Here is a 71,870-nt window from a genome sequence, read left to right as displayed (position 1 = left end):
TGTGGGAGATCTCCCAGGCTCTCGGTTCGGCGTCGCGGGAGGCAGCCCCCCTTCCTGCCGCCGCCGCAGGCACTGAGGGGAGTTTCCTTCTCCGTTGCAGGCAAATCCTGGAAGGCGCTGAGCCTCGCGCAGAAGCGGCCTTACGTGGAGGAGGCCGAGCGGCTGCGGGTGAAGCACATGCAAGATTACCCCAACTACAAATACCGGCCCCGGCGGAAGAAACAGGTCAAGCGGATCTGCAAGCGGGTGGACCCGGGTTTTTTGCTGGGCAACCTGGCGCGGGACCAGAACGCCGTGCCGGAGAAGCGGCCCTGCGGCAGGGCGGCRGGCGAGAAAGAGGGGTCGGGTGAGTACTCGCCTCGCCCGGGGCTGCCGCCCGCCCGGGGGTACCGGGAGGCCCCGGCCGGTGGCGGCGGTGGCAGCAATACCAGTGTGGACACCTACCCCTACGGGCTGCCCACCCCACCGGAGATGTCTCCTTTGGACGCCATAGACCCCGAGCAGAGCTTCTTCTCCTCGCCCTGCCCCGAGGAGCATCACCGTTCCCACCTGAGCGGAGCCACCTTCTCCCCGGAGTACGCGGCCACCTCGCTCCAGTGCAACCACCACGCTCTCGGCGCTTGCATGATCCCCCCGGCCTCCAGCTGCCCTCCCCTCCCTCCTCCTCCTCCTCCTCCCAGCTACTACACGCCYGCTTTCCACCCCGTCCACCCCCAAAACCTCCATGCCCACCTGGGCCAGCTCTCGCCGCCGCCCGAGCACCACGGCTTCGACAGCCTGGACCAGCTGAGCCAAGCCGAGCTCCTGGGGGAGATGGACCGCAACGAGTTCGACCAGTATCTCAACACCCCCGGGCACGCCGACCACGGCGGCGCGCTGCTCAACGGACACGCGCCGGCGGCGCCGGCGGCCGGCGGCTCCCACGCCTCCGAGACCAGCCTCATCTCCGTCCTGGCGGATGCCACGGCCACCTATTACAATAACTACAGCGTCTCCTAGGCCGGCGGGAAGACCCGGCAGTGTTACGAGGGACATCCCCGGGAGGACGTCGCCCGCCCGCGTCCGCGTCCGTGTCCGTGCCGGAAGGAGCCGTGGAGTCTCCTCGGCGGCCCGGGCGCGAGGGGTTTCGGCTGTCGGCAGGTGTCAAGCGTTGGGTCCCTCCGTTCCCAAGCGGGGATGCGATTCCCTGCTGCCCCAAGCCCTCCGGCCGCCTCCCTTTTCCCGACCCGCCACGCTCCCACCGCGGGCGGGAAGGTCGCCGGGAAGGTGGCGGCATCCGGCGGGTACCTGCCCCAAAATCCCCACGCGGGCAAAACCCCGCGGAAGCGGAAAGGGCAGTGATGGGAGAGGGCGGGGGGAGGAAAAAAAGCGATGGTTTGGTGGCACGTCCCGCTGGGAAGCTGTGTCTGCGGGGAGGGATGGGGGCGAGCAGGAGGGATCCGGCGGATTCCCGTCGACSTCCCTGCGAGAAACCGAGCGGGAAGCGCGTGGCGCTCCTTGCYGCCCGCCGGTGCGGATTGGGGCCGYTGSGGCGAGACTCGCTCGTCCACCTGAAAAAGGCACCGCCGCCAACTCCAATCTGTGTCTCGGCCTCCCCCCGCCTCCCTCCCAGGCTGGGAAAATTTATTCGGATGAGCACTTTGGAAAAGAGGTGATAATGTAGCAGACACGTTTCTTCTCAGACATCGTTTGAAGGCAAACACTTGCTGTTTGGAGACACGGGGCCCGACGCCTCCTCTAACTTCRGCGCATTCTTGCTTGTAATAAAGCTGTACATTGATTTATACGTTCCATTATTTTTCCCCTCGGATTTTGTATTGCTAGAGTTCTCTTTCTTTTCATAAAGATGAAGCTTTATTTTAAATCAGTTATACGACATGATTAATCTTAGTGTTTACTGTATGGCACTTGGTAATGATTAGTTAGTAGCGTGGCTATGATTTTTTTTTTTTTTCTGGTTTCAGTCCTGAACGTGTATTAATAATAATTGCAAATAATCTTTAAAAAAAAAAAAAAAGAAAACCCACAACTTCACAGGTTTTAAGCTAATGCATTCTATCTTTTTTTTGTGTGTGTGACTCTATGCATTTTGAATRAGTGCGGATACAAGTTTGCATAAAATATTTAATTTAAATAAATATGTTTTTATACAGTGATTGCTTTATGATTTAAATTGCTGTAGCTATTGACAAAGTTTTCAAAGGAGAAACATTTCTTGCGTGAGTGCTATTTTTTTATTTTTTTTGTTGGTATTTTCAGCCAAACTTTTCTACTTCCTTTTTTTTTTTTTTTTAATAAAAAAAAGATCTGTGGTTATCTTTACAAATTGTGGACTCCTTTCTAATGAGCTGCCTTGAGGCGTGAGCTGAGCATACCTTTACTTTTCCCGGTGTGTCTGAGGGGTAGCAAATCATTTTAATGGGCTGGATCCTGCTTTCGTCATCTCGTTAYGGGGCCTCTTAGCGCTGGATACTGCGTGGATGTACGCCGTGAGGTTAATACGGAGTTTGCCTTTAGTGTGGCCGTGGACACAAACGATGTTGCTTATTTTGCGGAGAGAGCRCCCGTCTCCAGAGCGTGATTTTTTRCTCAWGGTTAGGGCTGTCTTCCACGGTACCTGCTGGTGCACCTTTTAAGACCGCTTCGCRGTGCGAGGACCGCGTGAAGGGTCCTTGCTGCAAATGCAGGTCAAGGCTGTGAGTCTTGTGAAAGAGGAAATTTGGGGAGCTGGGAGGCTGGTGGTCCACAGAACGGATGGATGCTAGGCGGTGCCTTCAGGTGTAGCTGGCGAAGAGCTGCACGGACAGAGCTGGCCCCCTAAATATTTGGAGAAAAACTTCTTGTGGTCYTTCCTGTGGACCAACTTCATGGCCTGATGTTATCAGACAGTAGATTAAGCTTTGTCCCTGAAGTCCTTGASACTGAGCTGTTGACCCGTACGCAACTGCAAAGGCCGTATCCTCCCAGTCAACCTGCTTGGCCCAGAAAAAGCCAAGGAGTGAGTTTCCTAAGGCATCCCGTGATGAATGTCCATGTGCGTTGGCTGGAAGGGGTCTCTGGAGGTTGCCTAACCCAATCCTACCACCCACCCAAAGGTCTGGGTTACCTCCACAGAGAAGAAATCACTTATTTCTGACTCCGGGAGCCTGTGGTCACCAARCGTGGGAAGCTGGGTGACTATTCGGGGAGGCATGGATATAGGCACCGGTCCTGTGCTCTTCCCTCTTCCCCTGGAGCTAGTCCTCCCAACATTCCCACCACCTCCCTTGCTGACTGCCCATCGGTTGGACACCCAAGTCCGCACTTAGCCATGTGCAGCTGGAATCTCTCTGTAGGTCCTGCTGTCAAACAGGTGCTTTCGTGTTTCCCAGACTGTGATGGCCCTTGCACCTGCGTAGCGTCAGACCAGCGCCACCGCCCGGGGCTGGAGCCAGGGACGCGATGCTTGGCTCCACTGTGGAGGTGGACTCATTTTACGTCTCGGTGTAGGGCTGCCCAGCATCATTAAGCAACTCATGCAGGAACATGCAGGTGTGGGACTGGAGAAGTCCTGTTGTTCCCAATCCTTGCTCCGTCCACAAGCCCTGGTGGTGTCCCAGAGCGGTGGGATGCTCACGGCACCCGAGCCGCTRCATGAGGGTGCCTCCTCCGCCACCGGGGATGTTAAAAGCTGTTTTGTAGCCAGGGTGGTGGGAAAGGAGGGGATGGCTGCATGTGTCCAGACCCAAAGCAACAGGGACCCGGACAGCTGTGATGGACAGGGCTGATCCCAGCCTGTTGCTAGAGGAGCCTGCGTGGCAGAAGGTGTGAGTGCTCCTCAAGCGCTCCATCACGAAGGCCGYGTGGGCTGCAGGGCCGCGGCAGGGAGTCTCCTGGCAGCTGAGAGCAGAGCAAAGAGCCTTTAAATTGCCCTAGCGAGGAGGGAGAGAGCTCATCTGCCAGTGCCCCCCCACGAGGGCAGCTGAGTGTTGGACTCCAGCGTTCGCATTTGCACTCTCCGATGGGATCCTCCTGCCCCAGCACTGGCTGCAACTGCTCTCGGCAGGAGCCCAGCTCGGTGTGGGAGATTGCAACACCCCGAATGCGCCTGGCGTGGAGGTTCCCACGAAGCGCTGAGCCCAGCTGGGGGACGGATATGCCAAAGTCTCCGCATGACTTGCACCCATGGAGCACGCCGCACGTGCAGGGAAGACAGGTAGCAAGCAGCGAGTCTGATTTCCCAGGGAAAAGGGTTTTTAAGTGCATCCCACTCCCAGAGCATCCCACTGGCATCAGAAAGCCCCAGAGCCGTGTTTCATGCCAGGCGCCGGCTCARCCCCCCTCTCTGCAACCCCGGGCGACTCCTGCGAAGGGGATCTGTCCCCACTTGTCCAGACCGGAGCCACGCGAGGTGAGGTGAGGCGAGAGCGTGTCACCCTACACTCGGCACGGCAGCCACGGCTGCAGGTCCCGACCGGGAGCCGGGGCCCCGCAGGGCGTTTGGAGCCGAAGCCAAGGCGAGGTGCGGCTCCCTGGGAGCCAGGGCTCGCCAGCCGGATCCGGCAACACACCCAGCGCCGGGAGCAGCCAGCTCCCGCCTCCCGGCGGCTGGCGGGACACCGGGAACTGAGACGAGATTCGGCAGCGGAGCCGGGCGCCCCTTCTCCAGCACGCTGGCGAACGCAACAGCATGGATGTCTCCCAAGCTTGGCACAAGTCAAAATACATTTTATGTATGTGTATATATATATATATATATTTTTTTTTTAATTCAGTGCTTTAGGAATAGCACGAAAAGGGCAAACTTGAAGGGCATCCCCAAATTACTCTCCAGGTAGGGATGGTAGCGGGGTGAGCAGGACGGTGCTGGCACCGGGGTGCGGGGTGAGCTGTGCCCTGCCTAGCCCACCGGATCCCAGCTTAGCAGGGAACTGGGAAGAGAAATGCTGCTGTCAGAAAAATAGTAAGTGGCCAGCAGAGGTGGGAAGGAGCTTTTTTTTTCGCTTGGAAATCAGATGTCCTCCACCAGAGAACCGGTGACCATGATGGTTTATTGGCGCGGGGACATCTCCAGCTGCAGTGGGGCTCATCCTGCGTCTGTCCTGGAAGCGCTTTCCCCTTACTGCCCCAAAACCACRAGCCCAAGGTGGCATCTCCGCAGGCTGGAGAGTCCTGTGGTTTGTGGGCTACGCTCTCCAGGACGGGCTGGGAATCGGCAGGAAAATCACAGCAGGCCAAACGAGAGCAGCAGTATGGGTTGAAACATCCTCGAGCTGCGGTCAGGCTCCTGCTAGATTCGGCCAAGGCCAGGATCTCTCCGGGCCGAGAGGCGGCCAGGGCTCGAGCCCTCTGTCCCTCTGCATCCGGCCAGCCCCGGCCCCGGCCCYGGCCCCACGGGGCTGGCGCAGAGCCCAGGTCGCGGCGCTGGCCGTCGGGAGCCAGGATGAGGTCACCTTCCCGGATAACGCCGCGGTCCAGGCCAGCCGGGCGCTGCCGCTTGTTGTCATGCGTTGGCCCTCCCGGGACGGGTGATTTCCTTTGAATCCAAGGAGCAGGTGGTGTCTCCTCTCCGTCAGCGCTCAGCCCCGGGGGCGGCGAAGCCAAAATTTTGTTCTAACCCCTGACGGGAGTGGTTTGTCCCTGAGGGCCTCTTCACCCCAACGTCTGGCCCCATATCCCCCAGCAGTGAGATGGCAGGAGGGGGGGGGAAAAGTCCTGGAAGGAGGTGGTTTAACCCGGGATTTGCCTGTTGCAGAGAGCATCATCGGGTGTAGCGAGAGCAAGGACCGTGCGCTCGGGCTGGTGCTTGGTGCCGGCTCATTTGCCGACGACAGGATGGGCACTGCCATGGGCAGGTTCTCGGGAGGCGTGGGGCTGGCAGAGCGATGGGAAGGGAGACAGCCTCCCTGCCCCTCGCCGGGACAGAGGGACGGGGTCCAGGCTGGCAGGGGAGCAGTGGGAGAGACCACTTGGTCCAGAGGTTGGGACACGGACTTTCACCCGGCGTTTGTGCAGCCCCTAGCACGATGGCTCTTTATCCCGTGGGAGAGCTCGAGATGCTGCTGCTAATTTGGCTCAAAGTAGGATGCAAATACCCGGGAAGGGAAACGGTGGCAGGGAAGGGGGTGAAGAGACCTGACTGAGGTCGCCCAACGAATCAGTGGCAGAGCCCAGAGGAGCCCTCAAATGCCCCCAACTCCCCCCAAACCCCTTTTGCCCCCAACAACACCTTTCTGCTCATAAATGTTCACCTTCTCCTTTGGTCTCTCCTTGCCCCCTCCCGCTCCCCCAACCCACTGCACCCCATGGGGAGCCACGTCTGCTCCCGCCGGCMAGTGCTTTCCTCGGCGCTCGGAGGGCAGGATCAGGCCCTGCCTCCCATCCCTCCAGAGGAGGGAATGAGACAAGCTGCTGAGTGGTTTCCTGCCCTGCACTGCCAATGGGAGCCGCTTCTGGTGTCGGGAGCAGGGGAGGATGTATCCGGAGCTGAGTGTTTCCTGGCAGATAAGGCCAGCCCCTCCTGCCGGATGTTATGAGTCCAGGTCCTACCTCCACGTTTCAAGCAAAGGGGCCGAGGAAAAGCCTGGCTGTTTATGTCAAGGAAAAATAACTTCTCCCTCCTACGATCTCGTACAATCCTACGGCTCCCTCAGGGCTACGTGCAGGAGAATAAACACGGGGAATGGGAAAACAGGGGCAAAGGCACAGGGTGCTGCAGGAGGTGGTCTCGGCCCCTGGGCGGACTGGGCAGACTGGGACGTGTCTCCCTCCCCTCCGGGGCTGGGGTGGGAAGGTGCCAGGGTAAAGGCAGAGGGAGGTGGTGAGACGAGTCCAGGGCTGGATATTGCAGGCTCGGTTCTGCGCTCTCATGTTCAACATCAATCCGGAGTCACTCCGTTGTCAGCCCGCTTAGCCAAATCCAGAATTGCCTGCCCCTGCCCCTCTGGCACCCATCTGGATGAAAGTCGGCCTCCAGTAAGGAGCTGCTCAGCTCTCCCAGCATGTTGGTTTGGGACAGAGACTCCCTTTGAGGCGGGAGCTGAGGACACCAGCACCAACTGCCCTGTCTCCAGGCCCGGGCTTGGCTCCATGTCCATCTCTGCTCTCCAGGGAGTTGGAGACTTTGAAGGAGGGAGGGAGGTGGAAGATCTGGCAGCCTAGTGGGGCCCAGCCAGCCAGTGAGGATGGAGAGGCTGTGCAGTGGGTACAGAGGGAATAGCACAAATGGGGATCTTCTCCCAGGGACAAATTTATTTCCATCATTTTGCAAGAAGTTAGTAAAATGCAGTGCTGGCTGGACTCTCCTCTTTTAGATGGAGTTTGGGAGCACCTGCAGCCCTCCTGGCTCTGCGCACAGAACCCAAGCCAAAAATCTCCCCACTGCCTGGAGGGTGGCACATGTTCAGGGACATCTCTGGAGAAGGACAACCCCAGAGACTTGTGAGGTCCCCACACTCCCCTTCACGTACCCATCACGGGCCAGAGGTCCTGGAGAACTCATCACCCTCAGACTAGCCCTTGAGAGTGGAGCCCATGGGTCTAGGCTAACACCCTGCAGCGTGGATGGACATTATGTTGTTAGATGCATGCTTGGGTCCATACCTCTCCTCCCAGGTGAAAACTAGCCTTGGTCAATGGTAGGATAAGAGGCTGCTGGAAAAAAAAAGGAGCAAAGGTTCAGCTGTTTGTACGATGCAGGCAACAGCTTTCCTCCTCTTCATGAGAGGACCTAGAGAGACCTGCAGCTATGTTCACACTAGTCAAGGAACCAGGACAGGAAAAATTCCWATCTCTGAACTGCAACTGTCCACACTGTGCAATTATCACAGACCYGGCACGGAGGTGCCCAGACCAATGWGTCCTGTCCCAACTCTGTGGCAGGGTTCGCAGGGACACCCCAGGGAAGATTTGGATGTGACCACCTCATTTGGGAGGGGAGTTTAGTTGAGTTGACTGACCCAAGCGGCCTCAGGGCCAGACAGTGAGTCTGGGCTCTAGCAGAGAGAGACACTCCAAATCTATAAACACTCTTTTTGTTAATATTGAGCATTTTCAGTACCAGTGGGTGGCTGCTTATCACACAGTGCTCTTCCTYGGTGAAAAGCTTGCAGGTTCTTCCACTTTCAACATATTCCAGCACTGTGGTGAACTCCAGGGTTTTAGCAATCCTTTTCTGCACTCATCATGAGGACCACCATGGGCTTCCCTGAGGACTACAGACCAGGAACCACTCTTCRTCTTCGCAAGCCATGGAACCCGAGCTGAGATGAATCTTCAAGGTCTCGTATGCAAGGTGTTGTCAGAGCCAGGATGAGACCCCCACCACAGAGGCAGTGCTCAAGGCAACGCTTCTCCAGGGAAGGGGGAGAAACCCTGGCCTGTCAGGGTCACTGAGAGTTTTGGTTTTGGCGTCAGAGGAGAAAAACATGACAATAGAGAAGATCTGAGAATCTCCTGTCCAGGGTAGGTTGCGAGAGCGGAGCCCCTCAGGAGCCTCCCCATCCATTTTTGCTTCCATTTCAATGCAAGAGGGACAGCTGGGGGGGGGTCATGTTTCCCACCCTGTATGACAGAGAGAGGAACCAAAGAGACCCTGAAAAGAAAGAAGGGGAGAGCCCTTCCCTACCTCCTCCTCAGGAGCTTGGGAATCCAGTGTGCCCCAGCACACTGGGAAGAGGGACCTGACTGGTGTGAAGGGCACCAGAGGAGGCATGCTGCTGCAGCATGCAGGAAGAGTTTAGGGTTAAAAAGGACCACGCTAGAAACCTGACCTGTGCCTCCCACCAGCTCTCCCACCGCCTGCATGCTCTCTTCCACCAGCACCCCAAAGTCTCCCCCATCTCCCCAGCCAGCCAGGACACTCCCAGGCTCCCCAGGCCCGAGACGTTGTTCTTTGCCTTTGATTTCCAGGAGCTCCCGTGCCTGCCACAGCGCTTGGCCCCCAGAGCTTCACAATGAACAAAACATCAGAAGCCCAGGCTGGCGGCGCAGGAAGGAAAGGCGCTCACGTGGTGGGCTGAGTCACGCTCCCGCTTGTTCCTTGCCCCAGCATCCCAGGGAGCACCGGCAACTGCTGGCCACACCAGGCACCAAGGGGACGGCAGGTCCCGGCTCCTCTCCTGCCTGGCAGGCAGGGGGGCTCAGCTTCTCCGGCCAGCCAGTTTGGGGACTGCTCCTGACTTAGTGTGGCTTAATTCTAACACCAAAGTCGCTCGCTCAACCTACCTTTTTGTGTCAATAAACAAAATGCTGCTACCGTTTTTCTGTGGCTTGAGGAAAAAAGGCTGGATTGGCTTCCCTAGAAAGTGAAGGAGTCCCATGAAGAGTCTCCACGCTGCCCACGTGAGCATCAGTCAAAATCCAGGGAGGCCACTGAAGAACTTTTAGTTTAAAACAGACTCCTCAACACCCCTGCACAGGGACTAGCTATTTAATTCCTCTGTTGTCAGTGACGGACTTATTTTCTTGGGCATCACATGGTACCACAAAGGTTATCACAGCTCAAGGGCCCCCCCCCCCCCGAGTAGAAAAAAACTGAGATCTACTTTGTTTCTGAACCCAGGAGCACCAGGGGCTTTGGCCCCGAGGGGAGGGTATTCCCAGCTCTACTCTTCTCATTCACAGGAGATAACGATATATATACAAAGGTCATATCAGGCCAGACCCAAGGCCAGTGCAACCCACGACGTTGTTTCTGATAACGGTAAGGAATGCATGTCTAAAGATGAGCGTAAGAATGGGGCAAAGGAGTGATCCACCCCAGAAACTCTCCCACTTCARACAGCTTTCAGCTCAGGACTTTGTGACGCAGACGTGAGATCTCTGTACTGAACCACCTTCGGTGGGATTTTCCTCCTCACATTTGCTTGGTTGTGGGTTCAAGATTTTAGTACCCATCAGATCCCCACTCTATGGGAAGAACCACCTCCTTCCGTTGGCTTTGATTCTCCCATTTGCCAGGCTCCCTTGGTGCCTTTTTTCTCATGTTACATTATTCCCTATTTACCTTCTCCAGGCTGCTCATGACTTTGTAACCACATCCCACCCCCTTAGCCACTTCTTTTCCAGCCTGAAGAGCTCCAATCTTCCTCTCTGGGTGCTAGTTTACCTCAGAAGCACCGAGGCTTGATTCGATCATTATTCACTGCAGGAACAGTTGTCAAGCATTGGGGGAAGGTACTGCAAAGGGAGACTGATGTATTGTCAAGTTTCAACAGCTTTAAACTATCATTATGTAGGGGGAGAGTGGGTGGAGGAGACACTGAGGGACACTGGGTGGTGTCTGGGAGATGGGAGACAAGAATTTGGGGTGCCAGGGACAGGAGCAGGACTAGCTGGTGAAAGAGGCTGAGGAAAACAGCCAAGGAAGGAGAGGGCGGATGTGAGCAACCATGATCTGGCAATGAAGACTAGGGCTGGGACACTGTGTGAAGGAACAGAGCATGATCGAAAGGAGACACATTGGATGAGGAGGAGGATAGAGGAAAAAAGGACTGGACTAGTGGAAAGGACCTTCTGGAGTGGAGACTGGCCTGGGAAGGGGAAGGGAGTGTGACCAGGATCTACTGCACAATGCTGGGATGACAGACCTTGTAATATGGCCCAGGACTGTTAATAGAAAAAAGGCAGGATGGGGACAGATTGCACAGGATGGAGAAGGGATCAGGCTGCCCATGAGAGGCCTAGCCAGAAGAGTGGGGCAGACTAAATGCTGCTTACRGAAAGCAGGGTCCCCAGTCTCCCTTTCTGCCACTGTCAGCACAGACCGGTGAAGTCCTCGGCAGATCGCGTGTCCCACGTGGCCCCTTCAGAGCTGGTCCAGGAGAGGCGACAACCTTCTACTGCTGCCCAGGTGGCATGACCATCCCTGAGGCCCTGATAGCTCACAGAGATGCATCTATGCTGGTAAAAAAAACAGTCCAGGGCCTCTTCTCAAGGCCTAAGCCCAGCTGGTCCATCCTTAGTGTTAAACTCTCTCAGACTCCAGAAGAAGATGACAGCACCCAGAGTGCCAACTGGGAATGACTGTTGGCCTGAGTTAGCCTTGAACCTTACCCAGACATTGGTTTGGCCTGGACCAAAATCATGCCAGGGACCATGMTAAAAATRAACGAGAAGGGGATCRCAGAGGAGYGTGTGCAGAGGAGATCCTGGCCTAYTCATTTATGAGTATAGATGCAGACTGGGGCCACTGGATAACGCTGCAGGATGGGATTTGGGTGGATTTGTCTGTTAGGTTCTTTATAACCTTAGAAAATCTTCCCATTTCCCTTCCCCCACGCACACTATAGCTGAAGAAGTGTATTACAGTCGCAAAGTCGAGTGCTCCAGTATTAGGAAATGCCAGACTCGAGCATGTTTGTGCAACCTCCCTGCTCCTTCCAGGTGCCAGGAGAGCTGGAGTTACATGAGATCCCGTGATGTGATCATGCAGCGAAAGGCCTTCATTGCACGATCACGTTGCAGGATCATGTGTGAACTTTTTTTTTTTTCTCCTCTTTTCCCTGGGACCACTGCTCCTTTCAGCTCACAGACAGATTTGGATGCAGCCACTCTATGTTTAACATTTAACTGAGTTTTCCAGGTCCCTCTCCAGCGATTGCAGAGATTTGGGCAAGTCTGATAAGTGTTTTAAGGTGAGATTTACTTCTTGGACATGCCCAGCTTGCTCTGTTGAGACATCCCAGGGTAACCGGGCTCCCAACTTAAACACCACAGCAGAGTCGTCATTTAAATGGCTGAACCTAGACCACAGCCCCGAGGTAACGAGCAGCTGCTGGACTTTTTCTCTCTTCACCTAATGCTCAGCTTTCAGCTTTATCTTCTGCTTGCTCTTTGTGCTCTGCTGCAAAAGCAGAGGATTTGGGTAGCAATGTCTCCCTAATGTTTGTCCCACCAGTACCTTGGTGCTTCACAAACAGGTATTTCCTTGGACACCAGCGAAGCAAGGTACTGGTTTTATTCCCTGTTTCACAGAGAAGAYAGGGAGACATGGAGGAACTGCCAGTGAGTTTGGGATTCTGGTTGCCTGCTGACTCGTCCTCTGCTCAGCAATCCATGTCACAAGCTGAGCATCCAGAAATAAAAGACCTACTGCCAGTGACTCCAGCAAATTGGTCCCCTACCAACCCTCATGGAGAGTCTGAATGGCAGAGGTAAAGAGAGAACTGTTTCTTCAAGGCAACCTGTGCCCATGTGAATGCTGAGAAAGACATCCATGCTCTTCCAGCATCCCTACCTCATTCATCTCATACCTTCCTGTGTCTTCAACCAACAAGGCAGGGGTCCTAGAAACAATGTTCTCCTTCATCACACSTATCTGGTCCACCCAGTGGAGCAATCCTGATTTGGACACTGAATAGGTTGAGAAGTAGTAAAAGGCTGCATTGTAAAGCACTGGCACCAGGAAGAGAAATGAAGTTTGGGCAGGCACTTTTTGTTCTGTGTTCATCCAGCACCCTGCACACCAAGATCCGGGCTATGCTGGAGCCACACATCCTTAACAGTGGAGAAGTTGGATTGTCACTTGCTGCCGGAAAGAGGAGCAGGAATGGAGAGGTCTTTGAAAGAACAACAGAGGCCATAAAATGGTTTGTCCCTCACAGCCACACCACATCAGTGCACCGAAGTCCCAGTTTTGTAAGACCATGGGTGAATGGCATTATATAAATGCCAAGAAATACTGCTGTTGGCTCAGCGGCCTCCAGATTTCCAAGAACATAGTACATGATATCTTGGCATGTGCAGGCATAATTTTCTGTTCTGCCCCAGTCTGGCTGGCTAAATTAGACTTCAAGAGCTCATGCTGTGCTTTGAGTTAAGCAACCRTTCCTGGGACATGCTCCCAGCACTGCTCCAGCTCATTTATATGGAATAAAAAGACCAGAGGAGGGGAAAGGATCTTATCTGGGTCCTGTGGAGGGTCAACCTACAATAACATGCACTGCAGGTCCTGGTAGGTCTGCAGAGCACTAGGGCATTTCATTACAGTTTGATGACCCTAAGACATGCCAACGACTCCATGTCCCTGTGGTAGCTGAGAGTCAGGAGGAGACAGAGCTAACCTAATTCTGACTTTGCAATGGCCAGGAGTTCGGGCATGACACCAGTAGCCTGACTGGAGTATGCCCAGAGATTCCTGATAAAATGAGGAATAACAAGTCCTTTGTGAACCTTTCACATTTGGGTCTCCAAATAAACGCAGTGTCCTCCCAGGAGCAATCCTCAGTGAGAACTGCTGCTGTTCCTTGCCTTGCTGATGAATGCTAGAAGTGAGGCCCAGAGCTGGAAAGTGTCTCTCCCATCAGCAAGATGCTACTGCCCGGTTCCCCTGCTGTGTCTGTTCACTGCGACGCTGACATGAGCGAGAGCAGAGCASCACTGTATTTCCAAACTGGGATCTCTAGGGCTGCCTTGGGTTGAACACTATAAGATGTTGAAAAGGGCTTGTCCTGCTCTGTTACTAGCTTGGGACCAGTTTGGCTGTTGCCTGGGGAAGTTTTGAGGAAATTAAAAAGTAACTCCGGGAGCTGAATTCACAATAATTCTTCTATTTTCCCCCCACTCCCCCCCGCTTCAGTCTCCACCAAGGTTTATCTGCTGTATCAATTTGTTTTTAGCTCTTTCAACTTTATTTAATCTAGTGAAAACAAAGCAGCATGGTGTATACGGGGTGTCCCAAAAGTCAACTCAGAGACCCAGAAAGGATAAACCATGGCCACAGAGTTTTTCTGGATGATTTCCACCAGGTGCCATGCATGCCAAAACCTCCTCATTTCTTCTTTTTCCTTTCTCGAGGTTTAGGTACCTTTTTGGTTCGGACAGCAGAGGCAAGAGGTGGAAGATTAGGAACAGGTGTTTTCAAGGCTAGCATCTTCTTCTGGAGTCTCAGCTCCAGGATTTCAAAGGTGGCCTGGATCTCAGCCTGAAAGATCTCACGTGTGGTTTCCGCCTCAACTCTGATCACCTCTTCCACTAACGTCTCCATTCTCTAAAAGAGCAAACAGAAACACAGGAAAGTTGGGATTTCTCCTTTTGGAGTTGCTTCTTACTGGCAAACTGGAACAAGTCCAGCTTACCAGGATGGGTAATCCTCCTGAAACACATGGTGTTTAAGGAGAGACTGAGACAGCTGGGTTTGCTTAGTTTGGAGAAGACAAGGCTCAGGTACCTAGTGGGAGGCTGTAGAGAGGACAGAGGCAGTATCTTCTGAGAGATGCACAGAGAAAGGATAAAATGCAACAGACACAAGTTGCAGCAAGTGAAATTCTGGAAGTAAAGTGTGGGAACAAGGTCCCAGAGTGACCGTGGGATCTCCATCCCTGGAGATTCTTCAAAACTCAACTCAACAAGGTTCTGCTCTAGTAACCTGCTCTAGTTGGCCCCGCTTTAAGCAAGGGGTGGGGGTTGGACTTAGAGATCTCCAGAGGTCCCTTCTGACCTGAATTATCCTATGATTCTCCTTTGTAAACCCTCCAACTCTCTTCTCTCCCAGCATGTGGGACTCAGCCCCCGGAGGCCTAGAGGAGGGTATCCCTTTCAAACAGGGATCCTTTGTGTAAGGGGTCCTGTGCAGCAGAACACCATGGTGAGTGTACAATGTCCCTGTCTCTTTGGGACCCCATACACTGGGTGGGTGGGAGTCACAGGTCCAGCCTGGTGCAACAGCTTATCACAGAATCATTAAGGTAGGAAGTGATTTCTGGGCTCCCATATGGGATGGGATCGAATCCATGATGGATCTTCTTTCAAGGCAGAGGCCCAGCTTTGAGGGAAAAAGAAGTGGGAACTGGTTGCGTGAATCTCATGAGGCTGAATGGTCCTTTCCAAACCAGCATTACATTACAAACCAGCCCTTCCCTGCTGACTCCAGAGGAAGGAAGAGAAGAAAACCCTCAACCCAGACCACCACCAGCAGCATCTTGCATGCCCTGCCTTCCTCAACCTCCTGAAAGCCCCAAAAGCAACTCAGAGAGAGGTTTTTTTTTCAGTGTATGGGACTGACATGTAAGGGACTTGCTGTAATTAAAAAAACCCATTAGAGCTTCCTGGTTGTTCTTCCCTGCTGCTTTCCCGAGTTCAAAAGGTGATTTAGGATGACATGCTCTGCTCTACATGAACTTGCCAGCTATTGCCAGCAGCATGACGAGGCGCCCCTTCATTGTACATTAATTCCACTAGGCGTACGGCCCAACAATCAAAGTATCTCATTAAAGTTTAATTAAATTTCCCAAGTGATTTGCTCCCGGGCTGGGAACCTGTAAAGCAAGCTGAAGCAGGTCTCTGTGTGTGTGTGTGTGTGTGTGTGTGTGTGTGTGTGTGCGCACGCGCGTGTGAGTGTGTATGTGCATCTGTGTTTTTGGTTTTCTTTCTTTTCTGAGCATGTGATTTTTTTTTTTTTTTCAAATTGTTATCAATGCTTCATGGCTGGGGCAAGAACTAAAACCATAAGTGGCAATATAGTCCAGACTGCATGAAAAAAAAGCCAAATCCTACAGATTTTATGCACCCACAGCTCCTACTGAGATCACTGTTCTCCTGGAAGAACGGCAGGACCTTGCACCACAGTCTCTTTGTGGGACATAAGCAGGAGTTGCTGTGATGAGGAATTAGAGGAGTCACCCTCAGATAGATTAGTTTCTACAGTCAAAACTTGTCCAAAAAAAAAAAAAAAAAAAGGCAGAGGAAATCCAAACTCAACAGCACTGGATGGCAAAAGAAAGAGATTTCTATATATCAAAGACAAGTCCCACTGGGCATGTCTCATCCTCTCCCTCAGCCTCATGCATGAAATATTAGAAAATAAGGAGATAGAAAGGTCAAGTGATTTGCCCCAAGTCAGAGAGTGAATTGGTGGCAGAGGCTTGGAGCCACCTCCAACCTCTTTGGCCTGCTTTAAGTGCTGCACCCGACTGTATCTCTCTCAGTAAAAAAGGGGGTTTTACCTCTCTGTCCAGCTTCTCGCTTGGGTCTTCCAGCTTTTTGTACACTTTCTCCAGGATGGTATCCTTCTCCGCCCTCAGCATCTTTCGGAGATGCAACACATTGGTACGTTTTTGGGTCTCGGCCGCTGACAGGGCAGCAATTTGCTGCTGGTGTTTTTCAACCTCTACATCTATGCCAACCTCCAGTGGGAGGGGATGTGGGGGCATGCAGACCTCCAGGGTGGCGTAGCTCTGCTGCACCGTTCTCCTGCGGCACAGCAGGAACTGGTAGAGGTGGAAATGTTTGAAGTACGTGTTGAGAAAGTAATCACACAAAATGCCTGGCTTGAGTGGCCTCAGCTTTGGCTCGCACGCTGAGACTTTGTCCTGGAAGACTTGGAGGGCCTGGGAGATGGTTAGACCTGGAAAGAGATTAAAACGGCTCCTGAGGCCTGGATTCAGCCCAATGAAAAGAGAGAGGCTCTTCCAGGGGTGAGTCTCCTGCTTTAAGATCTTACTAACTCTCCAGAGGTGGCCAGCTCTTTCCAAGGACTGCAGAGGGAAACCAGGCGGCTACAATCCTAATTTAGAGACTTTGTATGTGCATAAAGGTGAGTGAAGGCAGGCCTAAATGAGGCTTCAAGAGCCATGCAGCTATCAACATACACTATTTTGGTACTCTCTCTTTGAAACGATGCAACTATTAACATCAACTGATGTTCATTCCATGGAAAAAAGTAGCTTAAATTCCTCCTCCCCTTTATTATTTTTATTTTCATTTCCTGCAATTTCTACCTGGGCTGGGCAGAAGGTGGGAGGGTGCTGTTTCCAAAGAACTGTTAAACCAATTCTTGTTTAAGGATTCTCCACAATAACCCAGAAACCTCTGCCTAGAGGTGTATRGCTAGTAAAGTAGTTGGAAAGTAGTTGGACGTGCATTTTGGTAGCTCAACATTCACCCAAGGACTACTCCCTTCTACTACTTTGCTCCACGGTATGAAGATGTACCTGAGTCATTACCTTCAGAGAAAGAAAACCACTCCAGGATGAACCCAGATAATTACTTACAGGCAGACTAACCAGGGCCAGGGCCCATGTTCTGCCTTTGTGGCGAACTGGCCTGGTCTGGCCAAGTCTGCAGAACTAAACCCTCTCCAGAACAAGGTGGCTTCATCTGAACAACCTATTGGGAATGGTCCCTGGCCTGTGCTAATTCCTGACCTATGCTGGGGACTCTTAGGACCTGCGTCAGTGGGCTCAGACCAAAGCCAAACCAAGGACTATGTTAACAACAACGTGAACAAATGAGCTCTGGTGGCCAGCCCGTGTCTTGACCCTGATGAATAGATGTATCCAGAAGGTCTCTGTTATTTCCTGCTAGCTGTAAATTAATCTCCAGATTAAAATTCCCTGAAGACAGAAGAAGGAGCCAAGGCTGAGGCCTCATTCAGGGGACTGCAAAGATTTACAGGCAGAGACATTTCTGATCCCTGCAGACTGACTGTGCACTGTCATGGCAAAAGTGGAAATTCTCCTGTATTTTTCCTTCGACTGGAGTGGATGGATAGCAAACAAAAGCAAATACTAAAACACTTACTCATATTGAAATAAGCATGAGCACAAAATCCAGTCACCCCCTTGAAACTTCAAGTGAGGTGGGGATTTCCATGTATTGGATGTGTTTCCAGATATAAAGATAAGAGTACAGCTGGTCAAACATTTTCCATTGATGATTTCCTTGCAGAAAACATCCTTCTAAGCAAAAAAAAAAAAAAAAAAAAAAAAAAACTTAGAGAAAATTCTATGTTTAGCTTAGTTCTCCTTAGTTCTTCTTAAACACACTTAAAAAGAAAACACATTTTATATGACTTTTTCACTTTTCTCTCCTGTTTAATGACCCACATACATAAAGGAGAAAGAAAGTGATGATTGACCCATCAGAGTGAGGTTGTTTGAATTTTTCAAGAAATGATGCAGATTTCTTTTTAAAAAAATAACCTTTTTCATAGCAAAACCCAAACTCCTGCAGAACATTCATAGAAAATGGAAAAATTGATATTTTTTTCATGCACTATACCTATCTCTTTTCATTAGCTGTAATTAAGAGTTTCTTGGTCAAGTTAAAATTCATTTTAATAATCAGATGTATCAGTTTTGAGGACAATTTAGTCTTCATAGTTTAAAGAGAACATAATGAAAATATAAAATGCCCAGCTCTGAACCTTTCTTATTTAGCAAACACTCTCAGCCTTTAAAAAAATAGATGAAGCCATAAGAGCTTAATTTTAGAGATAACATCCTGTCAAGATTCCTTTGGAATTGCTTTTACTGTATGTGATGAAGGATATTTATAACTTGGTTTCCTATGGAAATGTGGCTTCTGCAATCTCACTATTTATCTATGTCTGTTGCCCCCTCCCCCATTACTTTTAAATCTTTTGGCCGGTTTCAATCCAATTCGAGAGAGTGGAAGAAGTCCCAATGATCTGAAGCTCAGATAATTTCAACTGAATACATTTGGGCAGAATTCACACACCCAAAACTCTTCCCCCTCTGAGGATAGGCAACAGCACATGCTCAGTTCTACTACTAGACATTAGAGAATCTACACAGGCCAACCCTATGAGCAGTGCCTGGTCTGCAAGATGAGCTTTGAGGTGAACTCCTCACAGGATGACATTTGCATGATGCAGAATTACTCAGGACTGGCCAGGCTTCCAGGCGTCAATTCCTGGTCATGCCATAACCTGCTACATGACTCTGGGCAAATCACAACATCCTTCTCATCCTCATTTCTCAGCCTGTAAAACTGGGGATGCTTACGGCACTGAGGCGTCTTACAAGATTAAAGGATTGGGTTATTTGGCAGGTAGAAAGGGGAGAACCTGGACAGATGGGGTATTTATGACCTCAAGTTCAGGAGCAGGATCCGAATTCAATGGAAACACCTAAAAGCAGGTGAGCTGAATCCCACCTCTAATGTCTATAAACCAGACATCAGCTTGGGAAGTAGACTCCCTTTAGAGTCAAGAGAGAAAAGTGAATTGCTGGGATGTGTATCTATCTCAGACACTGTCTGGGAGCTAAAGATCATACTCCATCCCAACATTTCTGATGGGAGCATCTTCTAGCATTGGAGACTGTTCCTAACACATCCAGTCTGAATGGGAAATATTTGAGGGGAAGTGAGAGGGAATTAAAACCATTACGCCTAACCTTGCAGCTTGGTAGTGTTTAGAGACTCAGTATAACAGCAACAGAGCTGGAAAGAGGTGGGGTTTCCATCACACAGTCCTTTCACAGTCTGTGCAGAGTTCACTGGAGGCAACACCAGCCAGTGAAGTTTTGTGAGGCAATTTCGAGATTTCCACCCTACTGTCATTTTGCAGTATTTCCAAACAGAAAGGTGTCCTTTTTCTCATTTCATTGCTTTTAAGTATATTCCTTCCAGATTATTAAAATATATTGAAAATATTATAAAGCCTGCTAAAGAACTCTGGCATTAATTGGTGAACAATTCTTCTTACTGACTAAAAATATGAGGTTTCAATAAATACATAAGACTGATAGATTACTGCTTTCAACTAAACAAAACAAAACTGGATCAGAGAAGAGGTGTTTTTCACAAAAATGAAAATTTTGTGAGAAATTTTTTTTTCTGAAAGGCTGCTTTTTGTCAAAGAAAGAATTATGATACTCTAAACTGAGAGAGCAATTCAGATTGTCTAATTGTTTATTGATTTCAGCCAAGTCATAAAATGACATTTGCAGAATCGGCGAATACTAAAAATCAGGTGTGGAGACTACATACGTTTGGAGACGGTAGGAAATAGTGATCCCTTTCCCAACATTACAGGCTGAGTTATGTTAATGGCAGACAATAATTACCCATGGAGTGAGTCAGGACTTTTCACGGGACAATTACAGTCTTGCTTCTGCCCCCAAATCACTACATACCCTTTGACAAGTCCCTTAACCTCAGTGAGCACTGGTTAACATGTCTGCTGTACAGAAATGATAATTTTTCCCTTAAGGGAACTGGGAAGCTTAATTACTTAGCATCCGTTATGCTCCGCAAAATCCTAAAGAGCTGGGTGAATGCACACTGTTATTACAGTTTCCTCCAATTTGACAATAATGAGTTGGAGAGAGATTGGTGCCTTTTGGGAGGAATGTCTGTAGTAATAGGTTGAGCCTTGGGAGATGAAGTCATTGGCATGAAGATATTTGGCTAGTAAGAAAGATCCACAGTCCTTCCAGCAACACATGGCAAGAGCACAACCAAGCCTATTGGGGAATGGAGGAGAAGCCGTGTTGAATAAACTGATGTGGTGATTAAGTACACTATTCCCTTGATGCTTTTTGATGGGAAATGTCTGAAAGACCTGAATTTCAAGGGGATTTGGAGCCTGACGTCCACTGATCTCACTTGGAGGCACATCTCCCTGACTTTCTTCAGGCTTGATGTTCACGAATGAGTCATGTCACAGGAATGGTGTTAGGGGAATGACAGTCAGGAATTGACTGTGCACCCCTTATTCTGCCCAGGCATGCAAATCCTTCAGCAATCCCATCGGATGAACAAGAATGGGTTATTACTGAGTAAAGTGTCTGAGTACCCCACCAACTTTTTGCAAATATAGATTCATACACAGAAGTGGAACCTATATCCTTTGTGCATGTATCCAGGAGAAAACATGTAAGAAATAACTCCCCAAAACCAGCAGTTTTGCACACATTTTTCAGCAGGACAACAAGGAGGAGACAAAATCCTCATCGTAGTGACATGCAAGTGTCAGCCAGGCTCAGGGACAGTCTTTGTTTGAGGTGCACAGTGCAATACAAACCTGTATCTGCAGCAATTAGCTCTGAAACAGGCACAGCAGCAGGTGATGCAAGAGGGGAAAGAATTCATCATCACTGTTTATTATCATGACTACTAATATTATACCTGGGGAACCGAAGGCAAGGGAATACTCCTTCGAATTTACGCTACAGCTCCATTCACAGCATCGGCAGATGTTCAGGTAGTGAAAGTGGCAGGAAAAGCCTCAACATCAATCATAGCATCACAGAGAAGTTTGGGGTGCTATTTATTCCGCCTAAATTTAGGCACTTAGGGTTACATCTCTGTTAGCCGCCTAAATACTGCCAGGCCCATTCCCTGGCCAAATTGCCATGATCTCACGTCAGCCGTACTATTAAACTCCCTATCAGGGTGGCACACCCACATTGCCTACTGGGAAAGTCCCTGGCCAGTGCTAACTCCCAAACGACACAGGAATTGCCTGAGTCAGTGCTAGCTGGCCCAAGCAAAAACTATGCCAAGTCTGTGCTAACTATTTAAGAGTGAATTATGGTGTTTCAGTGATGGTGCCATGGGGCTCCCCAGTTTGCTAGTAGAGATATAACCTAAAAGTCCAAGCCTGAGCTAATTTCCTCAAGTTCTCCCTAGCTAAAGGGGAGGGTTGAGGCACTCCAGAGGTGGCCTGGATGTCTTAAAATGAGACAACCTGTCCTTTGGAAAAGCATCCTTCATTCATTCTCCAGTCTTCAGTGTATTCTCCATAACATGGAGGAGGGGAGATAGAGTAGCGAGGCTGGGCTTAGCCAGTTCCCTTTTGTGTGTTTGGGCTAGGTTAAATGAACCCCAATATCACATAAAGAGCCCAGAGCAGGATGGACAACAAGACCCAGATTTGCTGATTCACCCTTGTGGTTTTACTGCCTGTGTAAATATTGTTGTTTTCACTGATCTGCCAGAGGACTTCAGCCAGGGTCCAGCAATGCCCCATGCCAGTTCTGTACAAAGAACAAAAAGGAAGTCCTTCACCTGAAGTACCTTACAAACTGAGGATTCAGGAGGCTGAAATACTGTGTGAACATATGTTAGGATATGGCCTCACTGCAACCACATGCTGGTTTCACTGAGTGTAACCCCCTAAGATTCAGTGGAACTACTCCTTATTTACTTCACTGTAAGTAAACTCAGGCCCACCAGCTGCAGCTTACTCCACTCCTTTATTGCACCCCCTTAACACCTAATCACACCCACATCCATGTGAGGTAGCTCTGCTGAAGCACAAAGATTTACCCTGGATTTACAGCTGCATTACGCAGAATGGAATGAGGTGCTGTGATTTCTGCCCTGAGACCTGCAGGAAAGGAGCAGGCAGAAGAGACCCCAAAGTTCAGCTGCACAGGAAAGTTGCACATAGCACCAAGAATTAGCAGCACCCCAACGCTAAAGGAACAGGACAGCTGTAGTGGAAAGAGATCTCAAGCCAATGTTGAAGGTCCTGAGCTCCCTGCAGCTGTTAAAGTTACTTAAGGCTTAGGCAGTTTGGGCTGTGGTCACACTAGTTATGGGTAGCTGTCTGCAAAGCACCTGGGCCCCTCTGCACAGCTATGCAAGAGCGATTGAGAAGATGGAGCACAGCCCACAGGTCTGCTAAGATCCAAATTCTGCTTTCTGGTACACCCATTCCTCTCTCTAGGGCACAAAAAGCTTATATTTAATACACTTTTAATGTACTCCTAATACAACCTCTTGTGAGCCTGAAGTTATGTGGGGCTGGTATCTTCTAGCACTTCCAAGGTGGAGTCCAGCGTTTGGTCCCCAGGATAATGTCCATCCTGGCATCTGCTCCACAGCCCACTTATATGTATTACCAGGGGTCTGGAGCCAAAAGCTGATCCTGATGTAGTAGTGTAGACCCAAAGCGGATGGATATCGATGAAATTGCTTAGGTATGAAAAGAGGGTGAGGGAAGCTGATCCCTCTGGTGTTTAAATCTACTCATGGCCTGCGGTACAGTACCACACTTCATGGGGAACAGCTGTGGCATAGTACAGAAGGACATGACTGGGAACCATGCCCCACATATGGCAACAGCAGGCAGAAGTCATGGGATAAGTGGGAATTGCAGGAAGCCTTGGAGGTGCTGAAGCCATGCTGGAGGTTAGGTGGGAATAGGCAATTCCTATTCACATCTTGAAAAGCTGGAGCGTAGCTCTCAGGAGAGTGCCACAGCTGCGTGGAGTTAACTGGTGCCACTCCTTTGGTTTCAGCAGTGGATCAAGACAAAGGATGAGCTACAAGGAGCTACTGAGTGGCTATAGCAACACCCCAGGGAACGTGGCCATCCCTCTGCAGGCTGTGTCCTAGGCTGGGACACATCCTTGGCTACACCGATGCTGGGAAGCAAAACAGCAAGAGCACCGACTGTCTGACCTCCAGGCCAGATGACACCATCTGCATGTCTTTACTCATTCAGCCTTTAAAATCAGGCAGCCCCATCCAAACCACTGCTGAAGTTTGTGGTAGGTCCCTCTTGCCCACACAGTCTCAACTACCCTTTTCTCTCCCCCTCTCCTAGCTCCCCTCAATCCCTCCTGCACTCCTCCAAGTCCTCTCCCTAATGGGCCATAACTGAGCACATTGCTTCCTCATCAGACTTGTGCTCTTAAGCCAAACGGCCCTCATGGACTTTTGTGGGTCTCATCTCGGCTCCCTCTTCCTCCATGTTATGGTCGTACACAACGCAGACCTCTGCCCTTGCCTCCGTTCGCTCGGTACCTTAGAGCCCCTCCACTCTGCACAATCAACCCCCTCCGCTTGCTGCTCCCAAGGTTAGGATAGGGGCAGAAGGAGAGCGCAGTCTGTCCCTAACCCCACACCTCCACCTCTTTCTTCAAACTGCCAGTTAAAATGAGCTTCATCCCTGAGACATAATCTTGGCCTCCCATTGCATAAAGATAGTAAAGCAAGGAGCAAGGTCAGGGAATGAACCAGAAAGGTCATGTTTCCACTACTCAGATGCTTGATTTTTCATCTCATCTCATCTAGACATTGGCTGCTGCCAGGCCTAGCCCTTTCTGTGCTGCAGCCACGGCAGCTCAGAAGTGCCCCTTACCTTGGAGATGTCCTGCAGAATGGGGCAAGGCAGGAAAAACCTTCCTTCTCTCCGAATATTGAGCAATTTAGCCTGGCTTAAAATTACAGCTTAACCAAAGACACACGCTGTGGTTGCAGCCTCAGGGTCTCTGTTAAAAAGTCCTGCTAATCAGGGGCTAATCAAAGATAATCTCTAGGCCTGTAGGGGCAATATGGAGGAAATTCTCTTTAGAGCCCCACATCTCCCGGGGTCTCATTGCTCCTGTTCCCCCACAGCCTCCTCTTTCTGTCCCAGTAGCCTGCACCTCTGATTTCCTTCTTTGTAGGTCTCTGATTTTGTGTAGATTCAGTGAGAGCACAGGTTGTCTCAGGACTTATTTTCTATTAGTACTTCTGCAAGGGTGAGTGACAGGAGAAAATACAGTAATAGAGCGAGAGCACAGAAGGCAGTTCCTGAAATATCCATGAAAATGCACCTCCAGATATTTGTCGGGCACTCACCAAATCCTCAAAGTTGTACTTTCCATTCTGTCTTCTTAAACTGAAAGATTTTTTTATTCCCCCTCCACAAAATGAGTTGTGGAGGTACACTCTGGCTCCTTCTCAGGACTTCAGTCTATCATTAGCATCACATGCATTATTCAGTGGGCTGATTATGAATGAATCAGCATAGATCCCTCCCCTTTGAAAGCTGAGAAAAGCTTGCAACTTTGTCAGAATGCCCCATGGCCCTTTCTGACCCAGCTGATTGCACAGGGAAATTTAATTTCTTAGTGATGTTTAATTAAAATTTAATCTAATTTGTTAAGAAGAAGTGGATGTCCTGAATAGATTTTTGTTTCAAAGAGAATGCTAAAAAAATGGTGCCCTGATCCTGTGTAGTGTCAGAAAAGTAAAGAAAGGCCACATTTCTGTTAGGAGGATAGCCAGATTGTAAGATATCTGGATCAGGAAGCACAGGGAGGTTTGGGGGTTGTTTGATCCATGACTGAAGTTGTATTATTTGCAAAACAAATAAGGAATGAATTATTATTAAATTCATCCTCTAATCGAAAGAGTCAGCAGGCAACAAAAAATCCCCACCTACATTATTAACCCTTTGCTAAATTCTGTCTAAACCTAGCAATCCAGAAGCAATTACGCAGTAATGCTCAGCTACGTCTCTGGCTGTGCTTCCCTTTTCCTCTCCCTCAAAATCCGCCCTGCAGCAATTTCATCAAGCTGAGATCTCATCCCATGTCGAATGTGCTGAATGGATAAAGCCTGCAGTGGAAACAAGTTGTCTGTGACAATAATTCACCTCTGAAATCAGCATTATGCAAATGTGACCAACCCTAATTTGTGTGAACAGGCCCTGCATTATCTTGTGAGTAAACAGCTCTGTGAGTGTCAGAAGACCAAATATCTCAAGCTTCCCTATGCAGGGTCTAATCCAGGGCAGATCAGAGCATTCGCTTCCGTTCTGCACCTTCAATACRGTGCTTAGGGCCTATGGGCTCCAAGTGCCATTCAGCCAGAGGCACCAGCTCTCTGATGAATTTTGCATTAGTGACATCTTAGTTTCATTCCACAGGTACACTAAAAACCCCAGTGGGCAAGCAGGCTTACCCAGGCAACAGCACAAAGCTCTTTTATCTCTCTTTGCCAGTGTGGTGGACATGGACCACCTTCAAAAGATGAGTGAGATGCATATCACGCAAAACTTGGTACCTTGAGATAGTACCGTTCCCTGTTCTCTTTCCATCCTGGGCAGGGGATAAGAAGATAACTGTTCTTTCACTCATCTGTTAGGTGGGCATCTCCTGCTGAATGGTGTTGATGTGGCTTTGCAACTGGTTTCTCTCATTACCTACTCCATCCTTCTCATTCTCAATGGGGGAATGAAGGATAAAAGGATCTAACATCCTCATTTCTCTCTTAGCTTAGCTTAGGTCAGATTCCTGCCTCAAATGTATCAGTTCAAGTAAGAAGGAATTTCAAAATGACAAGGAGATGGATGGAAAAACAGCCCACAAGGAGAATCAGCCTTATCACACTTTCTGGAGTGTAACAAACAGCGGAGACTTATTCTCCTTTGTATGGAAGTATTTGGCACATGTGAGACTGCATCTGGAGTACTGTATCTGGTTTTGGGCTTCCCAGTGTAAGAAAGACATTGACAAATTGGAAAGAGTCTGGCAGAGGGTCCCCAAGACAGCCAGGGGGCTAGAGCACAGGATTTACGAGGAGACACTGAGTGAGCTGGGCTTGTTGAGTCCTAAGCAGAAACGTCTAAGGGGAAATCTTACTGCTGTCTTCAACTGCCTAATGGGAGGGTATAGAAAAGGTGGAGCCAGACTCTTCTTGGATGTCCATAGTGAAAGGACAAGAAGCAATGGACACCAACTGCAACAGCATAAATCCCCATTAGACATTAGGAAAAAAAAAAAGCATCATGATGATGATCAAAATTGTAAGAGGTACCAGGGAGGCAGTGGGATTTCCATCTTTGGAGATATTCAAAATATGGCAGGGCATGACCCTCAGCAATATAACTTTGAAGTTGGATCTAACTTCAAAGTCACTCTGCTCCGAATGAGAGGGTTGGGCCAGAGACCTCCAGAGGTCCCTTCCAAATTGTAGCATTCCGTGATTCTGTCAAAAGCCTAGGACAAGTCCCAAATTGCAGGCTGTCTCTGCCAGCACTGTCTGTAAAGAAAACTTTAAGGAAGTTCACACCAAGCTCCACAGTAAAAGGTGACTGCCCATCACTGCTCAGAGCTGTGCTAAGTACACACCAGACACACCCAATGGTGTGAAGTGACTGTTATCTCATAAGCAAACAAGCAAAGTATTAACTCTGATTTATTTCTTGGCAGCAAGTGGGGGCAAGAAACAAACAGCCTGATGATGTTTATAAATGGCCACAACAGTGCAGATATTTTGAAGTACTGAACTACTGAGTAGTTCTGCCCACTCTGAAACCTCTAAAGCAATGCAAACTGAGATTCTCGCAGGTAAAGCCCTCAAGATACCAATATATCCATAACCCTGGTGATTTCTGGGGGATTCCACTACTGGAAGTGAGTAGAAAATGTCCCCTTAAGAATCTTCATACCTCTCACTAGAGAACTTGATGCTACTATCTCAGTGAAGACTCAGAGTTGGGTCGGGGGGTGACTTGCTTACAGCCATGGGAGAGGAGAGTTCACTGACAAACTGAGATGCTGATTTGGGGAGAAGAAAAGTTTAAAGGATATACTTGTTTGCTAAGAATAACCCATCTCTGCTGGGATTTGCAGCAGTGTCATAGCCAGGTATCCACAAAACACCTTACAGCAGAGCCAATTTCTTACTCTTGGCCAGACCATTATTTCTGAACATGGTTATAACATTTACAGGCAAGTGAGGGGCTGAATTCTGGGTTCATTTCAGTGGTGTAAAACCTAGTAGCTTCTTCAGCTTTAATGTCATTATTCTAGTTTTACCCTTCTGTAATAGAGAATATGTATTTAGAACTGATATCCAAGAAAGTAAGTCCAAAACAACGCAAGATGTAAGTAAAAACAGAAATAATGTTCTTTGCTGCCACACAAAGGATGGAAGTCTCAGTCTTTGATTTGACTTCTCACTTCTGCTAGGGTTTAGGTATACTTTGAAAAGGTTGAGACAAAGATAGAGGAAAGCGTCTAGATGGAACCTGAGACCAAAGCACAAAGCCTCATTGTTTGAGCTCAGAAGTAGCCCCGTGAGCTAGCAGGAACAGTAAAGTGCTATCCTCCAGGCTGAATGTCCTCCCTAGGGAAGGAAAATGTCTACAGATAAGCTTTCCAAAGGAGCAAGCTCTCACACACCTCAGTATTGGGGGTATCTGTGCGTTGAGTCAAGTTGCTTCTGTGAACCACGCTCTGGGAGCAGACCCCTTACTGCCAGCCTGCCCCTGGCCAGCTGCACGGAGAAGTGCAGGGATGTTTACCCGCTGCGCTCAGATCCCCATTTGGCAGGGGATGGATGGATGTTGTCATCATTATTACAAAACAGGGAAGCTCTTCAGCAGCTCACTGGGAGGTAGGGTGAGGGTATGATTTCATACCAATCACACCGGTGTGAATATGCCAGCAACCCTACCCGACTCGTTCTGCTGGGCTGCTCTCCCAGACATTTAGCCCAGAGCAAAGCAGAGCGTGACTGTTCCTGGTGTCCCCAGTAACCACAGCTCTGAATAAACCCTTCACTTGCAGGGCTGTTCCCAAGCTGGGGCAGCTATCAAACCGCCGTGGACTATTCTGCCTTTATTTACACACAGTGGAAATTGTACTCCCTCTCTGAAACAGTATCTGCCTGCTATGGCCTGGATTTTGGGCCAAGCCATCCTACATTCTTTACATAAGCACTTCTCTGGAAGCATCTTTTCCTCTCCATTGGCTGGGAAGACTCAACGTTTGCTACAGACCTCGGGGTTTCACATGCTGGCCTGAAGCCATCCCCCGTTTCCTTATCCAAATGGGATGAGGCCATCCCAAGGGCTGGATCCGGCTTGCTGCCCACCATGCTGTAGGTGCAGCCAAAGCACTGAGGGCTCAGAACAAAAGGAAAGTGCATTTGGGGTTATTTCTTCTACTGATGACCTTAGGGTGCTAGTCTCCTCTCAGCTTTCCCCTTCCTGCAGCAGACAGAAGAGGCAAAAAGCTCAGCCTCGACCACACCGGCTCAGCCCTGCCTCACCTTTCATCTCCTCGAGGAGCTCCTCCGCGATCTTCCCCACTGCGGCCACCGCCGCCCAGGAGAGGCCTTTCCTCGTGGCGAACATGATGCTGTTGTAGAGGATGTCCAGCCGGATGCTTCGCTGCAGGTCCCAGACTTTGTCGAAGGGCTCCCATCCCAGGAGCTCCCGCAGAAGCTGGCGCCCTTCCTCCYGCTAGCACCGAGGCAGAAAGCGAGCGAGGTACAGCAGCCCGCTCAGGGCCCCGAAGCCCACACCACATGCCAGATGAGACCCTCTGAGGAGCTTCCTCAAGGTGCCCTGGAGACTCCCAGGAAAGGACTACAAGGTGGACACCAACTTTATTCATCGGGCTATGCAAGCCTTAGGACTTGGGGTTGCTGAAAGCCAAAATCTCCAGCCTAGGGCTGCCCCTGCTCAACCCGGCTGTGGTGGGAGAGGAAGGTGGACCTCAGCCCTGTCCCCTCCCTGGTGGCCTGATGCCCTTTCCCTGTGGAGGAGTGCACCAGGGGGACAGGATAATCATCCTAATCCTGAGGGCGTGGAGCATGCTGGGGAGAAGAGGGTTGGCAGATCATCTTCCCGTCTCCATTTTAGCAGGGAGGAATGGGCAGTTCAGGCCGCCTCCACGCACGTGGTTGCCACCAGGCCACCTCCCAGCGTGGATATCCACCRCGTCGGGGACACCAGTGCCTTGGAAACTCATCACATCCCTTTGCAATGGCTCRTTCTGTGGTTGTGAGGGGGCTTTGGGCATTGCAGGGAGGCTGTGGGAAGCCAGAGCCGAGATCTGGCTCCCCGTTAGAAAACACCACTGCTGTTTCTGGGGGTAAAGCATATAYAACCAAACAAGTCCCTGAAAGTAGAAAGCAAAATGAAAGAAAGAACAAAAAGAAAAAGAAGGAGGGTCTAGAGTTTCAGCAGAGTTTCAGCAAAACAGCTGAGGGGCTGAACTTTAAATCCCATAAGGACACATGGTGGATCCTGTCCTGTTGCCCTGTTGGGGAYTTTAAAGCCATTTCCCTTTTTGGTGAAGCCAGGAGAAACTCAGRTCACTTCCCCCGGCTTCAGCAGTGTGACATGTCCCCCAGGGCCATCTACTTCCTGATATTCCCAGGCTATTTTAGAACATTTGTATTAATAAAAGCTACTTTTACCTGAAGCTGGACAACTGCCCTCACCCCTACGGCTGATAGGAGCACCATCCTTACCGGAGTGGGTTGCTAGGTGGCACAGCCCGTCTCCCTGGCACCRCGGTTCTACTCCTGGCAACGTTTTCGGAGGCAATCCAGCCTTCCCCGCAGCCAGAGCAAGCCTCTTTCCCCAGCCAAGTCACTCCCTTAAAGTTTACCGTTGGATGTCCCAAGGCCCAGAGCTGTGAATAAACCTCTGCAAAAGTTTTTCCAAGAGGGCAAAAGTTTGGGGGTGGGGTGGGGTAGGCAAGGATGCAGTTCTCCCTGTCTGAAAAGTGTTGGGCCTCGGATGGGCACAGGGACCTCCACCCCACTGGAGGAGCTGGCTGTGTCAGCCCCTGGGAGGGGAAACGTCAGCCCCATCTGTGCCTATGGCAAGAGACGCTGTGTGGCCAACGTGGCTATCCGGGGCAGCTGGGAGCCTCATCTCGAGGTGAGCTGGGATTTCCCAGGCTGGACCCAGTCGCAGCTCCTCAGGGAAGTGTTTCTGTACTATTTTGCACCCCCTTGGGTGGTTCAAAGCCTGACTCTAGTCAGCTTTCCTTTTCCCCGAGGTTCAACCCCTTCTAGCTTCTTCATCATGCTTCCCGCTTTCCTCTTAGTTTCCAGCTTTTTCCTCTTCTTTTCTCTGAATCCAGCAAAGTGTCTAGGCTGAGACTAGTGAATTAAACAGAACCAGGGCACAGGCGATGGGAAGGCACTGATCTGCCTACTCTGTTACCCAGGCCTTGTTTTGGTCCAGGCCRAGTAAGTCCCAGGCCCAGGCTGGGGGATAGCATGGGCCAAAGGCCATCTCCAGTCCCAGGCTGTTAGGAGGTCAGCACCTTGTTTTGGAGGGAGTTTAATAGTGTGGACATTGCCAGCTCCGACAATTGGCCTCAGGACCAGTAACTGGGCATAAGCACTCTTCAGTTTCCTAGTATATATGTCATCTTCCTGTTCTGTATCCATATAGCATCTCCAAAACTGATATATGAAAATGCTGGGGCAAGCAAACCATGGTTATCATTGGCACGTCTCTCTAAACTGAAATATTGGCAACTGTTTTTGTCTGAAATCTGAGATTAACCATTCTTCTGTGCCTTTCCCTTCCCAGTCCCTGTGTATATCTGAAAAGCTCATCCTGTAGTCATTTGTGTATAATTCTCAGAGCCCAAAGGACTTTTTCCGGCATGACAAGGTATATTCACCCAAAGGCTACCTGGTGCTGTTCAAGCCATATGTCTTCTGGTTCACCACGGCTGCAGATCAGGTGAGCTGGTAAGAGTTCAAGAGCAGGTTATGGAGTATGTGTTAGAGCACTRAGGGTCCATGGCACAGCTAGGAGAGCACCAGAGCTTTTGGTATCCTGCTCAGCAGTATCATTGCCATCACCACCATTGCCATCTTTGGAGTTTAAAGTGCTCAAAATAGCAGGGAACTGCTGGGATAGGTGAGTGGGAGAGATYTCCCCATGTGCTGAGATGACTGGGGCCAAATCTTGAGGTCCAGATTTAGAGAAAGATGTATCATTCTTCAGAATATAGGAGCCTTCCACATATGAGGTGCTCTACTTCCACCTCTTCTATGTGGCTTGAATTCATCCCACCAAACTTTCCTTAAGGAATGTCCATCTCTATTCCTTATGTCACCAAAATCAGCCTAAGCAGGTGAACAGACTGTGAAAACAACCTAGCCATGCAAAGCTCTGCTTTGCAGAAACTACCTTAGGACTGAAGACAAGATCTCAAGGAGGAATTGTGCTGGTAGGGCCATAGGAATCAGCCATGAGCACTTGCAAAGCATCTGATTCCTGTGAGGAGCTTGTGTCATGCAGGAAGAACTGGAGACATCAGTCCTGTTGCTGACACATGGTTGTATGTTCTACAGCTGCATAAGATGATGAATAATCACAGGAAGGCACAAGGACCAGGCAAGGATGGAGGCCTTTAAAACATGGTCACGTGGTGGGTGTGGAGGTTACAGAACTAATTGAGTCCCTAATGCTCTTAGTGCTAATACATTAATGCTTTAGCATATAAGGCAGTTCCACCTCATACAGATTTTGGGTGCTAGGAGATTAGTAGGGAAGGGCTATCATTTCTTGCCCTTGCATTCTGCATTGCTCCCATTGCTCTGCGCATTGCACACATTGTTCCAGCACAAGAGAGAGCACCTTGGAGTGCGAAAAACCCAGTCCTGAAAAGACACTTGAGCATTATCCACTGCAGGTGTAACTGCACGAAAGCCAAAGGCCTTCACCTCGGAGAAATGACRCTTGTGGTACTTCATCTGTCACCCGACAGCGACCCAAGATCCCTATCTCAGAGCCCACCACGCACAGAGAGCGCGGTGAGGTGGGGGTGTTCGGCTGAGGCAGTGCTATCTCCCTGAGCATCTGCCCATCGGCTCTGCCTGGTGGTGTCACCGCACTCGAGATGAACCTGTGCAGATATGCAAGAGGCTGGCTTCCAGCGAAGATAAGATAAGCACAGCAAAGCCTGGCAAAGCTACAATTCTCCTTTCAGTTCACCCAGGAGGGCCGCTGATCACCCAGGGTCCTGCTGAGGTCCCCCACTGTGGTCAACGGCCTTCTATGAGGCCAGGGCTGCTCTTAGAGAGGGGCCYGGGCAACAGGTGAGGTCTGGGGAGATGCATGAGCATCTCGCAGCCATCGCTTATCTCTGTAACGGACCGAAGCAAGGTGCTCTCACAGCCCTGTGATTCAAATGCAATCAGTGTTTTGAAATGCRGGGCCTCAGGCAGAGCCCTGTGGTTTTGGGCTCTCCGCTGCACACCTTTCTGCGTCTATTTTGGTGCTATCRGGGAGAGAAGACAGTACAACCTTTGCTTGTGGCCTGGCTCAGAAAAGCCGGCTGGCTGGGTTCAGAAAGCTGCCCTGTGCTTCCTACTTTAGAGGTAGCAACACCTTTGTAATAAACTCCAGCTAATGATGTGCTTGATTCTATCTGTGCCCTTTTAGCAATTTAATTTGTTGTTCTAGCTCTCGCCTGAATTAATCACCTGACAATCCCTGCAAATGCTAAAGGCTTAAATTCTTCCAGCACCCTCAGCAGTGAAAATCCAGAGCTGTTTCATGAAAGTCTGCAGAGGGCAACTGAGTGACTTCATTTTCACTCTCACTGACCCTGATAGTTCAGCGCGYTTATACAGCTGCATTTCAGGACAAATTGTGACTTCCTAAGTTGTTTGTTTTTCAGGTGCTTCTATTTTTACATAAAACAAAACAAAAAGATTAAAAAGCTGTTTGAAGTGACCCTGCAATATTGAAGCAGGATGAGTGTTTGATAAGGAAGGAGGAGAGATTTGGCAAGGAAATGAATTTCGCATCAATTGGAAAGAGGGATCTGCTGGAACTAGGACAGAGATCTGCCTGCAACTGGATTTCCCAAGTTTCTAGACTCTTTGGAGGTCCTCATATATTCTTGACAATGTCTAGGCTTCATAGTACTCCTAGATGAAGTTAATCATCCACATTTGGGATCACCTGAGCAAACTGTACCTTAAGTACAGTCTGTTTAATGTTATACAATATTGACGTGTTGCCATAGATGTGTGTAGCCAATGGGCATTATTAGTTCTGGAAATTACTTTGGTAGAGAGTAGCAAACGACTGCTGAGAAAATCAGGGAGACCTGTGTTCATTCCCTTCTGCTCTGCAGACTGGGCAGCACAACTATCTCTTGATGAATACCTTTGAGAGGCTGGGAACGATATTCTTTCACTATATGTAAAACAGGGCTATACAGAGAAATTGAGGTCCTATTCAGTGGAGGACAACCTGAGAGGGCGCTAAGCATCTGCTGGAAATGAAGAGTGCTGGCTCACATTCCTCTATGAACAGAAAACAAGTGATTTGCTCAATATAGCCCCAATTGTACTCTACTCTCTTTTTCTGAGTGAGACCCAACACCTTTGGCAATTTCAGTTGTAAGGTGTTAWACCTTTAAATAATGGATTAGAAACAGGTGCTAATAATATCTAAATGTAAGGAAGGTTTTGTGGGAGTCAAAGAGCTTAGTTTGTAGCTCTCAGTCAGCAAATTTCTCCAGTAATCTACTAAACAGCCTAATTTCGTGGTGTGGCAAGGAGTGTTTATTAACAGAGACAAGGGATGGGAAATGGGGACTTCTGGGTTTGCTACATGACTTGCTGCTGTGTCATGTTCAGCAGGTTATTTCATGTCCTTTTTGCTCACGGTGCAGATGAAACAGGGAATGTGTTGCTGATTAGTCTTATGGTGCTGCTGTGAGTAGAGCTAGCTGGGAAAACGTGCTAAAATAAACTSTGGCTTTGTTTTGGGGCTCATGTCAAGCTGGGACTTTATAGGACTTTTTAGCCAGAGAGAGGACAGGGTCAGGACAGCCTCTGTGAGTGTGGAGCAGGGACCTACAATGTGATTCTTCATTCAGAAAAAAAAAAAGGCTTGAATCTGGGTTAACAGCTGTCTACAGGTTAGTGTTTTGTCTTCTCTATAGATTTAACTGGGGTTCAATCCTGAATTTGGGAAGCAWCCCCAGCAGAAGTTTTCTCAAAACTAACATGTTTTCCAAAATTCTTTCCYCCTCAAAAGTTCTCCCGAAAACTTAATCAAAAAATTCACAGCCTCCTCTGGGAATGAGTCCATTTTCATTAAGGTGTTGAAGCTGCTTGGAGATTTACAAGTAAAATAGGCCCAGGAAACTACTAAAGTGCAATTAATGATAATAAATGATTAATTATTACAACAACCTCAGAGGAGAAAAGAGCTGGAAATCCCCACTCTGCGCAACTTGGCATGTAATCTTCTTTTGGAAAAAAACCAAAGAACTACTGSAGCATAAGGTAAAGCTGATCTCGTGCAGCTTTAACTTGCAAAGCCATTCCTTCGCACAGGCTAAAGCTGGAGAGATTCCCCTCGTTCCTATGACAAACAGCAATCAATCCCTCAAGAGACTGAACGTGACACTGGTCTAAAGTTACATGCTGCACCATGTGGAGTCCTCACGCATGTCTGGCGTGACCCCTGCTCCTCAGCTGCGCTCCTGAACATCACGGTAGACATGACTGGGGTTTCAGAGAGGGCAGGGTGAGGAGAGAAGCTGGGGCACAACACACAAAAGGAATTTTTTTTTTTTTTTATCCTTTTGGTCTTTTCTTTTGGAGTATTATTTTAGGCAATTTATGCAGAACCAGATTCTGCTTGGGTTATGTCCCTTGAAGGATATGTTGCAAGCAGCCTCTGGTCTGTAATCAGTGGGGCATTAGTCACCTGTAAGGGTAATTCAGACCTGACTGAGAACTTGACTTTGTTATCCTTTGATGGAGAAGAAATAGAAGCACCTGAAGTTGGGCAGTAACTACTGGGACTACTTATTTAGGGCTGCAGCTCCCATGGAGTAAGGGTGGGATTCATTGTGTGAGTTCAGTTTGAACTTTATATTGCTGTATGTGTCTTGCATATGATTGATGTTTGTTCTSCCTTAGTAGCAGGTGGAGACCAGGTCAACAGTGCCTGGAGTATGGTCCAGCTCACCCTAAAGTAGATGGCCTGGAGGTGTCTGCCTTCCTCCAGATAAAATTGCAACATTTGCAGTTTTATTTCCCCCCTCCCCAAATAAAAAGAAAAAAAGATAAGAAACAAAACCAATCTCCAAGGGGGACTGTGCTATCTCTTACTTTAGCACAAATCCAGGTTTTTCCACTGGTGTTCACAGAGTCTCTCTGGGCTCTGTTGTAACGGAGCGTGAAATGCCTCTTTGAGATTTKCCAGCTTGATGCTGCTAGGCATAAGCTGATCTGCAGCTAAGGTGAGGTTAGGAGGCRTCTGACCTTGTTAAAATAAAAGAATATGTCACACTTTTGAGAAAAAGATGGGTATCGCCAAAGTTTTTGTAGGTAAAGCATAATGGAGGCTGTGATTTGTGATTCCGATTCCTGGCTGCCACCAAAATAATAGTAGCAATTACTGGAAAACAGTTATTCAGAATAGCAGTTAGCYAATTAATTTCACTCTAGGATATGGAAAATTTTTTGAAATGCTTACYCTTACTTCTGCTTTATGTCTGGGAAGGCTGATAATGGGAATCCATCTCACTTGACTCTAGATGTCTATGAGGTAGAGGTCCGTATCTGAGTTAACATCTCATGCTTCCGTTATTCCCTGGAGAGAAGTAGGCATGCTTGGGGCTGCGTCATCTGATCTATTATTGACATCGGCTGTAACAACTGAAGAATTGTGCCCATAGAGCATGCTGAATAGGGAGCGTAGGCTGCCAACTCAGAGGGTCTATAGTGTAGACATCCATATTCAGTCAGGTCATTTATTCCTTAAATACCTATTCACAGGTAGCTTCCAACTGTGCTGTATCTCAGTGCAATGTGGAGATGAAACTCAGTCATGCACCTTCTTCTCTTGGTCCAAAAGAAAGGAAGCCCAGGGTAGGAAGCTGGAAGGGAGCCTCAGCATACACTGGCAGGTTTTTGGCATGAATGACCGTTAACAGGGACTGCRGAGCACACCAGCCTTGTAGGTCAGATAAAACCACCAAACAGAGCTAAAATTAAAGTTCATCCTCTGAGCTCTCCTGGTTCACTATGTTGCAACCACTAGGTAATGCTCCCAGCTGAAAAAATGTTGGGTTAGATTGCTTTCCTCTGAAAGCAATAAGAGGGAGTCAGGAAAGGACAGATTAGAAATTGTGCCAAGTATGAGAGTGGTGCAGTCTAATGCATGGCAGTAATGGTCAGTCCTGTACTCTGGTTGATTGCAGAAATAATGAGTAGGAATATTAGGTACCCCACAATGTCTCACATGTACGATCTATAGCTGAACTAAAAACCAAGCAATTGCACTTGAAACCGAAAAGGCCATCTAAAACAGCCACTGACATCGGGGACTTGCCTTCCATAATTGATCTTCGAGGATTTATTCATGATGTAAGTCAGAATGGGGCACTCAGGGAAGGTTTTATTCCCTTCCCACTACCCCCAATTAAAGGTAGCTGCTGTGAGAGCAGAATGGAGCTTCTATTTAACRAGAACACAAAATAGCAGTGGAGAATGATTTTATTTAAGAAAGGTRTGACAGTATTTTGGCAAGGAAGCATGGTCCAAGGGAGAAATGATTGAGCTAGGTGTCAGGATATTTGGGGTCTGCACCTTGCCTGACCATGGAAAAAATCCCTGAGTTTGTCTATATCTCTTTTCTTGCTGGTGAATGAGGAATAATGTTTTCCCCTACCTCCCTGGAGTTGTGATTCTTCCACTCTTTAGGGTTCATAGATGCTCTTTAAGATCCTCTTACRGCATATATGAAAGTTGGTCCTGGATTGAGCTTTTCTTTTTTAGTTTTGCCATTCAGAGAGGGTTTTTTTCAGACTGGCAGGGGCTTTTACAATCATTTCATGTTTACTGCATATCACAGGCMAGAGACTAAAATGTGGGCTTYRTGATTAGAAAAYGCAAGAAAGCTTTTTCCACCAGGTRTTTCAGGCAAAGGAGCCCACTTTTCCCCTGTGCTCRAGCTTGTGGCTTGAATAYATGAGTACAGAGGAGAAGGAGGCACTGAGTCAGGGTTATGGGGCAGCAGAGACCATGACTCACATGCTGGTGCAAATTTCCCAGTAAACAAATCTGTACAAGGAACAAGAAAAAGGTCTTTATAAACTCATTAGCTAGTTATCACTGCTGCAGATGGTGCCCAGCTGTAAGCTCCTTTCTGCTCATCTTAATCCAATCTGAAGTGGCAGAATAGCCCACTTGTTTCTTTATCTGGAGACGTGGCTCAGCACAGGAGCAGAAGGCTGTGGGGGAGAGCTGCAGGAGGGGAGAGATGTAAAGTCTTAGGAAGGGTGATCGGGGCCCGTGCCCCTGAATGGRTGGTGAGGGAGCAGATGTGCTCCATCTTTTGTTCGTAGGGGCTGGCAAAATAAAACAAGGAGGTCTTTCTGCTTGGCTTTTGGCTTCCTCTGTGCACGCTCAGGGGAGGCCRGACCTGAGATGGATTATTGACCTGAGCAAAGTGATGTTCCTGGATTACCTTCAGCGTGGTGAGTTGAGTCTCTCTCTCTCTTTCTCTGTTCCTATGTATATGTTTGTAGACACGTGCTGAATTAYGTGCTGCTTATTATTAAGGCCTCTCATGCCCTGAATCAATGCAGGGGAAAGGAGCCAATAAGGAAGACACTGGATAGGTGAAAAACAGGAAGCCGCAGGAGGTTTAAAGTTAATATTGATTGCCTTCTTCAGTGGCTCAGTTGTCCTCTCTCCTGCCATCCTTTATTTCTGACTAGGAAAGCGAGATACGTTGAGGTTGGTGTGGGAGAAGCAGGCGCCCACATTAAATGAAAGCTATGCTTAGGGGGAAGGCTGTTGATGTGATCAGGCCATAGCTGGTGGCTGTATTTTGCTCTGTTGAGCAATGCAGATGTTATCACTGGAGGATTTCCAGATGCTGTTGTTTTCCCTAGGAAGCTTTGCGCTGGAATCAGTGGGCTCCAGATCTAATCCTTAGCAAGGTATTTCCCAGGTAAATGGGTGCCCTTTCTGCTGAGAGCTGGATTCTGTTTTTCCTGATATAACTTGGTACAGCCAGTTAGTTTTTCCTGCTACTCGTGGACAGCAGGAGATTAGGAGTGGATGAAGCCCATAAAAAGATATATGGGTTCCTGAGCACAGAGAGGGGACTCCTGTCTGTTTTAAGCAGTGCTGCCCAGGCAGGGAGCCAAGCTGATTGCAYGCTTGCACTGACACTGGTCCCTTATGGGAAGGATGTTGTGACTTTCACCACTGTCCCAGCTGGGATCTGAACTGGAGCTTCTGCTCTTCTGCTCTGATTTTCTTCTGTATGACCTAAATAGCTCACAAGGCTTTTTTCTTTTCTCTCTCTCTCTCTCTTTTTTTTTTTTTTTTTCCCTTAGTAATTCTAAATACAAGCCAGGAGCGGGGCGGGGTGGGGGCACATGTGTTTTTTGGCTGATTCACGCCTCAGGTCATTAACCCTTGACTGTTCTTGAGTGAATTATAATTAGCAAATGAATTCATTTCTTGGGCTGAATGTACATTCATGCAATTAATATCAGGAGGATCATTTAGAGCATCAAATCTGATCTCTTGAATAGTACGGTGCACTGAATTTCATCCCACAACTTCTGGCCTTGCATTTACAGTCTTTATATGTTGTGTTAGGAAATTCATAATGCCAGGACCCCACGTCTTTAGGGGCTGATTAACTGCTCAGAAAGATGTAGGGAAGGGAGGAAAAGTACTGATATAAATTTACAACAAGATCATAGGTCAGCAGCTCACTGAACTGTTGAAGTGAGGACCCTGGCAATGCTCAGTTGACTTTTGCTCAAACCCATCTAATTTCATCTTTCTGTTTTGGAAGAATATTTCCCAGTGGCAACCCTTCCTGTAGGGTTGCGGCAAAAACCTRTATTTGCTTTCGAACACTTGAAACCACAGCAGTTTTTTGGTGTATCTTTAATCACTATGAATTATTGGTTGTGATGGCGATTGATTATTATTAATTATCAGTTGTCACCTTCTGCTCCCCAAAATAACTCTTTAGAGAAGCTGAAGGCACAAGATAGTCTTTCCATCTCTTGCTGCATTTCCCTGCTTCATTGGATCTTTCTTTGCTCTTGTGGCTTTTGGAGCTTTAATTGGATTTTTTTCATCTCTTCGTTTATGTCCTTCTAACCATGGTTAAGATTATTCAGGAGAAACCTGAATCATTTGGCCAAATAGGTGAGTTTTATTACTATCAATTGTTGTTATTATTAATTTGTGCCCATGACATGTAAAAGAGGAACAAATGTATGATCAAGTGTACCCTCCCTCCTCTCTTCCCTTGAAAGTGCAAAAATTGCCTCCTAACGACTATTCTGCATTTAAAAACTCCTGTTTTCTCCCAGTCTAATTTTAAGCAACCTGTGAGAATGGACTTCCACTACTTCACCTGTAGATTATTCCAGTCTAAATTACCTCAATTCCCCTTTTCTCAGTTTTATCTCATTACATCTATTTGTATGCTTTTTGCACTATGTTGAGCAGTTCCTCTGTGTGCCTGAGAAGAATTAGCGCCTTATCGTTTAGGCCATGTAGAGCATGAAAATCACAGGACAAAACCATGACCCAAGTGCAGCCAATGCCAAAACCCAGCTGGTTCAGAAGGAGCCTTGATTTAATCTATTTGTGCAATGCCTATGCTGCACCTTCCCCTCAGCTTTGTAGCACTGCCTAACTTATTTCCTGGCTTGCAGTTTGCAGTCGTTCTCCATTGTTCGCTTACAAAGGGTGAGTGCTCTTAACAGTGGAGATCCTACTTCTTCCTTGGCTCTCGTTCCTTCCTGCCTGCCAGCACTTTTATTTTCCCTCTGGCATTGGTTGGCCAAACAACGTATATTTAGTGCTTTCAATCTTTTGTCCTCTAACCAACAGCCTAATCATTTGGTTGCTTTTCTCAAAAACCTCTCAAAACTGTCAGCATCCTGCAGGCTTGCGGCTGCCCAACGTTAGCCTCAGCCTCGGTATTCCTCACCCTGCAGGGCATGGAAGTTGTTCCTTGCRTTGCTTTCAAAGATGTTTCCGCTGACGTTGGTGGCCTGGATTGCATGAGCAGAGCCATGTACGCACTCCAAGGCTTAGCAGGAGGGAAGGACTACTCAGACAGCACCGCRAGTCCCTCCATGCTTGTTTCAGAACAGCTCACTCGAAAACAATGCAATTCTGCCAGAAATCAGCCCTATCTTTCTCCTTGCTTTGGTGAGGCAGAGTAAATCACTGTACCAGGATCAAGGAGACAAGGGTTCCTAGTGCTGCCAATGCTGTTCAATATATTGGACAAGTCACTTGATTTGTCAGTACCTCAACATTTTCTTTTAGCCTTTGTCTGCATTTTCTATCTGGGCATGGGACTGTCACTTATGTTTGTGTCCACGCAAGCCTTGAGAGTGGGAGGGACTTTAAGCTCTCCAGGCTTCCTGACCTGCCTGCTTTCTACCTACCTCTGGGCTGTGTGCCAGGCTCCAGCTGGGGCTTGGCATTCACAATGTGGTTGGATGGAGCCGGACTTGGTTATCTATTGATAGCCTGGTCGCGACATGCCCAGGACCACTTCGACACTGACCAGCCAGCCCTCAGCAAAGAAAGCCTGGCTTGTGCTGCAGCATCCAGAGAGCTGAGGTGACCTCTTTGTGCACACATGCGTGATCATGGTACGGTGGTGGGCAAGTCTGTTCCTGACAGTAAGCCTGGACCCATGCTGACTGGCAGCGTGGATGTCCTAACATGTGCATTTACCGTCAGACATCTCAGCAGCAGCCTTGGAGCACTGCTGGAATCCAAAAAAGCAATAAATCTGTAGAAATGGTATCTTCTTACTCAACAGACACAATGCATGTCCCAGAGGCACGTTGTGTCACTTCTGTTCTTTAAACAAACATGTGTTTTTAGACATTGTTAGCCTGGTGCAGTCAACAAAGCTCTGAGAGCAAGGGCTGGATTCTTTGCTGCCTATGGAGAAATACATACATTTGCCAATTCCAGTTGCTGAGATGGCACTGGGTAACACTGGGAGAGGCAGAAGGACAGAGTATGCCTTTCAGAGCCCAGACAAAGCAATAAGGTTCTGGAAGGTAATAAAAATAACCTGCAGATTTATAAATTTAGAATATTTGATCTAGAGTTACTAGGAAGAAACAGTCACATTTACAGTAACTTTTGGTACTAAAACTGTATTTTAAAATAATGAGATACTTCATAAAATATAAAAGGTAACTGTCAGCCGCTAGAGTCGGTTCAATAAATTACAACAATTTGGCAGAATTTCTCTTTGTCTTACTTGAGGGAACATTTGCTGCTGCATCAAAGTGTGTTATTTGAAATTATCCCATACAAACTGCTCACAGATTTCCTCTGCTCAGTGGATTGTTTTCTTGATGTTTTCAGTCAAAATTCCTCTGTGTTAGTGGGCCAGGCTTAGTCATCAAGTCACCTATTGTCCTTGTTTCTTGACTGCACAAGCAAATCTCAAGCCACTAGGATCTGGATGTGAGGTCTTGCAGGGAGTTAGTTCTGACTTGTACTCCTGGAGCACCTCTGCAAGCCCGTAAACACATTTGGCAAATGCCCCTGCAGTTAAAGTTCAGCTGTACRACTGTTCAGGCAAAGTGAACACCAAAGTCAGATAAACATGGCATGAGGCCAATCCATGAAGAATTTAGCACAAGTAATCCGGGGTATGTTTTCCAGCGCTCTTCCAGATCTATTCCCTCTTTGTTCAGGGTTCACTTGCCCATTTCAACACCCTATCACGTTAAGCTTCCTCAAAGGTACACAAAGCCTCTTATTAAATAATCTTGCCATTTCTTATCACATCTGCCTTTGAGTGAGAGACAGGACAAATGGGACAGTGTTCACATCTGAATCCAGGTCAGGATCAGATGTAGGCTGGGAAACGGTGGTGATGAGGAGATGTAATGACTGCGTTATTATATAAGCTTTGCATTAAGTCCTACATATTTTAGAAGATCCGTGTTATGAGGGTGAGGCCAGAGAAGGGAGGTGTGCAGCAGCAAGGAGGACTGCATCTCCCCCTTTGCTTTCACAAGTCCTCTGTCACCATGGTATCTGGACATTTCCTCCTCTGTGGACTGAGATGTGAGTTGAATTGTCCAAGCCTGGCAATCTTCAGGAGAGAAAGGAGCAAGCCAGTAGAAGGTGAAGATGATCAGAGAGGCAGAGGGTCGTAAGGGTGAATGCAAAAACATGGGAAAACAGAGGGAAAACACCAGATTCCAGAATAGAAGATTTTTATAAGCAGAATTTTGAATAGACCTAAGGTAATATTGTGGAAGTTGGCACATCCAGAGAAAAATTTATAAAGGTTGAAATAAGCTAACTCGGAAAAAAGATAGGTGTTTTAGCAGGAAGGGATGACAGGAGTCAGGATGAAATTTTGGAGAGATTGCAGCCAAGAATCTGTAGGATTTGGCAATGATCCAGATGTGAGTGTTTGGTGTGAAGGAGATGTAGGTGTTGAATATGACACAGAGGTTGTGAGCTTGAGTGTCTTACTGGTTATTTGCAGTGAGGAGGGCCGGGATTGGGAAAAGTTCATGGTGAAGATAAAGAGGTGTTCTTCAACTGCAATGAAAGTGTTGTCAGACCAACAGCTGGGATAGAGCTCAGAGGAACAATAGGAGAGGCCCAGCAGTAGAGAACTTGCTACCCGCTACATGAGCGTGGAGAATGATGTCACGAGACAGGGTGATATCACAGGGAGCACAATGTGAGTAGGAGAGAGAATGAGGATGGGGAAGAAGCACTGGAGCATCCAGAGAAGATGCAGAGGGAAGATGACAAAGATAGCCAGTCTCTCACAAAGCAGACCAAGGCTAACAAACATGGTGTCCATCAACACGGAGAAAAGCTGGGTCTCAGCTGCAGCTCAAGCAGGAGAGGGATCTTAATATAGACAGGATGTTGGACAGGAGGGGACTTTTTTAATTTAGAAGTGGGTTTTTTTGCCAAGTTAAAACTTGGAGTCTTTTAAATATTTCGTCCCTTTTGATGAGTGTGTGTGTGTGTGGGGGGGGGGGTTATGAGTTTAAAAAATAAACCTAAACCATTCTGTTCATGAAATTTTGAATGTTTCAATGTTGTTTTTTTTTTTCTGAACACTTTTTCAGTTGGTTTAAAAGAGGAAAAGAAATAGATGAAGCAAAAATTTTCATTTAACTTAATGAAGTGGAGAGAAATAATAGTTTTAAGATACACTTCATCTGAGACATCCCATTCAGGATTAGCTGTGAAGAGCTGGTATCTTTCTGATGATGCCAAAGGGAGCTTGGAGTGACTATCCCAGGTTTGCACATTAGACATCCATGTCCAGTCCAAGGTATCCTGCTCAGCCAAGCTATACTTGCCCCACAGCACCCAGGCCTTGACTGATCCTRGTCTCCACCCTGGTATTGTCACACATGATCTCTCCAAACCTCTCCGGGTCATGAAGCCACCTGGTCGATGACCCTGCCACAACACTGTGTTCCTCCAGAACAGCCCCAACATGTCTGGGAAGGAGTGTGCATGTAGGAAATCCCGCCGCTGAAACGCAGCTGGGGCTGGAGGGAAAGCATTGTCCATTCTGCTCCTGCGCAGTGCCCAACAGGACCAGATGTTCAGCAAGYGCTAATCCCAAGAGGTCATGTGAGCTCAAGGGAGTCCTGCTGACTTATCCTATCTGAGAATCTGGCACTGAGGTTCAACAGACAGGAAAATAAAGAACTGCTTATTATGTCAAAAGTTGCAGAARTCAACAAATTTACACTTTGGCCAAGGTACCAGTATTAACAACGCTACCCTTGATTAAAGGCCAAAGGTCTGCTGGCATGAATTAAAGTTATGAATCGGGAAAATTGAAAGGCTGTAAATCTTGGGGGTAAAGCAGAAGTAATGGAAAAAGCGGGTCCATTAATAAATGAAAAAGGAGGACAATGACTCAAAACTGGCTGAGTTATTGAACTCCTCTAAAAAAAGTCTCTTCTAAAGAAGAAAACTATAGGAAAGCAGTTTGGACAGGATTTTAGTGAGGAAGGAAATCACTATACAAAAAACCTATTGATAAAGAACAAGTAGAGGAATCCTTGAAAAAATTGGAAAGCGCACAGAACAGCCGGGCCAATCATGTTGGTCTGCTGGACATTAAAGAATAAACTGGGACGCCAACTGCATGGTTTCCCAAAGACAACTGATRTGAACTGGGATGAATAAGGAAGAAAAGACTTGGGTAATACCTCTTTTTTCTTTTTCTTTTTTTTCTTTTCTTTTTTTTTTCTTGTTACCAGTCAAAATCAAAAGGAGAGTCATTCCAGGTGAGACATTGTGTCTTCTAATATCGTGAAACAAACATTAAGGGAGAAAATAACTACACAGCTGTATGGCACAAGAATTATAGACAAAAGGACAATGGATTAATAAATAAATACACAATGCCAGAAAAAAATTGATTGCTTCTACTGTTTATCACATTTTATACTGTGCCTAATTTGGCTTGGAAAATTATTTCAAAGGGTTTGGAAAGATGCATTGTTGTGTGAATAAAAGCTGTCCAAAGATTCACTAATGAACACATTAGAAAAAGCGTATCAAGAAAGAGTATAAGTTTTAGAAAGTTGGAGAATGTAGAGGGATTTGATTTAAAATCTTTTGAAATAATCTTGTAAGAATGCAAAAAGCACATTAATGAAACTCGGAACTCATAACCATTTGGAAGGAACTGTGAAAGTCAAAGACAAGAGATACGGTATAAAGAGTCCTAGAAAAGATAGAAATGGGCAGAAAATAGATATCCAACTTGAGGAAAAAAATGCAGATGTGACATATCAAGGGACTAATTATCTGAAGTATTCCTTTTGTTGGAAATTCAAAACTGGAAAATGATTGTGAAGTGGAAGGAGTTGCTTTGGACTTTTTGGTAGATCAAAACACTACGGTCCCCTCTTGCAGATAATTGTGTCTTACGTTGCACATGTGGATAGTCCCATATTGTGTACTGTGAGCTGTGTGCAATRTAGGCATGCAGCGCCTGCGTCTTTGCAAGTTGGGCACTGTCCTGAAGAAGATGGTGTCAGAAAGGGTTTGGATGGAAATGAGAAGTTTCCAAAAGCCACGGTTTCTGGAACCTAGAATGGGTTTCGGCAGACACAGCCCTTAGCTGCCAAGTCCAGATCCAGTTGTAGAGTGAAGTATCTTCAAAGTTCATTGTGCTTATTTCTGAGGGGACTGTTCAGCTTCATCTCGCAATAATTGGCTCCCAGGTGCCAGTTCTCAGGCATGCCTTGCCTCAGGTCCTGGGTTTTGTGCAAGTTCCTTTGTGTGGATAAATTAGTTCTTCAGCTGCTCACTCTAGTCATTCATTTTGCCTTCCTGGATCCTCACTCGTTCAGCTTTGTTCTACATCTTTCTTTGTTGCCCTGTACACGCAGGAAGAGCAGCAGGCAAAGCTTGAACTTTTCTAGAGGGAGTGGGCATGTATGAGGTAACCTGGGGAATCTCAGCWGGTTATCTATAAAACTTCTCCTATGCCTGAACTTTTRTAGYCTCCTTGGAGATGGAAACAGCCCTRGAATGAGGGATGGGAGGTGGAGGAGACACTTTGTGGCTGTGAGCACACAGTCAATGAGCGTGCATACCAGACAATCTTCATGAGAAGACCAAAGGACTGCTAGCACCCTGGTAAACCCATACTTAGTCCTTTTGCTGCAGGTGTGTTCATGGGTTCTGGTTCCTTTTGTGTAGTCAGTTGTGCTAGTTTTGGACTTCYGGCCTGGAGTTTGGAGAGCCGCTCAGATCCTGCTGTTCTGTCACATCTGTCTGTGATAAATAGCACATCTGTTTATTAGTCTCCTGGAACAAATAYGCAGATTAACTTGGACATGCAACCTCAAGCCTGCCTCAAATGAAAATGCAAAGTTACTCTTGTCAGTATTCCCAGAAATGTAAGYGCAGTGGAGATCACCTAAAAATGTGGATTTTTAAAAACAACAATATTCCAGTGCTACAGCACTAGAAACACCCTTGAAACAAAAGCATTGTCTCTCGTAGGGATATTTATGAACTGCTGGTGGAGCTGAGCACTCCTGAACTGTGTGCAGCCTGAAACACCCAGATACGAATGTTGCTATCTGAGCCTATYGCAGAGATGTAKGTAATCAGGGTTGTATCACAGAGCYGTTGCTTTGATAGACCACAGCGAGCTGTTAAACAGTATATGGCAACACAGCAGAACCGTCTTTTCTGCTGTTTGTTTTTTAAACCCCTGGTTCTGTTTCAGCAAAAGATAAATCCTTTCTTCAGCAAAAGCAAAACCAAACCTCTGTTTTAGGGCTAAACACCTCTGCCCCGCTTCACTAGAAGTATGCTTTAGTTTCATAGTGGACTGTGATTAACAGCTCCCATGGGATGCTGTTAATCCGTTGTACTGAGGAGCTTGGATATCTGATTGATAGGAGGCAACAGGATATGCAGAAGAAGGAGTAATGAATGGGCCACCACCGTGCCCGGCTCTTTATGCTCAAAAAGAAGATACAACAGATGCTTTGCATGCAGTCTATCATCTTGTTTTATTAYGTTGTTCTCATGTGTTTCCCCTCTCCTCAAGTTCCCTCCTAAGCAGAAAGCAAAACTCATAACTCAGGAGTTTGAACCAAGCTTTATTAGGGCAGTATTGAGGAGCCAGCCTTGGGAAGGTCTGTCCGGTTTGAGGTCCCAGACCTGTAACCAAATCCTTATGACTCAGTCCCTATTCTCTGAAACTCTACTGATATTGCAGGCTTTGGGCTTCACCCTCATAAATTCATCTGTTATTTGCTTGGTGAGGGTGACTCTAGATAAAATAATAATGCCTCTCAACCATATTGTATTTCATGTTGAAGGGACTCAAGTTCATCATTTAAGTCAATGAAGACTGATGGATCAACTGTAGAGATAATTTCTACAGAATAACTGCTTTTAAAAAGTAAGAATTATTATTTTTTTAATTTTAGCTGTTTGAGGGCTTGCTTTCTTTGCACCTCTGATTTGTTGCTGGAAAACTAATTAGATAATGCATCTAGAGTTGGAAGGAGATTTACAGTAGGTGAATCTGATCACTGGGACTATGTTAATTTATATCCTTCAAAAAGCTGAGCTTCTTGATTACTAGGTTAAGTGCAATGTAATCCTTTACATTGAAGACTGTAGCTGGAAATAAAACTTGGACTTCTGTGCTTTGAAGATTGAATTGTTTCAAACTGATATGGAACAAAGTAAAGAAAAAGCAATAGTTGTGTGTGTTTGTTTAGGGAAAAAAACGTATCTACTAGGATCTGCCTTACCTTTATAGATGAATATTTAAATTTCTTGGAAGTAAATTCAGTAATCATGAAAAGGAAGAGCTAATAATGTGAAATTAATTAGAGGTAGAAATATCCTACTAAGCTCACAGAATTCATCTCTGAGGATGGCACAGTTCAGATTCCCATAAAGGATATATCATATTAAATTGGCACTTGACTGGATCTTAATTACCACACTAGCCTGAGCCAAGCAGAATGCAGAAAGGCTTTGGAGAGGTTGCCTTAACATCACTGAATCAGAGAATTATCCAGGCTGGAAGGGGCTCTGGATGTATCTGGTCCAACCACATGCTCACAGCTGGGCCCACCAGATCAGGTTGCCCAGAGCTTTGTTCAGCTGAGTTATTAATATCTCCAGAAATGCATATTTCACCATCTCTCGAGTCCCAGTCTTTGACCACCCTCATGAAGATATGTTTTCTGATATCTATATGGCATTTTGCATGCTGTCACTTGATCTGCTGCATCTTATCGTTTTACTGGGCACCTCTGAGAAGAGTCTGGTCTCTCTTCTCCATAGCCATGCACTAGGTAGTTATAGACAGTGATATGTGTCCCTCCAAGTCATCTCTTCTCCAGGTTGAATAAATCCAGCTCTCACTTTCCCACTGTACATCATGTGTTCCTATCATCTTGATGGCCACAGCTGGACTCCAGTATACTGATATCTTTCTTGCACTAGCAAGCCCAAACCTGTACTCAGTGTCCAGTTGTGATCTCAGAAGTGCCAGTTAGGAGGGAATAATGACTTCTCTTGGCCTGCTTACTGCACTCTTGCTAGTGCAGTGCAGTTCTTTGCCATGAGGGCACAACACTGACTCCTGTTCAGCTTCTTACTCACCAGGACCCCCACATCCATTTCTGCGAAGCTGCTCCCTATCAGTCAGTCCGAGTCTGTGCTGCTGCATGGAGTTTTTTCGTTCCTGGTGCATGCTTTGCTTTTGCCTTTCCTGAGGGTCCTGTAAGCCCATTTCTCCAGCCTGCTGAGGTCCCTCCAAACCTCAGTCCTGCCCTCCAGTGTGTCGGCTGCTCCCAGCAGTTCGGTATCACCAGTGAACTTGCTGAGGGTGCATTCTGTCCCACCATCCAGGCCACTAATGAGGATTTCTGACAAGCCATCTCAAGTCTTGGCTTCCCTTGCTGTTCCAGCTGTAGGGGTATTTTTGTTTTGCAAAGAACAAAAACTGACTGTTGTACTGTTCCTTTGAATAAGAAAACATCCAGATCACAGKCATGGGCACCAATATAAGAGCCTGGACAAGTACATACCCCATAAAAGGACTTAAGAAGAGTTAGCATTATATTCGTTTCTGCTCTGGACCATGACTGTCCTTACCTGTAAGGACAGGATGTGGAATGGGGCATGGACACAGTACAGCTGGAGTAGAGGAGATCTTCATATGGGAAATTCCCCACTCGGTCCTGGAAGAGAAGGGGGAGAAATAAATGATCTTAGATGCAATGAATCCCAAGTCTCTTAGGTAAATGTGTCCATTTTCCTGTCTGAGAATGGTAGAGAGAAATGGTACAAATTGTACCAGAGTCATCCAATCCCAGTTGCTTTTAACACAGAGAAGAGAAGCTTGTGTCTCCAGCACGCCTTCTAGCTTACTAGTGCTGGGGTTCAGGGGATGGTTGCAATAGCTGTGGTTACTGATGCACTGTTCCTACCAGGAGATGGATTTGCATGTGTTTAAGACCAGCTCTGATGAGGACTTGTGTCATGAGGAGCAGTATATTTTTTAAGCTCATTCAGCCATGGAACAGAATGACTATGTGGGCTATCAGAAACCCTTTTTTCCAGTCAATGAAACACTTCAAGTCCTACAGAGAGAGATTAACAAGCCTTTTCAGGAATTTCATATAGCAAATAAATTGGGGGAAAACATATATAATTTGCCTTTTTTTTTTTTTTTTTTTCAGAAAACTTGTTATACAATCACAGGCAAATGGATGTGCTCCCTTCCAATTCAATGTTTTTCTGGTTTATAAATTAAATGTTTCAACTTGTCTTCTTTCTATTCAATAATTTGGCTTGGTCAGACCCTAAATATTCCCTATAAATAAGATAATTTTGCCATTTTGGAAGTATTTTTCTCTCGCCTAAAGAACACAAAACAAAATTAAATGAGCTGTCCCTTTGGTTCCTTTAAAAAAAATGGTTAGATCTTATAAAACAGTGATTCATCTTTCTTGCCAGCAACTCCCACCTCTTCTGGGAAAATTTTCAAATGAAATAATCTTGTTCATGATTTCCCAAGAATACACACCTGCATTTTTCAACCAGCCCCATTCCAAATGTTAATGGTGGCCTGTAAACAGTTCTTCTGYCTGGAAGAAATGACTCTCTACAAATGGCAGCTATGGTTACTTGTGTGGGAAGAGAAGCTTCCAGTAAAAGCCTGCACATTAATTTAACAACAAAAAAATCATAAATTGAAAAAAAAAAATTGAAACTAGGCATTTTCAGACTACAGAAAAGGCACAGACRTTTAGCAGTAAGTGGGATTAACCATTGGAACAGTTGCCTATGGACAAGGTAGACTCTTGATAATTTAAAGTATTTAAATAGAGTCTGGATGCTTCTCTTAAAGGGCTTTTTATATCTGAAATAGAAGTTATGGGCTTGATGCTGAATGCAATCAATAAAGTTCTCTGACAGTTCCCCTGCCTGAACTCAGGCTCTTTTTGGAGAGGCACCTGGATTCCTTTCCTTCTTGTATGTCCTCAGCAGAGAGAAAGTTGCAAAAACTTCCTGGGTACTAAGCCTTGCATGAGGGAACAGAAGGTGAAGGCTGAGGTGAGGAGACATGCTGCTGGTGCATGGGAAGCCTCGGGGGATTTTGGCTAAGGGCTTGCATAATGGGTGCCTAACTGCATGGTTGCACATGGTGCTCAGCTTCTTGCTTCCATCCACATCACACCATCCTCCAGCCTGGGATGTGGTTATGTCTCTTCAGTCTGGCAAGACATGGAGAGAACCCAGGAGGAACAGGGAGCAGGAAGGAAGGAGCTAACGGAGGGGCAGGAGAGCACTGGAGGTTGAGTAGAGGTTTAACGGGGTTTAGAAGTGTACARCTTCCCTGCCTGCCTTCTGCGGTTTTGTCTTTTTGAAATGTCATTTTGAACTGTAGTGGGAAATTGAAAAATAGGGCCTGCCGGGCACAGTACTAACAGAGCAGAAGGTCTCCAAGAGGGGGTTCAATCGTTCCAATAGATGGACTCCTATAATTTTTCTTGTCTCCCTCTTATAGGAAATGCAAGYTTACAGAGGTGTGGCCTTGCTTCTCTGAGTTAAGGATCCCAAAGCTTCCCAGATCCCTGCTCTTCCAATAAAAGCCCTTTATGACTTTCGTCTCTCTATAAGTAATTGCTTTCTAGAAAAGAAGGTGCTTAGTGCTGCAAGTGACATTGGGTGTACAGGTGCAATAGTTACGTAAGTAATGAATAAATATTGCTGGAAAACAAGAATTGCAGTCCATAAAAAAGTGGGATTTCCCACTGATTTGGTGTTTGAATCCAGTTCATTGACTGATTTTTTTTTTCTTTTTTATTTTTTAATTTGCGAAGAGAGGAAACATGAGAGAAAGCAGGAGTGCCTCATAGGTGAATTATGAAAGAATACACCATTTTGCGGTATTTATCATTAAAAGATTGCTTCTCTTTTCTTATTTCATGCTGAAATATCAATGATGTAGCTGTTGAGCATTCACCTGAGAATTTTCGCTTTGGCATCTGCTCTGAACTTGAAACTGTTTGGGTCAGGACTCTCTAGACCTTCCTGACAAGATAATATTTTGTTGAAAAACTGTCCCCTATCTCAGCCATCCATGTCCTGGCTAGGGGACTAATGCCAGCTGAGAAGTAGCTAAGGATCTTTAGGACCTGCATTCGTCCTTACTGTCGTTCCATTGATTTCTCTGGAGTTACCTAAAAGACAAATCAGACTCCAAGGTATATTTGATGAGTGGATGAATCAGGAAAGTTAGCCAGAGCTCTACAGGTCTTTATGCAAGTGGAAAGCATTACCTCTTTGGCCTTGATTCCATTCTCACTTATACTGCTATGACTTAAAAGGAATGTCACTGAGTCAGATTTACACCCATGTTACATGGGTACAAGCAAGAGAAGGATTGGGCAAACTGTGCCTAAAGCCTCAGCGAATTTGAGAGCCTTCTCCAGCAGATTAAGTAGCTTTTCTTTCTATCCTTAGCAACACAGTCCTGATTAATCCTCCAAGCTATGGTCAGTCATTTTGAGGACAGTTTGATTGACAGCGTGCTAATGCTAATGCTTTCCCCTGAGTTGTCCATTGCATTAGATCCTGGAGGTGGTTGGTTGCGTTGGTGGGGTTTTTTTTGTTTTTTGTTTTTTTTTTAATCTCTTGGATATTCTCTAAGAAAAAAGTCATCTTGAGCACAAGGCATGAAGTATTTCAGTGTAAGTACAAAAAATATGCATTGAAGCTTCTCTGTGTTAAGTATCCATAAAAAGGCATACTTGGGCAAAATGACCATTTTTGTTGCCTTGCCAGATATTCAGTAGAATCCCCTTCCCATCCCAACCCTTGAAATGGACTGTACTGCACTCCTCCCTGTGGGAGCTGTTCATATTTTGTGCAACATTTTCATGCAAGGCTCTTTCCTCACATGAAGTAGTGCTTCATGAAAAGGCTGTCTGATAGACCATCTAGGCTTGGGTGAGTAACCAGCTCCGTCACCCAAGGCTTAAGGGACAATGTTGCTTTACATCAGGTGATCCCTTAATAGCCGCATGGAATTATTCCCAAAGAAAATGCTTATTAAGAAAGTATTTTGTGATTTTTCCCCATATTTTAAGTTTTTATACTTCTTTTAATGTGATTTAACAACTTGAAAAAGTAGAATAAATCACTGGGAAGTAGTTAGATTTCCGGGAACACTGCCAGCATTTCATGCACCACCATTGGTCCAGAGACCACAATTTGTCTGGATAATGGGTTTGTTTGGAAAGTATGCTGCCAGTGTCTGAAAGCACTAATGTGGGACTCACGGAGACAAAGCTAGGGCCACCCTTCTGAATGCTGTTGAAAAAGAGAGAAATGAGATATTTTTTCCTGGAAGATAGAGTGATGGATTAACCTTTAACTGGGAAATAAATAAGTGAATAATTGCTTGGAGAAATATGTACACGGAAAGAATAAATCATATTGAAATCTGTGTCAGTGTGTGAGGATATCAAAAAACAGAGATCTGTCAAGATAATAATCTTCCAAATGGTGCCTAATGTCTTTTCTCACCTAGTCCAGGTTAAACTTTCATTTATTGCAGAAATGAATTTGCCATGTTACAAAGTGCACAAATATTTCACTTGAGAGCAGCATAGTAAGAAAATAACGGTTTTGCTCTAAAATGTGGATAAAATCAGTGTTTACTGCTTTTTGAATGCTGCACCTCTGCAAATCAATGACAAAATTCCCATTAATTACAGCGGTCAAAGAACTGGTCCTCCAAAGTATAATTTGCGAGTTGCATGACTATTTTCTTGACGCTAAAACCTCATCCGACTGCTGCAAGAACTGTAACCAGGAATGAACTGAAGGCAATGTGTCATTAGCAATACGTTTATTGCTTTCTAACTCATTTGAAACACTAAAGAATTTCCTTCTTCTAGGAGATTTTTTCGAAGTTGCCATAGAAAACTGCTATCAACTAAGAACATAATTTGGAAAATAAATTGTGTGCAGACATTTGTAGCCGGAACCTTCTTCTGCGAGCTATAAGAAAACCTGCTGTATTCCCTACCAACAGTTCAAATGTTTTGTTGCCCCTATGTGAGCAGTAACTTCTGATTAGAAGGTGAGGTCTCTAAATGCAGTTTCAGAGTCTCTATTTAAATCAGAGTAATTAACTCAAACTGAACTGTGGGTTCACTCTTCTTTTTATGACTGTCCTGTCTTTCTTGGTGTTTGTCATATTCACTATCACCAGTGTATTAGCAGTTGTAAACAGTGTTGATTTTTTATTTTCCATGTCAAAAAGAAAGCACTGTCTGTTTTGTTGGAGTTGTTCATTCAATGTGGGGTGTGATTTTTGTATTCATTGACTTCAAAGACGGTGCATTTGATAAGAATAAGCAAGAAAGAGTACAGCCCAGTCTCTTTTCCACTTGTCTCCATCATGGTAAAGATATTAAAAATATTCTTACAGTTGGGTTCCAAAATCTGGGCTTCGGCCTCCAGATCCGAATACGTAAGCCAGATCAGCATTAAAAATGCAGGACAGCAGGAGCTCCTGTGCAAACTGGACATATTATTCTCCTCACATCTATCTACCTGGCCAAATTCAARTCTTCCCACTGTTTAGAAGACCCAGCTTTTGCAGTTTTATTTGTCATCTTGAAATAATTCTTGCCATAGTTGCTTGCATATCTGGCATGGATTTTCATCCAGATTTTGCCTTAATACACTACAGCACGGCCGTGTGCATCTGTTCTAAAATCAGGGTACTCTGCCCTCTCAGTACAACCACCACTCAGGAGTGGTTGTGCGCTGCAGTGTGCAACCATTTTGTGAACAAATTTAATAATACTTTTTGTTCTGCTCCAGTTCACAGGGCTAAAGGGTTACTTCAGCATCTCAGCTCTCTGCTTGTAAAAATAAAACCAAAGTAATCATTGTCTCTGATAGTTTCAGAGAAAACCTCAAAAATATAAGCAAGAAAGACACAAAGCTCAAAAGGACAAAAACACACAAATATCAATTTTTGTGGGTTTTGCTTGGGGTCTGACTCATGCTTTTTGTGTCTTAAGGGCTACTAATGCTGACCGAAGTCTTGTTGTCAAAGGTCAGCTTAACTGTGAGGAGCAGGGTTATGGCTACTCTTGCTGCTGCGTTTATCTACCTGAGCCAGCGCACTCACAACTCTGTGTGTGAAAATCTACTCTTGCTCAAGCATGCTTAATAAAATTGGTGTGATGAAAACAAACTCTGCTCCCATGCTAATAAGGCATTGATTCTGCATGACTCAGACAAACCCTAATCTATTTTTGCTTCTCTCTTGCAGTTACCTTTAAGCAAACAGGATGACTCAGGTKCCTGCTGACTACCTGTCCACCACCAGCTCCTACAACTATGAGCAGCCCCTTCCATCCATGACTCGGACAAATACTATCACCCAGGTTCCGCCGGCCAAAAAAATAACCTTCTTCAAGAGTGGGGATCCTCAGTTTGGGGGAGTGAAGATGGCCATAAATCAGCGAAGCTTCAAGAGCTTCAGTGCACTCATGGATGACCTCTCCCATCGGGTCCCGCTGCCATTTGGGGTACGAACCATCACCACTCCAAGAGGAATACATTGCATCAGTGAGCTAGACCAACTGGAGGATGGAGGATGCTACCTTTGCTCTGACAAGAAGTATGTCAAGCCTATTAGCATTAGTTCTGCTGGACAGAGGCCAGGCCCTCCACGAAATGGCCGTCCCTTCAGTACTTTGAGGAGAGTAGCTCAGGAGGGAAGGCTTGAAGATTATTCCACACCTTTCACTCAGCATGGCCCCAGAATACCCAAGAAAATCACTCTGCTTAAGAATGGAGAAATTGGTTTCCGTCGCTCCATTATCTTGAACCGCAGGAATGCCAGGAGCTTCAAAATGCTCCTGGATGAGATTTCAGAGATCCTGCAATTCCCAGTGAAGAAGTTCTATACTGTTGATGGAAAGAAGGCAAGTATCTCTGATACCTGGTGCTGGTCGGTTAGTCAAACAGGTGTTATCATGTCACTGTTTGCATCCCCTGTGATGCAAATCCTGTAGCTCTCAGTGCCGGTAATTTATCCACACTACCTTGACCCTTTGGGCTTGTGCAGCTAGTGTCACATTAGTTATTTCCATGTCACACCAAGGGGTGATGTAAAAGGATCATGTTCAGCCATCCGAGAGTTTCTTACGTCAGACACTGATTTGGGTCAACAGGGGGCAACTTCTGACAGAAGTCCAAAGGCTCAAAGTTTTGCAGCTGGGTACATAACCCGGCTCTGGCGACCCAAGTGAGAACAYAGCAAAACCAGTTCTGCTGCATGGGTGGGTGATGACTTGTTTCCTCCCTGTACTGTCCTGAAGAAGGGCAGTGTAGAGCTGCAACTCCTTGATGAACAGCATGCCAGTGGTTCCCAGAGCTTCCTAAAACATGCCTCCAGAGCACATTCACGCTGCCAAAGTTGTGGTTTGGGAAGGTGCAGTGATTATGACTGTGTTAATTACTCCAGCTGGGACAAAGAAATGGAAATGTCCTTTGTATCAATATTACACCCTAGCACAACCTGACTAGAAATTCATGGAAAATCCATGAAAAAAATCATGGAAAGAGATTCTCACAGGTCATCTAATTTATTTTCCTGCCTCGAGGCAAGCTTGGCTCCCTCTCCATTGTTTCGATTAGGTGTTTGCCCAACCTGCTTTTACAAACCTTCAATAATGGAGTTTCTACCCTCTCCCAGGCAGTATGTTCCAACACTGGCTTAACTTTTCTGTACCTAACAACTGGGAAGCCAACAAAACAAGACAGCCCTTAGGTCATGTCCTGTGGTGGCACAGTTCCTAACAGAATGGGGTCCTGCTCATGATGTGGGATCCTCAGCACTATGATAACGTAAATGCATAAATGATTAGGGTATGAATGGGATCGGAAGACACATTTGTGTTGATGATTTGGTGAAAGTGCCAATTGCGGTGGATGCTTATAATAAGAAGAGAACATGTACAACTTTGTTCTTCTGTTCCTAGAAGGATTTCCTGACAAAGCTGAGTCTCATTTCTTCTCCATCTCCTTGTAACCTGCACAGTAACCTGTGCTTCCATTTCTTTTGAAGAGGTCTCACATTTAACCAGGCTTGTCTCTGGCAATGCAGTCAAGTAGAACAGTTCCCACCCTGCCCCTGCTGCTTGCCACATTTTCCATCTGTACAGTGCAGTGTGCCACCTCCTCAGTGGTGACCTTCCAATCATTTGTAGCGTCACTCACTGAAACAGATCACTGAAATGACTTGGATTCAAATAACCCACTTTCCAGGAGAGAAAAAAGAACAAACGATTATTTTTAACCCAGATCATTTTGACCTCATGCAGGGACAGGAGTGTGCAGCTAAGAAGGAAAGAGGGAGGGGGTAATGGTATCTTAAGCTGGCCTTCCTTCTGAAGGCAACGTGTCATATCCCAGCGCTTTCTGCCATCCCCACCACTCTGCAAAGAGATCCCTGTTCTCAGCTGGAGGATCCTAGGAAAATGGTCTTCCCAGGCATCCTATTGCTACAGCTCTCCTAACCCTACTGGTCTAGAGACTAGGAGAGTGGCGGTTCCACTCCACATACGCTAGACAAATGAAACTGAAACATCACTACAGGTGACTGAGGGAGAAGCTGAAGGTCCCATGTTCCGCAGAAACTGAGAATTTATGAGAAGGGGCCCAGGAACAAGAGAAGGAGATTAGCTGCAGACAGCCTGGATATGGCCTGGAATAAACAAAACAGAGGAGAACTCACCTCCTCTAACTTAATTGCCTAAGGGCCAGTTTTCTAAGTCCAAGATGAATAAGCTGGTCTCCATAATGTGGGATTTTCTAAGTGTAAGTGTCTAAAGTCTGTGTGTTCCTATGTGAGCAGGTCATCTAAGCACCCAACACAGTGGATGCTAGACAGTGAGCTGTCTCATCAGCGGTAGGTGCCTACCTTAGAGTGAGCTGGACTGCTTGCTAAACTTTTTGACCCTATTGATGAGTTCTTCATGGACTATAATGGGAGAGGAGCAAAAACGGCTCGTGTGTAGACAAATGTATTGTAGGGAAGATGAATCCCATGTTCTAGGGTATTTCAATAGTCAGTGGAAAGAAATACGCAATTTCTAGGTAGCTCTCTAAATGAGCGTAGCTATCTAGGCTTGGATTCACTCCAGATTCAGCTGTCTAAACTTCAGTGTCTAAATGTCAGTGTCTATAAGCAAGATATGTGTCCAAGTTCCTGTACAGTTGTTGAGGCTTAGCCAACACAGTCAGTTGAACTTGGAGCTAGCCAAAGGTAGGTGTCTACATTAGAGACCTTCAGAATCATTCAGGTTCTGATCTTCTAGCTTCCATCAGTCTTGTTTTTTGCAAGGTGAAGTCCCCAAAGGTTTTCACAGGATGACAGGTTTTTGATTACCCCTTTTGCAGTGTACAACAACTACAGCTATACTGCTAAATTAAAAAGTGTCAGACCAGGACTCTAGCTCTCTTTCACTTCGCGCTAAATTGTTAATACCCTCCCTGGTTTGGTCTTGGCCCAGAAAAATAGTGTCCCAAACAATTCCTGGGCACAATTTAAGAGTTAGGGCCTGGGACCGTTTCCCATAGGCAGTTTGAATGTGATCACCCAATGTTAGAGTGGCCAGACTGCACCAGTTGGCCTTCAGGCTGAAGAATGGGCTCTGGCCCTACTTAGTTCACCAGTACAAAGGTAGCCAACTTGAATTAGAAAAAAAAGCACAACCCTGTGACCAAGGTATGTTATAATCTAGGGATAAGTAGTTCATTTTGTCAGTGATATTTCTGGTTTTCAAGATCTGGACTCCTGTCCAGGCTGTATGGGGATAATAATCTCATATAACTTAGTAACTAGCTCTTCATTTCCATTTTTGAGAATTTGCACCCATATTTTCAAAGAAGGATTTCACCTTCTGCCTCTTAATGCAGTCCTCATGTTCTCCTCATGATTCTTAAATGGGTTTTCCACAATTTTCCTTCTAGTCATCATCAAACCTTTTCCTTTTCCTTCTAGTTATTAAAAAGAGTAATATTTTACCTGAGAAATACAATAAATACACACTCCTTAAACACAATATCTTCACTATTCATCAACGTCCATCTTTCTTTCCATCTAGACATACAGTTATCTTTTGCATTTTCAGCTCTGCAGTGTTGAATTGTTTCCTGGACATCCTGTCTAAAGATCTCTATTCTTCCAGAGTCCAATCTGCCATTCCAACATGTCAAGACTTGACAAGACATGACTAGGATGTCATAGGTAATAAATGACCACAAATGGTCATGGTGAAGTATTTGAACCTGATGGTACCTGCTGTGTTTTGCATGCTAACATCTTTGCTGACAGTTCCTGTCCTGTCAGGGACAGTTCCTGTCCTGCTGACAGGATCCCTGTTTTAAATGCCAAGCTACGCAGCTCTCTTCAGGAGATACTATGTCAATAGCTTTGTCCATTGTTGCATTCGTGTTATCCACACGCGCAATGTGACCTTTGCCAATGGAAATGGTTCTGTCCACGCTGTGCATGAATGTCACTCCAAAAGGTATTGATGATCGTTGTTGCAGCTCTATTTTCTCTCTGACAGGCCATATAGGTAGGATTATCTACATATAAGATATGGTTGAGAGTGATATTTTCCACAGTGAGTTCTAGGGCTCCCCTAGAGACCTTTTCCAAGATTTTATTTTTCTCCATATTTTTCATATCCAGAAAAATGGGAGTGTATCAAGCACCATGACGTAATCGATCCACATTCCCTTGGGATTTCTTTTTTTTTGGATCTGAAGATTTTTATAATCATCTTGTTGATCAACACTTCATCTTCAATGCCTTATTAATTTCATTTGCACTCTTTTTATTTCTATGTACAATGTCCATTTCTTACTAGGTGACTATAGATCCAGACTGATCAATGTTATCAGCTTCCACATAGCTAGAAAATGCATGATTGTTAATATCTTTACTGGAGAATCTTTCAGAGTGATTCTTTGCCTCCCTTAGTTTTAATCATTTACCTCTTGCTGTTTAACTGTTCTTCACTGCTTATGCAGTGGTCATTTCTGTTAGGACTTCCTGGATAGTCTTGGGTACAAAGCATTTAAATCAAAAAAAAAAAAAAAAAGTCATTTGGTCTTGTGTCTTTTCCAGTCTTTTACTTTCTTAAGGGTCCTTTAACCTATTTCTGCTCTTCTGTCAAATTTTTATTATACTTCATCTTCAATGTCTCTGTTCCTTATGCATTACTGTTTGCATCCCAGAGTTTTCAACAGATACAGATGGTTTCTTTGAGGACTGAAAGATGTGAATCTACTGCACAGTCTGGGGGATTTCCTGAAATAACCTCCTTCAGCTGGTGCTGAAGATGAATTTTGACTACATCTTGTCTTCATAGGTACATCTGCATTTTTTCTGTTGGTAACAATGATGTCATGTCTCTGTTCTTCCATGATTGCTCAAAGGTGTCTGGATGCTTTATATTTCTTGAGTATTTCCCTGTTTCTGATATTATTCTCTTTGAATAATAATTTGAATTCTCATTTAAAAGTGTTGCTAATTTCTTTTATCGTTGTCTATGCATACTGTCACAAGCCTTCTTGTTACGGAGGCACTATTGCCTGAGTAGGGGGGGAGAAGGAAGAGGTGGCGTTGTAGATAACGATTTTTGACATTGATTCCCATCATTTGACGGATTAGCTGAATAGCAATGTAGTAGCTTGTATATCCGGACTGCTGCTTGATTGACTTTATAATTGTCTGGCTTAGAAAAATGTGATCCACAGCATTTAATAGCAGAATCACGATGTCTTTTTTGCTGCCAGTTTTAACTTGGTCTCTTGAAAACTGAACAGTAAAAAGGAAAATTTCCTGTACTACAGATGAATCCACCTCTTCTTCCATAGATGAACGTATTATTTGTAGGCCTGAATGTGTTACCCCTTCAATCTCCTTTTGTTTTGTTCTTCTATTACATCTCAAGATCTAAACTTGAATATTAGGATAAGTCAAATCACCTCTGAGTCTGAAAGTATGGTTGGCATATATTGTCCCAGCACCTCAGTTTTAAGTTCTGTAACTTTTTTTGATAAACCCAGAACACTTCAAAATTACAAGGCTTGACCCTTATGTAGGTATAAATTGAGACACGTGGAGAACAGGCTTGTTATTTTGTGTTCTTTTCATGTACTAGTAATTTGAAAAAGCAGAGAAGAAAAGTCTTTTCTTCCTTTTGTTAGTTCACCTCATCCACAAATGTTCCCACTAAACTTTTAGGTTGAATTAATCGTAACTCACAGGGAAATACACATTTGGACCAAAAGTCTTACAAGTTTTTGCACATCAGTACATTTTATTCTTTGGAAAAAAAACCTTGTTGTCTCATTTATTTTAATAGACTTCATTTCCTCTTTTTTTTTTTCCAATTGCCTTTACCCTAAGGTTTTACCTAAAAAGGAAGAACGCTAGTGTTTTTATGAAGCCAGTGAAGAGCTGAACATTTTATCTCTTTCTTTTTTCATGGTAAAAGTCAGAAGAAGGTCATGGGCAGCTATGGGCAGAATCCTAAGACAGACGGAGCTGATAGCAAGCCGAAGGGTCTTGTTGTAGGGTCAAGATCCACTGGTGGCCTGCAGAGATCTTACCTTTGTGACCATGCTTATTTTGCTGTTACTCTGTCTTTTCTTGCTCCCATTTGTCTGCTTATTCACCTCTTGCATATTTTCAAAATTGTACTTTATGAGCTTCCTGTGGAAAGGTCGTTCTCTTCATTGGTTGTTTCTTCAGTAACCAGTATGATGGGGCCTCGATTTCTCTTTAGTCAGAAAGACTCTTTCAGTGCTATGAATTCGGAATTAATCAATAATAATTATGCAAAATGCAGGTCAGTAGAAATATTAATTGGAAGATCCTGATTCCAATGTTAGTATAAATCCAGAGTGGTATTGTTGGAATGTGCACATTTGAATTTTTATTCTAATTCCTGAAGCTTTGAATCAGGTGAAACTGGTATTGCGTGCAGTAACAACAGACTGATTTTTGTGCCAATGTAAGCAAAAGACTACTTTTTTTTTTTTTTTAAACCTTTTTTTCATCAAGCAGAATGCCTACTAGGAATGAAGAGCTAGTCCCACAAATGTGAATAGGAGCTCGAGTATTTGGACACTAATTTCAGCAGAGTCATAAACCCGTCTGCCCAACACAAACAATGGTCTTTGTTGTCAATTTCTAAATCAAAATAGTCATTTGATGAGTATGGCATTGCAGAGAAAGTTGGCTTTTAACTTAGAAAACAGCAGTTAAATTTTCAGCAAGTGTAAATCATGCTGATGTTTTCAGGTCAAGGTGTCAGTTGCTGTGATTCCAGCTCACTAACAGGACGAGCACCGGTTTTCAGTATCTGTTAGTTAGGTTAACATTGACTTGCCATGAACCTGCCAGTGAAACTTTTTATTTGTGCAAGTAATTTTGCACACTGAAGGACAGATAGGCCTGTATTCATTTCATCTAAATCTGATCAGCTTAATTAGACATTTAAGATGGAGGTCATTTTGCCTGTGGGAGGTGATTGCCTCTTTTTATTGACTATAGAGGGAGACCAGAAGACTGACTCAGACTAGTCAACTGAAATTAGGAGAAATTAATCCAGTCTCAAGTTTTTATACACTTTTCTAAAGTGCTACAGGTATTTAAATATTAGCAAACGTAAGACATGGGACTCTACAACTGAAGATCTCCTTGCTCATTAAAAAAGAAATGACGAAAGATCATTCGGACTTCTTTAAGCCATAGGAGCCCAGCACACCTAGTCCCAGACGTCCTGGCTCTTGCATTTACTCTTGAATCACAAGACCATTTGCTGACAGTCTTAAATAAAAACAAAAGCCAACTCTTCCTTAACATCCGATACCCTTTCTTGTACGGCGTTTGAAACCACACTGTGTTATGGCAAATAGTCTACATAGTTTACAGCTACTGGTAGCAATTACCATGAGCTTCTCCAATGGGATTTATCAACCAGCAGAAGAGTTTTCCAAGGGCTGCGGCCAGTTTTATGTTTGTTGGTGTCAGGCCAAGACTTGGATGTTTTTTGCTTAGATGCACTCAAGGCTGACCATAAGTTATTATATTTGATGATAGATAGACCGATCTAGTCTGTTATGAAGAAAGGCAGAGCAGATGACCAGAAAGACCTTCTATTCCTTTAAACTCTACAAGAGAGAGCATTGCAGTAACGAGCACTATATACAACAAAATTTCCTCAAGGGATCAGTGAATTACTGTGTGAGCTAATCTGGGGAACAATCACGAATTAAGGAATGCTTCTTCAGGCACCACCAGCTTGAGAATGTAAAAGATTAGCTATTAGAAACTCCTTAGGGTACAGACCCTGATTTTGTTCTGTGTTGTATATAGTTTGGAACAAGAGACACTAGGTACCATGATAAGTCTAATTTCGGGTCAAATCAAGCCATCTTTGGCAGTGGCCAGTTGTAGCAGTCTTTGGGGAAGAATAGGAGGGCACATATGAAGAGATTCATTCCCCAGTCAGCCTCCAGCAACTTGTAGGCTAAGATCTTTCCAACCCAGAAGGAGCATCATTGGCTACAGCAATTGCAATAAATGAAATATTATCAGGGGTCTTTCTCTGACCCTGAGGCCAAATGGCGCGATCTGGCCATAACCTCTAAACGGGGCCTAATTCTCTCAGCCTCCAAAACTGGGCAGCCACATCCAAACTACTTACTGGGAAAGGTCTCTCACTTGTGCTAACTCCCAGCTCTGCCTAGGAATTGCTTGGGAAAATGACAGTTGATCCAGGCCTTAAATGCACCAAAGACTATTCTAACAATTTAACACTACAGAAAACTGTGTTCCAGTGCCTTGGATCAGGCATAGTTTAATTTACTAGTAAATACAGAACTTTTATTTTTAGTTGTTACTAGTAAACCTGTTGGCCAAACTATTAGTACTAAATCATCCTTAATAATGGTTGCATCTACACTGACCTTAGGGTGCAAGGCCAGGAAACAGGCTTGTCTGACATATTTCCTGACTGTGATTTAAATAGCCATTTAGCCATTTCTAGGACATCTGTAGATTGCCCGCAGGCATCGTCTAGGCTGCTCACATCTGGGCTGTCCACGAAACCTGTCTGTATGATTGGTGTCATCAAGACCCTGATGGAACTGGAAGAGGGAAATGGGATACGTGGAGGCAAATGTGCCTGTTTAAAAATGTGTTGTACATGTAACCAATAAGATAAGATAAGCGGTAATTTCCCTCCTTGGGATAGTTAATTTTCTCGTTCCTGTTTGACATTTTTACTGTGACACTTGGTGTCACGCTGTTTTTCAGGTATGAATAATTACAGCTAAGTTCAGACCCTCGTCTGGTTCAAACCGTTGTTATCAAGCGAGCTGTACCACTTTCCACCCACCACGTGCATGTGACTCACAGTCTAAAAACAAACCACAGGTTTCAGGTTCGATATTCTCTGGTTCCATGCCAAAACCACAATGACTCCAACGAGATTTACACAAGTGATCTGTAAACCTCGGCAAAACTTTCCATGAACCTGATCCGTAAGAAGACTCATATCCAGGTGTGTTTTATGAACCTTTGAGATGCCCTGAAATCATTTGGCCCATTGCCTTACAAGATGTAGCTAAATGGACTCTGTGTGCTAGCCACTTTCTTATCTAACATATACCAAATCTAATACTTTCTTATCTAACATATACCAAATGCAAATGATTCCCTTAGCCTGAGGAGATTTTGTTCTCTCAGTACTAATGTAGCAAAGTGTAATTATGTTCTAATTCTTTTGAATTTAATCCAGCTTGAAGACATTTCTAACAATATTATTGAAAACATAAAATAATATTTGCGAACATGATGATTCTATTTATTCATTTACCGAGGGTACCAAGAACAGAAAAATTCCACCCTCTCCTGGAAAAAATGTGAATTTTCTTTAAATAAAAATCGTTGTTTCTTCAAAGAATTTCTAGAGGAAAAAACAGGGGTTTTTTTCATAGGCAATTCTAGTTTTCCAAATGCAGTTTTTGAAGTTTTTACCAATAACGGGGAAGGAAAAGATAACATCTTCTGCATTTTTATCAATTTGCTGCTTCTTCAGGGCTCAGAGCAGAGAAGGCAAAGGACTCTGATGCAACTCAGTAAGCTAGTTCTGGTTCTCTTTTGACACACCTTTTCTGAAACAAATTCAATTAATGTCAGGGGAGCTACTTTTACTATGTTGCCAGCTTTCATGTTTGTGCTATAAGTTTTGCAGTATTGGGGGTGAAACCCTGGCCTTGGTAAGAAGAAACTCCAGTTAAACTAGGGTTTCCAACTTGATTTGTTTCTCTTTATGCTCTGAGATTCTTTAGTCAGATGATTATCTGAGCATCCTAGGCTGTATCCATAGTGCTCAATGAAGCATAAGGCACAGGTGCTCAAGCTAGGAGATGCCCAGGATGGTAAGACCATGGTGTAATGCCATATGGATTTTTAAGCTGGATCTAGAAGCAGTAGGATTTATATACTTGGTCCTGGTGCATTCACTTACAGCTAGTTGGAGTTCCTCTAGGTTGTGCTCCCCCCACCAGCTCCTAGCTGGAATAACTTTTCATCCATGGTGTAGATACGCCTTTAGCTTCTATATRAAAGGAGTAAGTTTTGAGAACTTCTGGTCACAGGGTAAAACCTGAACTCATACACCAAATCATTCCTGCTGACTCAGTCACCMCAAAGCTAATCAGAACTGAATGCTTAGCATTTTTCAAAGACTTGTCAATTTTAAGCTAATCCTGCACTCAGAGAGGATGAGGACAGGTGCTTGGGGTGGGGTGAATATTAGCCTGACTCATGATTTTCAAATGCTGATGTTGGATGGACCTGGTGCCAAAGGTGCGGCTGGTGGGCTCAGATTCTAGCAAGGAGTGGCAGCATGTCAGAAGGTGGAAAAATCTTTGACAGAAACTTTCCAAGAAATACCTTCCTCTTTGGGATGTTGAAATCTGCACACTTAGTAGCAATTTTGAGACTGTTTATCTTGCAGATTCACAATTTTAAAAGTCTTTAGTGTCAGACTTCATACTGAGCTGATGGGGTGGGTTGACAAGGCAAAGGCCATCAAAAGCTTGCATATGAAGTCAGTTTGATGTGGAGTCGGCACTAGCTCAATCCAGCGCTCAGTGGGAGTCTCAGAAAGACACCCATGGTCTTACCCTCTGCAGAAGCAGTAACCATGGCAGCCCTCACATGATCCTACCAGCCTGTTCTCCAAGTTGACCTGGGCTGTTAGTCTGTTTCCTTCCCCTTTTCTTTGTCCTCCTCACCTGTTTCTCAAAAACTGTTCTGCTTTTTTCATACTCCTTTTTTTCAGTCTTTCCTCTTCCTTCCCCTTTTTCCTTGCAGTGTTTGTCTTCTGCTGCTACCCAAATGATTTCCAGTGGCCATTGAACCTTCCGATTGCAGTGTTTCTCATGGGCTGCTGAAGGACATGTTCATCCAGACCATTTCCAGGGCCAAATGCAGAACACTTACTTTATGCATGTGTAAAGTGTCATACAGAGGGGAAAGGCATCTGTGAGTACTCCAGGAAAAGCTGCCAGCAGTATAATAGATAAACATATTCTTTGCCAGTGGTTGACTAAGAAAGAAGTACAGTGCATTAGTACCCTATCTTTCACATATTTTGCTTGTCTGCTTGTGTGCTACATGGCCTGATTTCCAGATCCCAAATCCCAAAGCTATCATTTTTCATGCAGGTTTACATAGTGGTCAAAACAGAAATCTAGACAAGCTTGTAGGAAAAGTTTTCCTGCAGCCCATGTCTGAACAGTTCTAGTAGAGACTGATGTTTTGAGAAGTGCTGGTATGACAAATCATCTTATATTGCTGCATTTCAGCTATAGCACAGAATCTGGAGCAATGAATTAGTTCATGTTTCAATGATATAATTATCAAATAACGGTAACAACATGTCATTTACACTTAGCAGGTTCCCTGCTATTGCAGGAGCCTAGGATGTTGTCATGTGCCCTGCTTCCTGCATGTGGATTTTGGGGGCCTTAGATTTGATATGAAGCRTTGGAGATCATGTGAGCTCCAATGTGGGAAAGGAAGGGACGTTGCGTAGACTTTTCTGAACTAATTAGTTGGGTGCTACAATTTGTAGGAGATCAGATCCATTCTCTCACCCTACCAGTCCTTATACTTCTGTGCAGCAGTTCCCTACTTTCAGTTCAACRCCAGGTCGTGCTCTACCTTTCTTCTGATGTGATGGGAGAACCTCCTGGCTGCTCATGAAGTACACGCCCATGCCGCATCCATTCGCTCCACCAGCCTCTCCACAGGCAGAAATGGGGCGTTTCATTTTCGTAGGGCGTTTGGGGGGGGGGTGTTGCCCATGCTCATGTTAGCGAAAGCGAGGTCAGGTAAAGCACTTTCCTCTACCTTCCGCCTTCTTTTCTTCCGCTAATTTGCTAATATGTATGTGGGCATGGAGTGGCTACACCCCGTGATTCATCCTCTGACCAACAGATTAGCATAGCTTTAAAAAGCCACTCCCCAGAGGAACCACTCTCTAATTCCTTCAGTGCAAAATCTGGGGGAGGGAAGGGAAAAGGGGTTCCTTAAATGAATAAAATACAATATTTATTACTGTTAAACTGGGATACCCCAGCTCACGGACTGGATCCCCCTGTGCTCGGTGTGGTACAATTACAGAGCAAAAGGGCCATGCAAACTCCAGAGAGTTGTAAGCCTGAATGAAAGACGAAAGAGAACAGATGAAAGAGCACAAGGAAACGAGGCAATATGAGTCAGCATGGCAGGCGATGAACTCAGCCCGTTAGCCTTTCTTGAACACATCTATTACAAGCTTTTCCTGTTTCTCCCTCACATCTCAGCACTCCTTTGGAAGGCGGATCAGCTTATAGATTTGTGATCTCAGCTATGTCTTGCATTATTTCTCCATTCTGTCTCTCTCTTTCAAATTTCTTTGGTTGGCCAGTAGCCAGCAGAGGAAAAGCAGAGTATTTCCCTGCATTTTAACCTCATCAGAAACTGATATTTATATTCAGCTTCTGTGTACAGCTTCTGCGGATTCTGGGGAGAACCAGGGGATAGCATGTTCTCTACAAAAAGCAACAGATTCCTTATTTTAGAGCTTTCATGTTTGTCTTTCTTCCATTTAGGTATGGATGACAATGATAGTATGAATTGTGTTGCAGTAGCACCTAGAGGTCCTTGCTGAGATCACAGTCCCATTGCGCTAGGTAGTCTACAGTAACATTCAAGGAGACAATCCATTCTCCAAACCRCATAGCAACCAAATTGACAGAAAAGGCATAGCTCAGAGGAGAGGGTGTCCTTTTATTTCCACCTCACACRTGGTGGTCTCCTCAGTGGGGCTTAGAGTAATGTCTATGAACCATTTTTAATTGAAGACAGACCTAATTGTTTTGAACCAATCCATACATGATTTATATCCCACTGTGACAAGGAGTTCCTGCGGTATGGGAATAATGAAGTGTACAAGTAAACAAAAGTTTACTGCTTTGCAAAGCCACAATTTTATTGTCATAAGTACAACCATTTTAATAAAAAATAAAGACAAAGGTGACATTTCCTTGGAATAGTCTGTGCATGTAAATTTAAAGCACAGCAAATAATTGCAACATTTTTCACATGGCAGCACCTGATCTTTAAGGCGCCACATTGCCACATTACGGACTAGAAGCTGAGTGATATGAACAAAGACAGTTCAAGAGAGACAAGTRCAGAGATCAAGTTTTCTGCTTTATGGTCCGAAACTTCAGTCACAACCTCCCTATTTCTCTTGGTTCCTGAACACAAGTCTACAGAGGTCAACAAGTTTCTCTCCTTTGGTTCCAGTGGGATTTCAATCAGGCTTTACAGCAGGACTGAGAGCCATCGTTTCGTTGTCAGGCGTTATGCAATGAAACTTTAGCAGGAGCCTATTTCAACCCACAAGTGCAAACTACTACAGATCATTTCCTTGTACATTTTACTTAGTGGATTTTATGTTTGAATTTTGAGCTGCCTTGAACTGTGGACAGCCCTGTCCATGAATTTATATGATAAGGTTATTACTCTGAGGGAACTCGAAGGAGGGTTTGAATGGAACCCGAGCAAAGTGTTGAGCAATCCAAAGAAACCTTGCTCATATGTTTTCCTAAACCCCCTCAAAGATCTTAATCACAAGGAGTACCTTTTCTTTCATTTTAGTCCTGACTGTTCACTTATAACAGACTGGAATATTTTTGAAGTTACTAAGTATTCAGATTCAGCTTGGAAATGAAGACACTTAATTCTAGCTGTCTACATATGAGCTAATGGCAGAATTCAGTGCAAGAATAAGTAAATTCATTTAGGTATCTACGCAAATTTGTCTACTGGTGTGCTAGGTATCCACATTGCCATCATCACACAGTCCRCAAAGATCTAGTTAGTCCTGTCAATAGAGCCTGGAGTGATTCAYCTCCCTCTGTGTTGATGCCAAAGGACAGATTTATTTGTCTAAGGTTAGGCATCTAGAGCCTTCTGAGTTACGCAAGGGATCCAAGACACAGGGCTGGTAGACATGGAATTAGATTTATGGGCATTCCCTGATTTTCTCCCTTCTTTCTCCTCCACTGCAAAAGAAAACATCAAAAACGTTTAAGCTGACATTTAAGGTAACCTTTTAGGTGACGTTCACCCATACGGGACAATGGGCCAGGCACTGGATGCAAAGCTCTATCTAACTCCCGGAACAGAAATAGGAGTGAGAGTTTGGTCTTTGTAGATGTAGAAGTTGGCATCTGAGATAGTGCCTAGTCTCTCTTTCCAGTCAATAGAGAGAAAGAGACACCTTTAAGGTGTGATTCATTAACCTATATCTGATGTCTGCTTTAGAATGAAACAGTTCCCATCCTAATGGCATTTATTTCTCTCCACTGATTGTGACAGCTAAGGCAGACAGAAATATCTGCCTTGTACTCTTTGAATCCTACCACGCTATTCCTCAGTCTCTCTGATGTCTATGTGAAAGTAACAGCCCCATCTTACAATAAATCACAGAATTACAGTATTGTCAGGGCTGGAAGGGACATCTGGAGATCTCATGCAACCCCCCTGCTCAAAGCAGGGGGTCTTCTAGAGCAAGTTGCTCAAGACATTGTATTCAAAACCAACATCCAGTCAGGCTTTGAATATCTTCAAGGATGGAGACTCAACAACCTCTTTGGGCAACCTGTGTTTGACCATCTTCAGAGTAAAAAAAGTTTTTTCTTATGTTTAAATGGAATTTCCTGTATAAATAAATAAATATATAATCCAGTACAATATGGGTCAGACAACAAAGGCCTCTGAAGTCGTGGGATTTCACAGATCGCATGGAAGTAAAGTGCCCTTTAAAAATGATCTAATTTTTACTGAAGCAGTGGTCTCTCTGCTTCAGGACAGACCTGTAATTTTGGGCCTGACATGTTCTATTTTTGATTTCCTTTATATCAGCATTACACCACATGTGACATTATACAGCTGAAGTTAATAATGACTGTATTCCTAAAACATGACAGAAATTAACAGCAACTACTCATTGAAATAATATGGCATGGCAGAAGGAGCACAGGACTAGGATCCTGGAGGCTGGTACTCTACATTCGTAGCAGATGATGCTTTGTGATAACTTTTGAGTAGTCTGCCTTAGTTTAGATGTCTGCATCTGTCTTAATCATTCCAGGCTCTTCCTGTACCAAAGGAGAAAGAGGATGATTTGTCTCACACTAGGAGAGATGGCCAATGCAGGGTACATGAATTACCCTCTTTACATGGACTATATAGCCTTGGTTGACTAGCTCAGTCCTAGACATCTAACTTTTAGATGTCCAAATGTGAAGCAAAATCTGACTATTATTGTCCTGTCCCTTGTTTCCAACCTTTATAGAAGGATGCCTGGTTTTTTTTTTTTCTTTGTTTTTCACTACTTACAGGATTCCTTATGAAAAGCACTGTACAAAGCATAGGGTCCCAAAGTGATTATCGCAGAGTTATCTAATAAGGCCCTGAGAACTGGAGTAGGACTGTGCTCTGGGAGGCACATCTCAGCTCCTAGGCAGTTTCGGACAACAGCATCCCATGTGTTGGAATGCATAGTGTCTTCTCAGCAAGACCGTTCCCACCTCTTACTCCTTCTTGAATGGCAAATCAACATCAGATTATTTTTCCATAATTTCATKTAATCAGATCTCATATTTCATCTCTTTCTCTCGGGTTCACATCCTTCCCAAATGTGAATAGTTACTATGTCTGCTTTTAGCCATGGTGTCATTGTCATACCTCTAATCCAGTCTCTCAAGCCACTTTATCAATTTGCTGTTTAATGTTCTGTTTCCTTCCCCACCAAGAAAATCGATGACAAACTGCATGGGAAATACAATTTCACAAGAGTTGTAATAACTCTCTCCCTGGTGGTTGTTACATCCAAGTAGAGGAATGGAATTGCTTCTCCTGCAGGATAGCAAAAGAAATCTCCTGGTTTTAGTCTTGATTCCTAGTTGTAAGCAGTGAGATGCAGGCTCCACAAAAGCCAGTGGGAGTCMCATCACTGGCAGAAATGGGGCCAGGATTTCACTCAGTAGCATGAGGAGGCACTTACATGCATGCAGATTCAGGATCTGATCCTTTCATATTGGAAATAATTTTGTGTATATCCCTTAAAAAAGACAAATTTGAGAAGCAATGCGTGGATCTCATCCTGGGAGACACTGAGTGAGCTGCAAGTTGATAGACATCTAAGAAGGGACACTGTGTTTGGAGATAATTTATCTCTGGTGAAAAATACCATATTGATTGCCTTGAAGAGTGATGTCATCTGTATAGCCCATGCAGTGAGACTTTGCGGCTTGTTGTTAAGAGGATGGGATTCATACAGAAATGTGGATAAGGTGTTTTGTGGAGCAAACTGAGATGAACTATTATCTGAACTCCACAGCACTGTACCCCCCGACAGAATGGGCATTGTATTTAACCAGATCAACACAGGAGAAAGGGTTTCTTTAACTCTTCTAAGACATGCAGGTGTATTTCCAACTACCTAAATGTTTTCAACAATAAAGCACTGAAAGTGCTGACTTCCCAGACTTAGGTGAATTTTTTGTAAATGAGTAATGCGGAGAGATTAAGCGTGCATGATATTTTGAAAAAGAAGATCTGTTTTGTAGGTATGAATACTGCTAAAGAGCTGATGATGCCTTATGTGCTGCAGGACAGGCCCTTTATTTTAAACAGCATAGCACAAATATGTTCCATATGAAAGAATTTGGTTTGTGCAGTACATATAAATTCAACAACTCAGCTGGCTCAGATCCACTGATTCCCGGAGCTGTGTCTTTGGCACCATCTATTTTCTGCACACACAACACAGCAGTGAGGAGTGTGATGGAAATATCAACATACAGACACAGTACCATGTGAGGAAATATCCTGGGTAAAAAATAGCTTTCATTGAAAA

General features: G+C 45.6%; 2 protein-coding genes across 2 annotated transcripts in view; one reads left to right on the top strand and one right to left on the bottom strand.

Annotated features, from left to right (window-relative positions):
• SOX7 (SRY-box 7) overlaps positions 1–999 on the top strand; it is a 3,157-nt gene extending 2,158 nt beyond the window's left edge. The window contains exon 2 of the mRNA XM_026080623.1: positions 101–999. Within this exon, the coding sequence (XP_025936408.1) occupies positions 101–999 (899 nt within the window). The remainder of the gene's footprint in view (positions 1–100) is intronic.
• Positions 1,000–13,750: 12,751 nt separating this feature from the next.
• CUNH8orf74 (chromosome unknown C8orf74 homolog) lies at positions 13,751–29,706 on the bottom strand. The gene is made up of 4 exons (XM_026080620.1): positions 29,659–29,706; positions 28,504–28,696; positions 15,924–16,324; positions 13,751–13,969 (listed from the first exon to the last, which is right to left on the bottom strand). The coding sequence occupies exons 1-4, from the start codon at positions 29,704–29,706 to the stop codon at positions 13,751–13,753; spliced, it is 861 nt and encodes a 286-aa protein (XP_025936405.1).
• Positions 29,707–71,870: the final 42,164 nt, after the last annotated feature.

Source organism: Apteryx rowi, unplaced genomic scaffold (assembly GCF_003343035.1).
Source record: "Apteryx rowi isolate R43461 unplaced genomic scaffold, aptRow1 scaffold_528, whole genome shotgun sequence".
In the NCBI taxonomy this organism is placed as follows: Eukaryota; Metazoa; Chordata; class Aves; order Apterygiformes; family Apterygidae; genus Apteryx; species Apteryx rowi.
This window is presented reverse-complemented; position numbering and strand designations above follow the sequence as displayed.